The sequence below is a fragment of the Prinia subflava genome, chromosome 3 (assembly GCF_021018805.1).
Source record: "Prinia subflava isolate CZ2003 ecotype Zambia chromosome 3, Cam_Psub_1.2, whole genome shotgun sequence".
NCBI classification, from domain to species: Eukaryota; Metazoa; Chordata; class Aves; order Passeriformes; family Cisticolidae; genus Prinia; species Prinia subflava.
In genome coordinates, this window is record NC_086249.1 from 106,933,693 (window position 1) to 107,002,359 (window position 68,667).

A 68,667-nucleotide genomic window follows, 5' to 3' on the forward strand; every position below is an offset into this window, starting at 1 on the left:
TGGGAAAGCTTATGGTTGCTGTTGTTATCCTGTTGAGACAGCTCTTTGTCACAGTCACTTACCCCTAGGGACAGCTCTTTCTTGTGGTAATCTTGGCCCTGGGATGACTCCCAGTCACTGCTTTTGGTGAGCTTGGTGGCATTTTCCCTTTGGGACAGCTCCAAGGCACTCTTGTTATTCCCTGGGGAGAGCTTGGTGTCATCTGCCCTGGGCACATCTACTTCTTTAATGTTCCCACTATTTGTTCTCTTCCCACTGGGACATTAAAGACAGACACCTTCAGCAGGAAGGTGCACGCAGCAGTGTTCTGGAACAGGGATAACCTAAGGACAGCACAGGAACAGCAACCACTTTGTGCCCTCCTGATTTCATGAAACGTTTTCCTGTTTGAAGGAAGAACAGGGCCAGCTCTATGTGCAGCCTGACATTTGTCAGCCCCTGGGCTCACACACAGGAAGGAAGACTGTGACCTGTTGAGCTGCAATGGGATGAACACGATTCATTTTGGAGCAGGAACTGCTGCACATCAACCCTCTCTTTGCAGCACTTTATTCAGCTTGGCAGAGGTGAGACATGTCCTCACTCCTCTCACAGCACATACTTCGATCACAGAGCTCAGGATTAAACGAGAGAGGTTTGTCCTTTCTCCCTGCTGCCTCGATCCAGAGCTTCCCAGCCCACCTGAGCCTTGACGACCGTGCACAGCCCCACCATGGCACCTCCACTCACAGCTTCTTACCGCCCCTCAAGGCTCCTTCCCTCCCCTCACGGCTCCTTCCCTCCCCTCAAGGCTCCTTCCCTCCCCTCACGGCTCCTTCCCTCCCCTCAAGGCTCCTTCCCTCCCCTCAAGGCTCCTTCCCTCCCCTCAAGGCTCCTTCCCTCCCCTCAAGGCTTCTTCCCTCCCCTCACGGTTTCTTCCCTCCCCTCACGGTTTCTTCCCGCCCCTCACGGCTGTGGCGGCGCTCCGGCGCCCCCCGGCGGAGGGCGGGGACAAGCGGGGACAAGCGGGGACAAGCGAGGACAAGCGGGGACAAGCGGGGACAAGCGGGGACGAGCGGGGACGAGCGGGGACAAGCCAGGACAAGCCAGAACAAGCGGGACTCTCTCCCACCGTCCTCTCTTCCTTCCCCACCTTTTCCCCCTCTCCATCTCCCTCTCTCTCTCCCCGAACTTCTTCCCTATCTCTCTCACTCCTCGTTCCCCCGACCCTTGCGCCTTGCCTCCTTTCTCCCCCTCCCCGCCCTCTCCGTCCATCTCGGTCCCTTCCCCTCTCTCTCCCTCCCTCCGTCCTTGAGCGCGGGGTCACAGCCGCGGCCCGTCCCTCCTCTTCCTGCGGGTCCCTCCCCTTCCTGCCGGGGCCGTTCCCGGCTCGTTCCCGCGGGCCCGGCGGCGGCAGCAGGTGAGGCGGGGGCGGGCCGGGGGCGCAGGTGCGGGGCCCTGCGGGGCCCTGCGGGGCCCTGCGGGGCAGGGAGGGCGGCAGCGGGGCCGGCTCCTGGGGGCCCAGTCCGTGCCCCTTTCCCAAATCCCACCGGGGATCTCTCAGTTCACACTGCCAGGGAGTAACCCCTTCCTTTCCCAGCTGGTCCCCTCGGGGCGTGGGGGATCTACATAAGGCTCTTTAAGAACAGGTTTATTGAAATCGGGGCAGCCGAGTTATGAGAAAGTCACTTTCGGAGCAATAATTGAATTTAAAAAGTGTATTTATTGATCATGCTGTTTAAGTAGTTGTAGCAGTGCACAGGTGGTAGTTACGCGGTGTTTTATGGCCGTGTGAAAGTCAGTTGTTATCTTTGCCAGCCAGCCAGACGGAATTAAATCACTGGATCATAAATACAAGGTGTCAATGAGCTCCATTACCACAAGCTGATGACTTAATACCTTACATGGATCAAAGCCAACTGAAAACATTGAGGATTGATCCAGTCCCAAGTACTTGTCCTTTTCTTTCTTTGGATTAGGGTACAGGGGCAGTTTGGTTTGTGCAGAAGACGGGAACACTGTGTATTCTTTAATTAACCTTGAGGAGTTGATTTGATCCATTTTTTTGTTTGAAAATGGAGTGAGCAAAGGAGATGTTGCCCTCTCTGTGTCTTTAGCTCCATTGATCCAGCATTCCCCTAAGGATTTCCATGAATAAAGAGGAGTTGGCTGATGTATAACTGGTGTGTCCAGTCAGTGTTATATTCTTCCACTTTGATTTTACATAAGGACTGACTTTGTCATCTGCAGAGGTACTGCCCTGGCTGTGTCCCCGCATAACCCAGATTCACTGGAATTGCTGACAGATAACCCAGATTCACTGAAATTGCTGACAGAGGGACATACTGACTGCTATCGATCTCTTCTGAGTTCCAGATTTACGCCCCTGTCTGGCACCAGCGAAAGAGTTTGGCCACTGCTGGGATACAAAGGCTGAGCTAAGTGAATCTATAACCTGAGTGCTGATCCAGATGTTGCTGTGAGATACTAAAAATATGCTGCGATGACCTCCTCTGCAAACATACCAGGTCATAGATCTTGAGGCATTGATCCAATCGAGCTGTTGCTGAATATAGGTACAGAGAAGGGAGGGATTTGTTTCAGCAGTTATTGCTCAGCATCAAGCTTATTCCCAGTTTACACTGGCATGAGTTTGGTGAAAGGCAGTAAAGGCAATAAAATAAATAATAAAAAAATAAAGGTGATAAAAATGTTGGGAATTCTGCATTGCAAAACAGACCTGTGTTCCTGTTGTCATACCAGGAGAAAAGTAAATTGTGAATTAATTTTCATTTACATTGTAATACTGCTACTTCAATAGTAATTAATTACTAATGTAAATTAATGACTTTAAGTTTAAGGAGGGCAGGGCTGGATGGGCTCTTGGGCATCAGGAATTGTTCCCTGGCAGGGTGGGCAGGCCCTGGCACAGGGTGCCCAGAGCAGCTGTGGCTGCCCCTGCATCCCTGGCAGTGCCCAAGGCCAGGCTGGACCCTGGGGCTGGAGCAGCCTGGGACAGTGGGAGGTGTCCCTGCCATGGCAGGGGTGGTACTGGGTGGGATTTAATGTCCGTTCCAACCCAACCCAGTCTGGGATTCTGTGATTTCAGTGTTGGTCTATAAAAGAAAAAAAATGCTGATGGATTTTAGTAGGGATTTCTTTACTATATCAGGCTAAAGATAAAACTTGTGTCATGGAAGTTCTTTAGAAAAAAGGATATTTAACACGATTTTTGTACAAATGTGTCTGTAGGTTCTCTATAATGTAGCTGCACCTGAAGAAATCTCCAGTGGCTTTGTGTCATGCTGACCAACAATATGGGACATTGTTTTGTGGGACGGGGAGCCATGATTCCAAGGAAGCTGAAGCCCTTTCTCTGCAGGATGTTGTCGGGTTACAGACCCAAAAACAACGTCCAGGACTCTTACAAGATTCTGGATCTCGAGGAAGGCTGTTCCCTCGACGACGTCAGAAACTCCTATCACAACCTTGCCAAAAAATACCACCCGGACAGCAGCTCCGGCGCGGCCGATTCCAAGGCCTTCATAAGGGTGGAGGAGGCCTACAGGGTTGTGCTCAGCGACCTGGCGGCCAAACAGAAATCAGACCCCGGCGAGGAGGAGGAGGACCAGTTCAAATCCAAGTCCCTGCAGCACAGACACTACCTGAGCTTCGAGGGCGTGGGCATCGGCACGCCGAGCCAGCGGGAGAAGCAGTACATGCAGTTCCGCGTGGACCGCGCCACCGAGCAGGTGCTGGAGTACCGGCAGCAGAGGCTGGAGAGCCGCTGCGCCGGCAGCGACCTCAGCAGGGCCATGGACGTGCGGCAGAGCAAGAAGGTGAAGATAACCCAGGCGGTGGAACGGCTGGTGGAGGACCTCATCCAGGAATCCATGGCCAAAGGAGACTTCGACAACCTCAGCGGCAAAGGGAAGCCCTTGCAGAAGTTCTCGGACAGTCCCCACATCGACCCCATGACCCACAACCTGAACAGGATCCTCATCGACAACGGGTACCAGCCCGAGTGGATCCTGCTGCAGAAGGAGATCCGGGAGACCATCGGGCGGCTGAGGAAGAGCATCGTGGCCGCCAGGAGGAAGCTCGGGGAGCCGATGACGCCGTCGGAGCAGAAGCAGTGGGGTCGGATTTGTGAGCAGTTCGCAGAAGACATCAGGAAGTTGAACAAGAGAGTTGACAACTTCAACCTGGTGGTGCCCATTCTGAGCAGGCAGATGGTGCATTTCAGCACGGACAAGGAGATCGTGCGAGCACGAAAGAATTACGAGGCTGTCGTGGAAAAGGTTTCTGGTTCAGACACGAAGGGAGACGAGGGGGAGGAGGGAAAAAGGTTTGGGTGGAAGTCTTCTCTCTTGAAGTGGTTAAAACTTGCGCCAAAATAATTTCATACTAATTCCTCTTGTCAAGGTTTTGAATGCACTTTATTAATGAAATATAGCACTAGAGAAATGTCAGGTTCACTGAAAATGTCAAATCCACACTGTAACTTTACTTGAAGGAAATTTGATTGTGTGATGAGCATTTGCATTACAAATAATTGAGTTATTTTTAAATATTATTAAATGAAATGTGCCAGTTTGGGTTGTGGTAGAGTTAATTTTTCTCATCATTAATCTGGGGCTGTGTATTGGATTTGGGCTGGAGGCAGTGCTGACCATTCCACGGTGTTTTTATTGCTGGGCAGGGCTTGCACAGCACCTTTTGTGCCCTTCACACCTCCCCACCCCTGAGCAGCTGCTGGCTGGGTTAAACCACAGCAGCAGCAAATCACTTCTCTTGCAGGTCATTTTCCTTCTGCTGAAATCCAAATTAATGCCTCACTTCAGTGCAGACCATAATCACTTTTACAGTCTCTTATCACTTCAAAGTAGAAACGGAGGCATGAGAAAACACATTAAAGTGGAGGCAAACGTCTTGCTGTCCCTGTTTGACCTTTGCACTCTTATTTCAATACTTATAGCTCATGAATTTTTGGCAGGTTCTCTGCATATGTTTTAAAAGTACATTGACCAGTTTAAAGTTAAATTCACTGGCTGTGAAGGGAGGGTTCTGGATGGCTTGGCTTGGACTGTACACATGCACGAGTCCATTTTTGCATCTTTAACACAGAAAGAGGAAATTTATTTATTGGTGAACACTTCATGCCACGGGCAGGGACACCTCCCACTGTCCCAGGCTGCTCCAGCCCCAGTGTCCAGCCTGGCCTTGGGCACTGCCAGGGATGCAGGGGCAGCCACAGCTGCTCTGGGCACCCTGTGCCAGGGCCTGCCCACCCTGCCAGGGAACAATTCCTGATTCCCAAGAGCCCATCCAGCCCTGCCCTCTGGCACTGGGAGCCATTCCCTGGCTCCTGTCCCTGCAGCCCTTGTCCCCAGTCCCTCTGCAGCTCTCCTGGAGCCCCTTCAGGCCCTGGCAGGGGCTCTGAGCTCTCCCTGGAGCTTCTCCTGCCCAGGCTGAACAATCCCAGCTCTCCCAGCCTGGCTCCAGCAGCTCTGTGTATGAATGTTTATTTCCATAATTTATTGTTTATAATAAAAACTGTTAATTAAAGATACTTTTCTAAAGGTCCTTTGACATAATACCCTCAAAACCCCACATTTTAATTCTCATTGTGATCTGCAGGAGTTGGATCAGAGTTGTGTTCAGACAAATCCAGTGAGAGGTTTCAAGAGCAAATCGAATTGATGGCACAAGGGTAAATAGCAACCAGGTTGCAGGAAATAGGACCCACTTTGGCTCACAAAGTAGCATCAGCACTTTCAATATCAGAGGTGCCATAAAGGGTAACTCAGCAGACTGAGGGATTTTTATGTTCTTATTGAAACCAGTTGGGTTTAAATCAGGTGTGACCTGATTGAGGCACGTTAAATCAGCCTTGCCCTGATGTCATCGAAACCTGCCAGGCACAAAAATCCACTTCTGCAACATTTACAGTGATGATGGAAAAAAAAATTTTCCATTTTTCTTGTGTGTGGAGGAGTTCAGTGTTTCTGGGCTTGTCTATATTTTTGTTGCTCTGAGCTCCCAAAAACCGTAAAAGCAGTGTTTAGTCAATACTAAGGAATATCAGCTACTGCACACAGAAAACCCAGGAGAAAATGGCCTTCAGAAGGAATTTTTCTGGCTGACACTGGACTGTTAATTTGAATTTGGTAAACATTATTTTATGAATGTGAAAAAGGGTGCAATAATTGCTATCCCAAATCCAAACCCACATTGTTTATTTCCAGAATTCCTATTTGTTGGTCTAATGACCACCTGCCTTGTGGCTTGAAAGGCTTAAGTGACATCTTAATGTGAAGACAGAAGATTATATACATATATAAGTTTACGTATTATGAAGATACAGTATTTGAGGTATCAGTTTTTCTCAGGGTGAGGAATCTGTTTCTTGCCCAACAGGACAAGGGGGAATGGCTTGGAACTGAAAGAGATTTAAATTAGGTATTGAGAAGGAATTCTTCCCTTCTCTAGGCACTGTAAATGTCGAGTGATGCTGAGGATTCTCTGTTTCAGAGCAGGAACATCTTGGGATGAAGGTGGAGATACAGAGAAGGCTCTGAGGAGAAGGAATAAAGGAGAAGCAAGAGCAGGGCATCTTCAAAAAGAAATACATAAATGATAAGTCTATTTTTAGTTGGGGAAGGTGCCCCTGTGAGGGAACGGGGTGTGTGGTGTCTCTGGATTTGATGGAACACAGTGTGTATACATAAGTTCAGGTTAAAAAAGGAAGAAGAGAGGACGCTGAGTACAATGTGATTCTTTCAATTCCACGTCTGTGAGATGTGCCCTCTAATCCTCAAAATGCTGACTTGAATTCAGTTCTTTTCTTTGCCCAGCGCTTTTATTCAACATCTGTCTTTTGTCACTTGTTATGCTGTTTTAGATGGGGTATATTCCCCAATGAGTTCATTGACATATTTGTTACCCCCATATTGTTGTCCAGTAGGTCCCCTTCCAACCCAGACCATTCCGTGATTGATGTTATAAATTAGAATTTATCCCAGTTTATTAATTTAATTTAGTTTCATTAAACCAGACGCCGGACTGAGGTTCAAGAACATTTAGGGGTGAATTTATCTATTCCACGGTGTTGTTCCCGTGGGGCAGCGGAGCAGGCCGGGGGTCATTCATGGCCGTGTGGGCGGCGGCTCTGGGGTGTGAGGGGCCGTGAGGGGCGGCCATGGCGGGCGGGGCCCCGGCCGTGAGGGGAGGGGGCGGGGCCTGCGGGGAAAGGCGGGAGCGCGCTGGCCCCGCCCCTTCCCGCCCCGCCCGAGCGGAAAGGGGCGGGCCTTGTGGCGAGCAGCGCCGTATTGACCAATCACAACGCTCGGTCCTCACCCAGCCCTCGGGTGACGCGCAGCGCTGGGTTCTGATTGGGCAGATGGTGCGTCAGTCAGGGGGCTGTGTGCCCGCAGGCGGAAGCGGCTCGCCCAGGAGCGGGTACGTGCGGCCGCGCCGGGCCGGGCAGTGCCGGCACCGGCACCGGGGGCTGGAGCGGGACGGGGACAGCGACAGGGACAGGGGCAGGGAGCGGGATGGGGAGCGAGAGCGGGATGGGGAGCGAGAGCGGGACCGACCCCCGCGCCGCTTCCCTGGGACACCAGCACGTCCCGGTGTGTCACGGCTTGTCCGGCCCTGAGGACGCACCGCGGAGAGCTGGGGTCTGTAGGTGAAGTTAAAGGGGAAAATGTCCTTGTTTTGTCTAAATAGCAGTTTATGTGGCTGGGTCATGGGGAATGCTGGCGGGGCTTTGCTGCAGCGCGGGGTCCTGCCCCGTCCTGCCCCGGTGCCGTGGCAGGCACAGCGATGCGCCTGGTGCGGGCTCTGCGGAATTGCCAGACCGAGATTTTGTTCGTGCCTCCTCAGCTCCTCAGACTTTACAGGCTCTTAGAGAACCCCCCTGCGGGCAGTTCTGGGGCTGAGCAGCGCATTCCTGTAAAGGGTTAACTCCTGGATTGGGCTGGAGGGACCTCAGAGCCCACCCAGTGCCAGCCCTGCCATGGCAGGGACACCTCCCACTGTCCCAGGCTGCTCCAAGTGTCCAACCTGGCCTTGGCACTGCCAGGGATGCAGGGGCCTCATGAGGAATGGAAATATAATTAATATCACTTTTAAATAAGTTTGCCACATGGCTTTGTTTTTGTATGAATTTATTAAGACTTCCTTTCTTTGCTCTTGTCTTTCTGTAATGCTTAAAAATTAGACAACAGAGCCCAGTGCTGTGGAATAGGGAGAACTGAAAGTGAAACCGCAGGAAATTACTGAAATAAGTGGGGAAATGACAGTGGGTGTAACAGAAATGTTCACATAAGCTCCTGATGTACTCTTCATCCTCTGTGCACGTGGGGAAATGTGTGACCTGAAGGGTATTCTGATGAGCTGCTTGTGGAAGGTGCATCAGCCTCAAGGAAAACTTCTTTCTTCCCTTTCTCATTCTGTCTTTTCCTGTCTTCTTTGGAAACAGGCAGTTCTGTTCTTTACTAACCCAGTGATATTCCACGTTAAGGCATTTCTCTTTCTGCAGACTTTTGGTATTTCCTCGCAACTGCTTTCAGTATTTTATTCAAGGGAAATCTCATATTCAAGGGAGAGAAATGCTGATTTTCAGGTGCAAACGTTGAGCTGCTGTTGTGTGTTCTGAGTACATAAGAGACCCGTGGGTTTAGTCCCAATGCTGGAATCTGCCAGGGGTGGTTTTTACAGCTCCAGTTGTGCTCACTTGGTTCCGGGTCTCCAGTTTGTTCCTGCAGATGTGTCTGTGTGTGCTGGGCACGAGTGGGGAGTGTTCCTGTCTGCCCTTGGGAAGGGGGAGGAGGCTGATGGTGGGAAGGGCGTTGAAGGATGGGGAATTCCAAGGGCTTTCCTTGTTTCCTCCCTGGGAGGTGCGTGGGTGGGAGAGTTGAAACCAGAGAGTGAGTTCTGCACCTTTATCCAGGTGGGAAATTCCAGCTGAAATCCTCTGCCCCCCCCAGAGGTGTGTGTGCAGCAGGAGGTGCCTGGGCTGGCAGCTGTCCCTGTGTCCCTGTTCATCCCTGTGGGGACAAGCTGCAGCCTGGCTCCTGTGCTGTCTGGAGAGCCTCAGCTGGGCACTGGGGCTGGGTTTTAAATGCAGTTTGTTGTTTCCTTCCTTTTTTTCTGAGGGTGTTGAGAATTATGGATCATGGAATGTTTGGGTTGGGAAGGACCTCCCAGCCCACCCAGTGCCACCCCAGCCATGGCTGGGACACCTCCCACTGTCCCAGGCTGCTCCAGCCCCAGTGTCCAGCCTGGCCTTGGGCACTGCCAGGGATGCAGGGGCAGCCACAGCTGCTCTGGGCACCCTGTGCCAGGGCCTGCCCACCCTGCCAGGGAACAATTCCTGATTCCCAAGAGCCCATCCAGCCCTGCCCTCTGGCACTGGGAGCCATTCCCTGGCTCCTGTCCCTGCAGCCCTTGGCAATTGTCTCTCTGCAGCTTTCCTGGGGCTCCTTCAGGCCCTGCAAGGCCACCCTGAGCTCAGCCCAGAGCTTCTCCTGCCCAGGCTGAGCAATGCCAGCTGTGCCAGCCTTTCCTGCCAGCAGAGCTGCTCCAGCCCTCTGCTCATCCTGGAGCCTCCTCTGGGCTCTCTCCAGCAGCTCCACGTCCTCCCTGTGCTGGGAATTCCAGGGCTGGGGCAGCTCTGCAGGTGGGCTCTCACCTGAGGGGCACAGGGACACAACCCCAATCCCTCTCCTGTTGTTGTTCCCCAGCCCAGGACACCTCTGCCTCTCTGGCTGCCCGTGCCCGTTGTCACCTCCTGGCCCTTTGTTCCCACTGGGATGTTCTGCTGAGGTCCCGTGGGAGGGTCTCTTCCCTCCCTTGTATCAGTGCATTCCTTTTCTCTGGCATATTAAATCCAGGACTCTTTAGCTGGATTTCTTGAACGCCTTGTGTGGAGTGGCCCATCCCTTTGGGATCGTCCCTGTGCTGTGTTCAGGGTGCCCAGAGCAGCTGTGGCTGCCCCTGCATCCCTGGCAGTGCCCAAGGCCAGGCTGGACACTGGGGCTGGAGCAGCCTGGGACAGTGGGAGGTGTCCCTGCCATGGCAGGGGTGGCACTGGGTGGGATTTAAGGTCCCTCCCAACCCAAACCATTCCAGGATTCCCTGTTTGCCTGCAGCCACTCCCGGGCCAGGCCCATCAGCTCCACAGTGGGCACAGCAGCAGGGACTGTGAGCAAATTCCAGTGTGGGTGGGTGAGGAACTGGGAGGGGAAAGCAGGAATTGCTGCACGAGAGGGACAGACAGAGCTCTGGTGTGAAGAGGGACAAGGAAAGTGGAGCAATTTAAGAGTGGAAAATGAGGAAGGGCTTTGTGAGCAGTTGTAATTTAGCCCAGTGAGCTGGGAAGGGGCTGAGGCTGGAGAAAAGGAGGCTCAGGGGGGACCTTGTGGCTCTGCACAAGTCCCTGACAGGAGGGGACAGCCGGGGGGGTCGGGCTGTGCTCCAGGAACAGGGACAGGAGGAGAGGGAACGGCCTCAGGCTGGGCCAGGGGAGGCTCAGATTAGAGATTAAAAAGCAAATTTCCCTGCCGGAGTGGTCAGGCCTTGGAAAGAGTTGCTCAGAGCAAGGTCGAGTCCCTGTCTCGGAGTGTTCAGGAGGGTGAGGTGGCCCTTGGGGACACAGTTTAGGGGTGGTGCCACGTGGGACTGTGTGACCTCAGAGGGCTTTTCTCTTCCTGATGATCCTGGAATTCTGTAGGAGCACAGCTCTGTGGTTCCCTGTGAAGCTGTGGGGTCGGGCCATTTTCAGGGAAAGGTGTCATTGAGGAGAATCACCAGATTCTGTACAAATTAAAACAACTTTGGAATTGAGTGATTGATTCTAGTGTTTGAAGTGGCATCACAAGTGTGAGTTTCTGGGCCTGGACTCTGGAGGACAAATTTTTGGATCTTGTTCACAGGAGGTGACCTGTGTTTGTAGCATAGACAAACTGTTAATTGATTGATTTTTATTCCACTTCTTCTCACTGCTGTTAACAACCAGAAAATGTTCTCCATCAGCCTGTGCTGTCACACAGTCGTGAAGGACATTTTTGTTAGTCTTTACCAAGAGGCTGGAAATGAATTATGGCAGGTTGGGAAATGCAGAAGTTGACAATTCTGAACTGAATTAAAATGGTGCTAAGAGCACTTGTGAGTCAGTTAATTAACTTTCTTTCCTATTCCCATATTTGAAGTTCCCTGTGACCTTCTGTCTGTGTAGTGCGACCTTCTTTACCCTTAGAATCAGTTGATTTGCTGAGTTGGGCTCTTTTTCTCTAGAAGGCACTAGATCATATTACCTGTTAGATTGGAGACTGGAAATATTAGTGTTTAATTGAGACTCCATGGCTCAAAGAGCAAGTTCTGCCATAAGCTTTTGGGTTGTTGGTGATTTTCTTTAGTATTTCTGTGTAGGGGAGGTTGTTCTGTGATTATAGCTCAGTACAGCATCAATAGAGTTTATCATGGATGGGTTTGAGTTGGAAGGGCTTTAACACAATCTGGTTCCTTGTCCTGCCATGGGCAGGGCAAATTCCCTGGAAGGTTCTATATAAAAACCTGAATTCTGTAAAACCCCCAGACTGTAACTCACGAGAGCTGTCCAACATCTCGAGATGTTCCTGATTGATCCTGACACCTGGAGAGGCTGTCTGGAACAGGGGCTGGGCAGAGCTGAAGGAATAAAGTGGGGATTTATTGAAAGGCCTTCAAAGGATCCACCCTGGGCAGTGCAAGAGCCCGGCCGTGGCTGCACCCAAGGTGGACACAGGGTCACGAGTGTCACACTTCTATAGTTTTGTGTTATTTATTTATTTATATTGGGGTTAATTGTCCAATTACACTGCAGGTAATGAAGTCCCATCCTCCCAGGTTGCTCTCCTCAGTTCACTGCTGTTTATACTTTTTTACTTACACCTGAGGCTGCAATGCTGTCCTTGGTTGTGGGGCTGGAGAAGGATTGTTTTGTGTGGCTGAGCTGTGAGGAGAGCTGGCCAACACTTTATAAAAGTTCAGAGTTATGCACTAGTGCAGTAGAGAATCTGGGAAATGGGAAAGCTGAGACTGAAGGTATCAATGCTGACCTCAGCCTTGGCTGTGTTTCAGGCACTCAGGAACGGCTGCTGATGGAAGAGCCCAGGAGGGAGTGCCGAGGCAGCGGGGCAGCGTGAGCCACGTCCTGGGCCCTGAGAGCCGTGGTGGGCATTGAGGGACGTGGTCTGGGCACTGAGAGCTGTGTCCTGGGCACCGTGAGCTGTCCTGGGCACCGTGAGCTGTCCTGGGCACCGTGAGCTGTCCTGGGCACCGTGAGCTGTCCTGGGCACCGTGGGCCGTGGCCATGGCAGGGTTCCTGGACAATTTCCGCTGGCCGGAGTGCGAGTGCATCGACTGGAGCGAGCGCCGCAACGCCATCGCCTCCATCGTGGCCGGGGTGCTGGTGAGTTGGGGACCCACAGACCGTCACACTTGTGCCTCAGGTTCTGTCAGTTCTCCCTCTTACCTTCCCCAAATCCAGCCTGCTCCTTCCAGGGGTCGCTGTGGGGTTGTCAGCAGCGTTTTCACGAGTCCCGTGACGTTGCTGATCATGAACCGTTTCTGTTCTCTCTTCTTGAAAAGAAATTCCTCGTGGATTTCCCTCAGAACTGGATCTGTTAGAGCTGCTCTGTTCTGCACCATCTCCACCTCCTGTGGGTTTAGAAGGAGAACAAACCACAGGGAATTTCACAGAAATTGCACAGGGCATTTCACAGAATCCCAGAAGGGTTTGGGTTGGGAGGGATCTCAAAGCCCATCCAGGGCCATGGCAGGGACACCTCCCACTGTCCCAGGCTGCTCCAAACCCCAGTGTCCAACCTGGCCTTGGGCACTGCCAGGATCCAGGGGCAGCCACAGCTGCTCTGGGCATAAATTTATCCATACCCCACTCCTTAATTTGAACAGAAGGTGTGGCTGATGCCCAACCACTCCTCTGAAAGCAGGAATGCTGAGGTTTGTGCAGACATTGCAGACATGGAACACACCTAAATCACTTCCCAGAGGAATTGGTGCTTGTTAGAAGCCAGTGCTGCCCAGAGCCCTGGCATGGTGTCCCTGCCTGTGCTGTGCCCCAGGCTCACCCTGTGCCTGTGCCAGTTCTTCACAGGCTGGTGGATCATGATCGATGCCGCCGTGGTGTACCCCAAGCCGGAGCAGCTGAACCACGCCTTCCACACCTGCGGGGTCTTCTCCACGCTGGCCTTCTTCATGTGAGTGTGGGGACAGCAGCCCTGTCACACAGCACCACACCAAACCAGGCCTCCCTGAGTGTGCATCCAGCAGGGATAGAGCAGGGAATCCGGGAATGGGTTGGGAGGGAGCTCAGAGCCCACCCAGTGCCACCCCTGCCATGGCAGGGACACCTCCCACTGTCCCAGGCTGCTCCAAGTGTCCAGCCTGGCCTTGGGCACTGCCAGGGATGGAGAATCCCATACCTACCTCAAAATGAAGCAATTGACTGCATTTCCCTCTGGTTTTACCATTTTTACAGCTGTTCCGTGCCCAAAACTTCCTCAAACAGGAGGGGTAACAACAGCCTGGCTTTTGTCATGGAGATGTAAATAAAAGTAACAACTTTTATTGAATCATCCAATATTGGCGAGAAAACAAGGATGATTTGGGATTTGTGATTATTCACATTGCCAGGGAATTTTCCCAGAATTAAAAAAAATTTCCCATCTTAAAAAAACCCAAAACAAAACCAACCCCACAAAAAAACCCAAAAACAAACAAGCAAACAACAACAACAACAACAACAAAAACCACCCAAAAAAACCCCAAACAAAAATCCCCAAACAAACAAAACAACAATAACAACCCCCCCCCCCCAAAAAAAAAAAAACCTGGGGTTTTACTTAGAACTCTCCACTGATTTTCTGTAATCTGAAGTGAATCTTCTGGTTTTTTGCTCCCAGGATAAATGCTGTATCAAATGCACAGGTGAGAGGAGACAGCTACAGTGATGGATGCTTAGGAAGAACAGGTAAATTAACTCTACAAATCCTGCCCAGGGAAGGACTGATCATTTACCTGCTGGGGTTTTGGCCAAGTGCTGGTGAAAGAAATAATCAGAAGATAAGGAGTAGGAGAGAACTTCTGTGAATTAATTTCTTTGCAGAATTAACCCTTGGAGATAAGTGCTGGTTTTGTTAAAAAGGGAACCTGGTGAAATTCAACTTCTGGATTTCTTGGTTTCCTAAACTTTTCCTGCAAATCCTGGGTAGTTGCTGGTAGAAATCAGTTCCTGCCTGGGGCTGGCTCTGGAGCAGGCATTCCCTAGGGATGTGTCACAAACATTTCCATTTCCTCTGTGCCCCTGCTGGGGGTGTCCCTGGACCTGCTGTCCTCTCTGCTTCCATTCATAATTCCCTTTTTATTTCCCACGTGGATCCCAGCAGCCTTTTCCATGGGGTTTGTAAATTTGGAGGGATTTTCTGCTGTTTGAGGGGGTCTGTGGTGCTCCTGTGTGTCATTCATGATCCAGCTCCAGAGAACCTTTGCACAGGAACATTTTTCCTTCCCAAGGACTGAGCAGGTGGATTTTGTCCTTGTTCCTTGGGTTTAACCCTTTTCATTTGTGCCTTTAGTGGGATCATTCCATCCTCCCAGAGGATGGATTGCCTGGCCCTGTGGATAAAAATCCACATTTCCCTCTCCCTGCAGGGGCTCGGATCTGGCTCTTCATCGGCTTCATGTTGATGTTTGGATCACTCATTGCTTCCATGTGGATTCTCTTTGGAGCATATGTTACACAGAGTAAGTCTGGATGTTTTCTCCTCTAGGAAAGTGCTTTTCTTGCCAGCTGTTGGCAGGAAATCCACAGGGATGGAAGCCTCTGGTCTCTGGAAAATCCAAGCCATGGCATCCAGGTTTTAGTCTGAGATTGATGCTGGAATATCCTGTTAAATCCACCTCCCAGTAGCTGGAATATCCTGTTAAATCCAGCTCCCAGTAATTGGAATGTCCTGTTAAATCCAGCTCCCAGTAACTGGAATGTCCTGTTAAATCCACCTCCCAGTAACTGGAATATTCTTTAAATCCACCTCCCAGTAACTGGAATATCATGTTAAATCCAACTCCCAGTAATGGAAATATCATATTAAATCCAGCTCCTAGTAACTGGAATATCCTCTTAAATCCAGCTCCCAGTAACTGGAATATCCTCTTAAATCCAGCTCCCAGTAACTGGAATATCCTGCTAAATCCACCTGCCAGTAACTGGAATATCCTGCTAAATCCACCTGCCAGTAACTAGAATATTCTTTAAATCCACCTCCCAGTAACTGGAATATCCTCTTAAATCGAGCTCCCAGTAACTGGAATATCCTGCTAAATCCACCTGCCAGTAACTGGAATATCCTGTTAAATCCAGCTCCCAGTAGCTGGAATATCCTGTTAAATCCACCTGCCAGAACCCAAAACTGAGTGTTTCTCTGTTCCTCCTCTGCAGACACTAACGTGTACCCTGGATTAGCAGTGTTTTTCCAGAATGCATTAATATTTTTCAGGTAAGTTACCGGGGCAAAGTCCCCTCCTCCCAAAGGGGCTTTCCTGCCTCCATACCTGGATCCTGGTGGATGCAGAGCTCTGTTTTCTGCTCCCTTTGCTGCAGAGCTCAGAGACAAGGTTGGATTGGCCCCTGGCCAGGCTCTCTGCTCCCCCTGGATGCAGAGCTCTGGAGCGTGGATGGCAGGGATGCACAGGGATGCACGGAGTGCTCTGGATGAGGGATTGCCAGTGCCTTTGGAAGAGGGCAATCATTCACCTCTGTCCTGCAACCCCTTGGCTCCCCTCCAGCAGAGCCAGCTGGGGGATTCAATTCCCCTTTCCCAGACTGTTCCACACCAATGGCTCAATTCCCTGGTACTTGATATTCCCTGAATTCCCTTTCTCTGGCTGAGCTCACAGTTAGGAAGAGTGATAATTCCTTTTTGTGAGAGCATGCTGGTGTGTTTTGTAACAGGGCATTGGATTTATTTCAAATAATATTATTAAATCCATCATGTAACAGTTGAAAATTGATTTGGAGTCTCCAGTAACTCCTTTTAGCTGTGGAATGCATTTTGCAGTCCATGGATTTTATTAATAAAAGGCACTGAAAGTGTTAAACAGTGTCAGTTCCAAGATCAGGCACTGAAAGTTTCATCTCACCTCCTTTCTTCTTTCAGTTCCTGCCTGATCCTTTTCCTTCCAGCCCCTCACCAGAGGGGGTGACCTGGATCGATGGGCTCTGGGAATTGAGGGATATTCCTGCAGGAAACAGCAGCTCCTAAATCCCCCCTGGGACTGAAAAGGGAAACTGCTGAAGGCGGATTTTGTGCCTGAAGTTTTCAGTCTTATTTAGAATCCCAGAAGGTTTGGGTGGGAAGGGATCTCAAATCCCATAGAACCACCTGGGCAGGGACACCTTCCATCATCCCAGGTGGCTCCAAACCCTGTCCAGCCTGGCCTGGGACACTGCCAGGGATGGGGCAGCCACAGCGTGGAATTTCAGAAATCAAATTGTAATGTGGGTCTGAATCTCTACCACAGGCTTAATACTCTTTCTGATTAGTTCATAGCAATGGAATTGTTTAGGTGTTGTCCCACACATCCTGTCATGTTGATCTGATTCCAGGTGCTGGAGTCAGACTGGCTGCTCTGGACTCCTTGAATTTGATAAATCCCAGGCTTTTCCTTCAGAAGGGCTGTGAAGCTGGGTGGGTTTTTGTTTGAGCTCCCCACAGTTCCAGCCATGCCCAGGAAACCCAACACAAACACCAGACCCAAATCCTGATGTGACAGGGCTGGGCTGTTGATTTGCACAGGGTGAGATTGAAGGACACTGTTAGAATTGCCTTACGAGTGGCCTGATTTTTGTTTCTTGTGTTTTTTCCCCTCAGCACCCTGATCTACAAGTTTGGGAGGACAGAAGAGCTGTGGGGCTGAGCTCCCTGCTGGCCTGCTCCATAGTTGGCTGCGTGGTTCTTGTCTGTAGATAATTCACTCCTTTGTCCTTGGCTTGCCTCCCTCACTGGTGGAGCTGAGACACCTCCAGGCTCTGTCCGAAGCTGCTCTGTTCCCAGGACACTGTGAATATGTACATAGGACTGTGTCTGGCATTTCAAAGGGAATTCAGGCTGCCAGGCTGCCCTGCTGCCATCTCCAGGCTTTCTCCTCCAAATCCATGGCTTTTCCCACCTCCAAAGCTGTGTCTGAGTGAACAATTAGTGAGCAGGCAGGACAGAGCCCTCCCCGCAGCAGGGCCATGCTGGGATAAGAGCTGATTTTAAGAATTTTATATTATTATTGTTCAGGTAAATATAAAGTAGCTTTTTTTTCTTCTTCTTTTGGTAAAAGGTTATGGGTTTTTAAGCAAGTCCCTACACTCAGCAGGTTGTGCATGGCAAAGCAAAGCGTTCCTGACTTGTGAGGCTCTGGCACAAAGGACATTTGCTGGCACCACAGTCATTGGAATTAATCTCATGCTGCTCAGTGTAAGAGATACCAGTTGGTATTTAATGTATTTCCTGATATTAGAATAAAAAAACTCCAACAAACTGATGCCAGTTGTACTTGATATGAGGAATAAATGAGTCAGAGCAGTGTCTGGCTGCTCATGCAGGTGTCATTGCCTCCAGGGGAAGCTGTTTGCTGATAAATGAGTTTCCTGACCTGTTCCCTCTGCCTGAAAGTGGGATGTGAATGGCTCTACTGCTCACAGTCCAACCTTGTAATAATTCCAGGTATCAGTAAATTCTAGGAGTGACTCACACCATTTTAGGGCTGCTATTGCCCCAGTCAGAATGTGTTTATCTCTTATATTTTATGGTGTTTCCATTACTGACTTACCGAAATCCAGTTTCATCTCAGTGCAGTGAAACAGAAAGTGAGGTGAGGATGTCTCACATCCCTGGAGTCTCCTGTGGATCTGTTTGCTGGAGTGAGTCCTTCTCACAGGTTCTCTGTGGTTTTACAGCATCTGCCTCTCCCCTGCCTCCCGAGGCTTTCATAACTGCCCCATCTCAAAGCTGCTGCCTCAGTGGTGTGGGAGAGCTGATGGAAATGCTGTGCTGGACACTGGAAGCTCTTTGTCACCTGCTCCAGGTGGGAATTGCTGCAGGGGCAGGAGCTGGGGCCAATTCTGGAGCTGCCCCTGTGCCCTGGCTGGAGTTACCCCATCCCACAGGAGCTCCCTGCTTGGAATTGCAGAAAGCTGCACTAAAAGTGAACTCAGGTGCTCAAAACAAGGAATTCACAGGGTAATCCTCCAGGAACTCACCTCTGCACCACAGTAAAACCAGGCTCTGGCTTCAGGCCTGTCAGGTGTCTTGCCCAGGAGCTTGGGAATGTTTCTTGGATTCTTTGGGAGGTCAGGAAGGAGCCTGGCCTGGAACTAATCCCTGCAACTCCTCCCAGTGCCAGGATCTTCACCTGCACTTGGAACCTGAACTGCAAGCCAGGCTGGGAGAGCTGGGGGGGCTCACCTGGAGAGGAGAAGCTCCAGGGAGAGCTCAGAGCCCCTGCCAGGGCCTGAAGGGGCTCCAGGAGAGCTGCAGAGGGACTGGGGACAAGGGCTGCAGGGACAGGACACAGGGAATGGCTCCCAGTGCCAGAGGGCACTTTTACACCTCTGGCAGTTCCAGCACAAGCCAAGGGGCCAGGAGGGCTCAGTGACAACCACCCTGGAGTTACTCACAGTAAATGCTTTTTAATTGTGTAAAACTATTTAACACCACGAGTCCAGTGCAGGGTTTGTTCAGGAATACATGCAGATATTCCCAGGGGGTTTTAACCTCATTTCTGCCCTTTGGGTGAGTTTGGCTGTCCCTTTTTGTGAGCTGTTCCCCCCTTTGTTCCCAGCCCAGCCTCCAGGTGATGAAAGCAGATCTGGTGCTGAAGTGACAATTCCCACATGAGTCAGGCTTCCCTGGAGCTCCCTGTGTCTAATCCCCAGGGATCAGATCTGTTCCACCAGGAACCTGATGCAGCTTTTGGCAGCTGCTGGCCTGGCGTGTTCCTGGAAAGGCTGAGACAGAGGCACCCAGCTCTGCCAGACACTTCAAACAAAAAAACACATTTCTTACTGCTTTTTTAAACAATTGGTATCAAACCCAGAAAAAAAAATCCAACAACTCCATCATTTTAGTACAGAAGAGGTTCTCTTGTTCTTTGTGCTTTATTGACACTCCAGACCCCACAGGGTGGGGTTTAACTTGGGCTCTTCTGCTTTAAGGCACTAAACCCAGAACGCTCAGTCAACTTCTCTTCTGCTGATGGTCAACAAGAGCTTTTAGTGTCTGACAGTGACTGAAACACGTTGTAAAAACTTGGAGCAAAATTCTTTGCAGGTCCTTTGTGGTGTGCAGGGCCTGGGTTGGCTGCAGGAGCAGATTAATGCCTCCAGGAGGGTGGGAGGAAGCAGGAGCAGACCTCTCTTCTTGGCACAGGTTCATCCCAAGGAAAGTACTCACAAATCTCTTTTTAGTTTGTCCTGCACTTAAAATGACTCAGGAAAGCAGGCTGGGGTGGGTATAATGGGAGTATTATTGCCAACAGAAACAAATCCAGGATAAGTGGAATTCCCACTGCAGCTCTGCACTCCCCGAAAGATCCCAGGTAATCCCACATCAGTAAAGTGCAGTTATCCCTCCAGGCTGGGGTGGGAATTTGTATCCACCTCTGGCAATTTAGTGTTCCTTTCCTTTCCTTTCTCTTCCATGCTCCCTCTTCTCAGTGCTTCTGGCAGAGCAGGGAGTGGCAGGAGCTGGGCAGAGGCCTCAGGAGCATCAGGGTCCACATTTAGGATTGTCCTGTGATCCCAGTTCCATGTTCAGGACTGTCCTGTGACCCCAAACTCCACATTCAGGACTGTCCTGTGACCCCAAACTCCACATTCAGGATTGTCCTGTGACCGCAAACTCCACGCTCAGGACTGTCCTGTGACCCCAAACTCCACATTCAGGATTGTCCTGTGACCCCAAACTCCACGTTCAGGACTGTCCTGGCAGCAGCCACATCGTGGGAGCACCGTGGGCAGTCCTGGGGCAGGTGACCTCACTGGGGTGGCCCCTCCGTGGCTGCCCTGTCCCTGGAGGTGCTGGCTGAGGGTTCCTCTCCCTCCAGGTCCCTTCCTTCTCCGACCACCAGAGCCTGGGGCTCCTCCTCAGCAGGGCTGCACAGCTCCTCCAAGCCAGCCAAGCCAGGGTCCCTCAGGAACTGGGAAAAAACACAAAACACCATGTTAGCTCCCTGTCAGAATGTTAAAAAAAATTATTGTTACTGTGGGGGAAAAGAAATAAATTATCCCTCCAATATCCCTTTAAGTAATTACAGCAGCTGCAGTTCCTAGCTGGGTGTTTGGTTTGGCTTTTTCTTTAATAAATTTTGGCTAAACTTTCCATGTCAGTTCAAGCAAATTCCATGGAGCTGGGAACAAACCCCTTGCTGATGTCCCAGCTGGAGCTGCTCAGCTGCAGAATGCAGCAGCTGGGGCAGGGGGATCCTGCCTAGATCAGGGCCAGGCCATGGGGGCTGCAGCTCCTGTCACCAGCAACCCCCTGACATTCTGCCCCTGAGGCCCCTCTGCTCCCTGCCCGCCAAAAATAACTCAGCAGCTTCCCAAGGGTGATAAACCAAATAAAGGATGGCAATAAATCAAATAAAGGATGGGAATAAATCAAATAAAGGACGGCAGTAAATCAAATAAAGGATGGCAATCAAAGCAAGGAGCTTTAGAAAAGTGGGACAAATTAAATCTGAGGTTTCAATTAAGGCTCTGCTTTCTCTGCTAATGAACCACGGGGTGACTTTTCCAAAAGTCCAACCAGCTCCACTGCAGCCAATTCCAGACACAGGCAAACCTCAGCTTGGCTTTTCTGCCCCCTGACACTCAGCTCCTGCTGGGGGAGGCCCAGGATGGTCCTGCAAACCCACAGGAGTTCCCCCAGAGCTGCCTTCAGTGCCTCAGCAATCCCCTCCCGTGGCTGGCAGGAGAGGGGCTGATCCCCTTAGAAATTCACATTTTAACACTCTGCAAGTTCCCCTCTTTTCCTGTGTCCTGTCCCATCCCAGGCTGATCCCCTTAGAAATCCACATTTAAACACTCTGCAAGTTCCCTTCTCTTCCTGTCAGTGTCCTGTCCCATGCCAGGCTAATCCCCTTAAAAATCCACATTTTAAACACTCTACAAGTTCCCCTCTTTTCCTGTGTCCTGCTCCATCCCAGGCTGATCCCCTTAGAAATTCACATTTAAGCACTCTGCCCTTCCCTTTCCCTACTTTTCCTGTGTCCTACCCCATCCCAGGCTGATCCCTCTAGAAATTCACATTTTAAACACTCTGCAAGTTCCCTTCTTTTCCTGTGTCCTGCCCCATCCCAGGCTGATCCCTCTAGAAATTCACATTTTAAACACTCTGCAAGTTCCCTTCTCTTCCTGTGTCCTGTCCCATCCCAGGCTGATCCCCTTAGAAATTCACATTTTAAACACTCTGCAAGTTCCCTTCTTTTCCTTTTCCTGTGTCCTGCCCCATGCCAGGCTGATCCCTCTAGAAATTCACATTTTAAACACTCTGCCCTTCCCTTCTTTTCCTGTGTCCTGTCCCATCCCCGGCTGATCCCCTTAGAAATTCACATTTAAACACTCTGCCCTTCCCTTCTCTTCCTGTCAGTGTCCTGTCCCATGCCAGGCTAATCCCCTTAAAAATCCACATTTTAAACACTCTGCAAGTTCCCTTCTTTTCCTTTTCCTGTGTCCTGCTCCATCCCAGGCTGATCCCCTTAGAAATCCACATTTTAAACACTCTGCCCTTCCCTTCTTTTCCTGTGTCCTGCCCCATGCCAGGCTGATTCCTTTAGAAATCCACATTTAAACACTCTGCCCTTTCCTTTCTTTTCCTTTTCCTTTTCCTTTTCCTGTGTCCTGCCCCATCCCAGGCTGATCCCTTTAGAAATTCACATTTTAAACACTCTGCCTTTCCCTTCTTTTCCTGTGTCCTGCCCCATCCCAGGCTGATCCCCTTAGAAATCCACATTTAAACACTCTGCCCTTCCCTTCTTTTCCTGTCAGTGTCCTGTCCCATCCCCGGCTGATCCCCTTAGAAATTCACATTTAAACACTCTGCCCTTCCCTTCTTTTCCTTTTCCTGTGTCCTGCTCCATCCCAGGCTGATCCCCTTAGAAATCCACATTTTAAACACTCTGCCCTTCCCTTTCCCTTCTTTTCCTTTTCCTGCTCCATCCCAGGCTGATCCCCTTAGAAATCCACATTTTAAACACTCTGCCCTTCCCTTTCCCTTCTTTTCCTTTTCCTTTTCCTGTGTCCTGCCCCATGCCAGGCTGATTCCTTTAGAAATCCACATTTAAACACTCTGCCCTTTCCTTTTTTTTCCTTTTCCTTTTCCTGTGTCCTGCCCCATCCCAGGCTGATCCCTTTAGAAATCCACATTTTAAGCACTCTGCCCTTCCCTTCTTTTCCTTTTCCTGTGTCCTGTCCCATCCCAGGCTGATCCCCTTAGAAATCCACATTTTAAACACTCTGCCCTTCCCTTTCCCTTCTTTTCCTTTTCCTGCCCCATGCCAGGCTGATCCCCTTAGAAATCCACATTTTAAACACTCTGCAAGTTCCCTTCTTTTCCTGTGTCCTGCCCCATCCCAGGCTGATCCCCTTAGAAATTCACATTTTAAACACTCTGCCCTTCCCTTTTTTTCCTGTCTGTGACCTCCACTACTGCTGCTCCTTAATCTGGAAAATTCCCCAGAGCACAGGATGAGCCCCAGTCCTTGCAGGTCCTTTCCATGACAGGCTGCACTGCTCAAATACCCTGCACCATTCTTTTTGTAATTATTATTTTAATACCCAGCACATTTTTATTATTATTATTAAGACCCTGTACAGTTATTTTTAATGTTATTTTAAAACTTAGAGCATTTTTAAAACTATTTTAATTTAATATAGTTTAATATAGGTATTTTAATACCCTATACAAGGACTTTCTTACTATTTTATTGCTCTCTACAAGGACCTTTTTATTCTTATTATTTTAATACCCTGTACAAGGGATATTTTACTGTTTTAATACCCAGTACAAGGATTATTTTACTATTAATCCCCTGTACAAGGATTTTTTTACTATATTAATACTCTCTACAAAGATTTTTTTCACTATTTTCATACCCTGTACAAGGATTTTTAAATTATTATTTTAATCCCCTATACACAGATTTTTTACTCTTTTAACAGCCTGCACAATTATTTTTTCATTATTTTAATACCCTGTACAAGGATTTTTAGTTATTTTAATACCCTACACAATTTCTTCCTGTTTTAAGAGCCTGCAGAAGGATTTCTATTATTATTCTAATACCCTGCACAAGGATTTTTTACAATATTAAAACCTTGTACAAAGATTTTTTTACTCTTTTAATACCCCATAAAAGAGTATTTTACTATTTTAACATACTTACAAGGATTTTTTTACTCTTAATACCCCGTGAAATTATTTATCAATTATTTAGATATCTTGTACAAGGAGTTTTTAATTATTTTAATACCCTACACAATTTTTTTACTGTCTTAATACCCTGCACAAGGATATGTTTTTACTATTTAATACCCTGTACAAGGATTTTTTTATTATTATTATTATTTTAATGCCCTGTACAAGGATATCTTACTATTCTAATGTAATTACAGCAGGGTTTTTTCACTATTTCAATCGTTGTACAAGGATTTTTCCATTATTTTAATGCCCTGTACAAAGATTTTTTTACTATTTTAATACCCTGTAAAAGAGTATTTTACTATTTTAATATCCTTACAGGGATTTTTTTACCCTTAATACCCCGTGAAATTATTTATCAATTATTTAGATATCTTCTACAAGGAGTTTTTAATTATTTTAATACCCTACACAATTTTTTTTGCTATTTTAATACCCTGCATAAGGATATGTTTTTACTATTTTAACACCCTGTACTAGGATTTTTTTATTATTATTATTTTAATACCTTGTGCAAGGAATTTTTTTACTATTTTAATACCCTGTACAAGGATTTTTAAATTATTATTATTATTTTAATACCCTGTACAAAGATATCTTACTATTCTAATGTAATTACAGCAGGGATTTTTTACTATTTCAATCATTGTACAAGGATTTTTCCATTCTTTTAAGCCCTGTACAAGGATTTTATTATTATTATTATTATTTTAATACCCTGTACAAGGATATCTTACTATTTTAATGTAATTACAGTGGGGATTTTTTACTATTTCAATCATTGTACAAGGATTTTCCATTATTTTAAGCCCTGTACAAGGATTTTTTGGCCATTTTAACACCATGCAGATGGATTTTTTCCCCTAAATGAGATGCACTTCACTTGACAAGTGACCCCTGTGAAATCGCAGCTGAAGACAAAAAATTATTTACTCTGGGTTCCTTCACCCCAGGGCTGCAAAAAGCTGAGAATCCCCTTCCAGAACCACAGGACTGCCACTGACAGAGACAAAATATTCATCTTTATAAAGGTTTGAAATAAAGGTTTGAAAAAACCAGAATTTTATGCTGAATAAGACATTTTAAATCAAAGCTTTGCTTAAGGGCTGCTGCTTGTGCAAGGGTAAAAGAGGAAGAGGAGCAGGGCTGAAAGCACGAGGTTCAGCCCAGAAATGTCTGAGCTCCCAGCAGGACTGAGCTGTTCATCTGAGTCCTGCTAAAAAAAAAGAATAAAAAGAGGAAATGCCCAGCAACATCCCCTTGAGATCACCCCGAGGCGCCCAAACAAAGAGTCAGGGTTTGGAAATCAAAAATAATCTGGGTTTGCTTTTGCAGATCCTGCTGAGCCCCGGCTCCAGTGCAGCCCCAGGCCGGGAGGAGCAGGGAAAGAGGAGCAGAGCCAGGAGCAGCCAGGCCTGGGATTCCCCCAGGGCACAGGAAAGACCCTTCAGCCCAGCAAAACAGGAAAGAGGTGGGAGATGACAACCAGAAAAGGCACATTCTGAGACATGGCTTGTTTATTCCTGCTCAGCAAGAACTGCTGCTGGTGATGCCCCCCCGAGTTTCTCTTCCACAGGAGAAACCCCCAAGGTCCCCACGCACCTCTCGGAAGTGTGACGGGATTTGCAGAGGTGGCTGAGCCCAATGTTTGATTTTTTCGTGGTATTTCCACAGAAGCAGAAGACCAAAGACCACCAGGTTTACAAAGATGAACCCCAAGATGAACAGGGGGATGATGTATCCAGCTCGGGTTGCCTCTGGAAAAGAAGGAAAAAAATCCAAATACACATGGCAGGTTCATATTTATGGAATAATGGAATGGTTTGAGTTGGAGGGACCTCAAATCCCACCCAGTGCCACCCCTGCCATGGCAGGGACACCTCCCACTGCCCCCGGCTGCTCCAGCCCCAGTGTCCAGCCTGGCCTTGGGCACTGCCAGGGATGCAGGGGCAGCCACAGCTGCTCTGGGCACCCTGTGCCAGGGCCTGCCCACCCTGCCAGGGAACAATTCCTGATTCCCAAGAGCCCATCCAGCCCTGCCCTCTGGCACTGGAAGCCATTCCCTGGCTCCTGTCCCTCTGTCCCTTGTCCCCAGTCCCTCTGCAGCTCTCCTGGAGCCCCTTCAGGCCCTGGCAGGGGCTCTGAGCTCTCCCTGGAGCTTCTCCTCTCCAGGGGAGCCCCCCCAGCTCTCCCAGCCTGGCTCCAGAGGGGCTCAGCCCTGGAGCAGCTCCATTTTCCCCATTTTCCCATTTTACAGCAGGATTATGAAGCAGAAGGAGAAGGAACCACACAGAGCCTCCATCCCTGGCTGGAAATCCCTGATTCTTCTGGCACTAATGCCAGGTGTGATCTCCCCTGGGTGCCCCCAGCATTCCTGACAAGCTGGGTGTGCAGGGGCAGCCCAGGACTGGTGTCCCAGCCCATCCCACTGCACACAACAATCCCACTCCCATTCCATACCACTGAGGGTGGTCCTGTGACACTCTGGGGCACTCCGCTCTCCGAACAAGTGACCTGAGAAGATCTTCAGCTGCACTTGAACGCTGAAGCAATAAAGTGTTGATTCCTTCAGATTTCCAATCTGGAATAGTGTCTTGCTTTCACTTAGGTTCTGTTGAAAAGACACACACAACAAAAAAAGGTGTTACTGCAAAAACCAGCCTGGTTTTCAGCACAAATATCCCTCCCCCATTTAAGTTTCTCATTCAAGAAGTCCGAATTTTATTTTTCCTCGCTCAGCTTTCCCAAATAACAGAAGCAGTGGAATATCTCAGTTTTCCTGGGAATTTTGCTGCAGCAGCTCAGGCAGGGAGCAAAACCCAGGGACGAGGAGGGGAAATTGAAAGCACAGTGCCTCCTTTCCTGGCTAACACATGAAGGTGTTCTGTGTGAGAAAAACACACTGCTGCAGGGCAGGAAGGAAGTGGAGACAATTTATCAAAGAACTTTGAAGAAAACGGAGGTTCTAAATACTTTTTTTTTTTTGCTTCTGTGTTTTGAATGTTTGACTTCAGATTGACGTCATTTAGAAGCTTCTTCCTCTTTTCTTAATTTGTGGTTTTGGGTTTTTTTAAGCCTGACTTAATACCTCCCCTGCACCTCTGGCCAGGGCCCCAGGCAGCAGCAGGAGCACAAAATGATCCCAAAAGCTCTGAGCTCTTGGAACCTGGGCTCTGGGAATTCCAGACTCTCTGTGCTCACAGGCTCTGACCCCCAGGCAAACTCTGCATTTCACCTGGGCCTGGAGAAGGCTCCAAAATTGAGTGACAGCACTGGGACTGTGGGGGTGCAGTTTGGATAGAAGGGTGTGAGATCACAGCGTGCAAAACTCAGAGTTTAAGGGGTTAGAACACAGCAATGGATAGAAAGCAAGGTGGAGGATTTAGGGCAGAGGCCAGTCCTGCTTTTTCACCTTCTCCTTCACGGCTCTGGGGGGTGTTTGGTAATTGGGTAGAAAAGTCCTCATTGTGGGCCAGGGGTGGTTGGGTATTGGGTTAAAAGCAAAAATAATTGAGGTGTCATTTCTTAATTGGACAGTTTATCCTTAAAAGGCCTTGTAGAGAAAGAGATGGGGCCATTTTCAGTTTGTTAGCAGAAGTGCTGTAGCACTCACAGTTTGTGAGACTGTAACAGAGATAAGAATGAATAAACATCTGAGTCCAAACAAGAAATACTGTCTGGAGCATTTAATCCCCATCCTCAGGATGAACAGCTCATCCCAGTGTGTTCCTGACACCTCCTCCTCTCCCTGCCCGGGGTCAGGCACATCAGGCCCAGCAGCTGCTCCTGCAGCTGCCAGCACAGTAAAGGAGCAGGGAGATTCCAGAGTTCTCCAAACTGCCTGAGAAAACTGCAATCAAAAGTCACCTTTGGCACCAACTCTCTCCCCGGCTCTGCAGAGGGATTTAATCCTTCCCATGCAGAGGAAAGAAGTTCCTGAGTTTGGCAGTGCAGCAATCCCTGTGCCAAGGCCAGAAGCCTTTCCTCAGGAGCCCAGGTGGAGACCCTTGCAGGGCACAGAACACAGATTTCCTGCCCCCACCTGCCAGGAGACACTGCCTCCCTCCCCTGAGTCCCCCAGGAACAAATCCCAATTCTTACCTTTCCCATGGCACCGGTGCTGTTCTCCCAGTAGGACACGAGGTACTGGAGGAGGTCCCCGGGCTCAGGGGGGAAGGGGGGGCTGAGGCTGATGAGCAGAGAGTCAGGGCTGGCACTCACCCTGTTCACCCTGGGGGGGCCCAGGGTGGCTGCAAGCAAACAGAGAGAGCAGGGAAACCCTGGGGTGCACAGCTCCAGCTCCCCACAATCCCAAATCCCAGGGGCTGGAAAAGCCCTCCCAGCCCAGGCAGTGCCAGCTGTGCCCCAGGCCCACCTTGTCCCCAGCCCAGAGCACTCAGGGCCACCTCCAGCCCTTGCTGGGACACCTGCAGGGATGGGCACTCCAAAGCTCCCTGGGCAGCCCCTGCCAAGGCCTGAGCTCCCTTTCCATGGGCAAATTCCTGCTGCTGCCCAAGCTGAGCCTCCCCTGGCCCAGCCTGAGGCCGTTCCCTCTCCTCCTGTCCCTGTTCCTGGAGCACAGCCCGACCCCCCCGGCTGTCCCCTCCTGTCAGGGACTTGTGCAGAGCCACAAGGTCCCCCTGAGCCTCCTTTTCTCCAGCCTCAGCCCCTTCCCAGCTCCCTCAGGAATTCTCCAGCCATTTCCCAGCTCCTTCCCTGCCCTGGACCCTCTCAGCAAACACCCCAAACATCAACAGCTTTTGCTTAAGAAAGGGAAAGCATTTCCTCATGTACTCAATTAGTTACAGTTACAGTTACAATATTTGCTTAACTTTTCCTGCCAAATCAGTAAATATTAACCAACAGTTAGTGCTCAGAAGCGTCTCTGTTTGTCTACAGATACCGGCCATAAAATCATTATCTTTTCTTTTCCTTTGACCAGCCTGCCCTCCCTTCCATGTTCCCCAAACCCCACTGTTTGGTCCCTGGATGGGAAGAGGAATAAGGAGTATTCCCCTCCTGGCTTTGATGTTTCCATGTGTCCATTAGGACAAGCATGGTGACTTCCTTTTGGGAAGAGCTCCAAGGTGTAAATCATGAAAAATACCAACAGAGTGCTGTCAGAAGAACTCATTACCAGCAAAATTCATCCTTGCATGGACCAGTTCCTCACTGTGCCTCCAGTCCAGTGACTCTGATCCAAGCACTGAAGAAGAGCCTTGGTTTTTGGGAGCTGATCTCCAGGGCAGTGCCACAAGAGTGACTCCAGAATGTTCCTCCTCTCCCACCCAAGCCTCTGCTTTGTCCCACATTCCCCTCAGCTCAGAGCTGTCCCAGCCTCCCGAGGATCCCCCTGCCAATCCCACCCCACAGCCTGGGGACACGCCAGTGTTCAGGCGGGGCTCAGGCATTTCCTCACTCTGCTGCCAGAGAAAATCCAGATTTGGAAGCAGGGGAGGTATCAGACTGGAGCCTGGACCGTGACTGCCCCTCAGCAGGTCTGGGAGATCAGGAACTGAGGAGTCCATAAATGCATTCCTCTGCTGAGCTCCCGTTTCAAAGGCACTTTTTAACCTGGACTTTTTTCCTAATCCTAAAACCAAGCACAGCAAGGCAGAGAGCAGATCTTAGAACAGCAGCACCACACTGGTTCCAGCAGAGGGGCTGTGGCTGCCCCTGTCCAAGGCCAGGTTGGACACTGGGGCTGGAGCAGCCTGGGACAGTGGGAGGTGTCCCTGCCATGGCAGGGCTGGCACTGGGTGGGCTCTGAGGTCCCTCCAACCCAAACCACTCTGTGATTTAAAGTGTGGCTTTGACACTTTTACACTATGGTGTAAACAATTTATATTTATCTGAACCATTTATGCCTGTGTATATCCTCTGATTTTTAACCTGTGTAGTCCAGAGGCGTAGCCCCATATTTAATTGGTTAATCAGGCTGTCAACATTCAAAGCCAGTCATTAATTGGTTTTGGCCACAGCTCTCTTTAATCAGTGCAAAACCAGCACAACCTGTCAGGGTAATTTATATTTATCAGGACAATTTATCAGAAAAGGATCTGCCCAGCTGAAGGAGGTGGTTTTGCCTCAGACTGCCACAAGCCCCAGAGTTTGTGTTTGTTTCTGTGTGGGCCAGCTAAGTGGGGAATGAGAACATGGAAAACCCTCCAGCAAAAGAGCACTGTGGCTCTGTGAAGGCTCAGGCACCCCAGGAGGCTCAGGAGTTTCTCTGGTGTCACCTGGGACAGCAGAGCAGAGCCAAACCCTGGGCTCAGAGCCTTTGTGGATGTATGTCCTGGCTTCAGTGCAAGGTGTATCCTATAACAATAATAATAACAACAATTATAACAATAATAATCCCATCTGCTGAAACTGCCTGGGGAGTGTTCCTTTCTTCATGGCTCCAGAGGGGAGGGGGAAGGTGTTTTCTGTCACTGGCCAGCAGTTCAACCCAGCTGGGGCAGGGCTCTTTATCCCTTCCAGGACCCATCCTCCCTGCAGGGGATCTCTGCTGTCCATGGGCCACCGAGGCTCCCTGCAGGCCTGATCCAATTCCATCATCCATGGGAGATGCTGCACCCAGGGGAGGAGCCCAGCATTCCCACCTGGATAAACCCTGGGATTCAGAGCCCAGCACAGCCTGTGTGCTCTGCATTCCCACCTGGATAAACCCTGGCATTCAGAGCCCAGCACAGCCTGTGTGCTCTGCATTCCCACCTGGATAAACCCTGGCATTCAGAGCCCAGCACAGCCTGTGTGCTCTGCATTCCCACCTGGATAAACCCTGGCATTCAGAGCCCAGCACAGCCTGTGTGCTCTGCATTCCCAATGGATAAACCCTGGCATTCAGAGCCCAGCACAGCCTGTGTGCTCTGCATTCCCACCTGGATAAACCCTGGCATTCAGAGCCCAGCACAGCCTGTGTGCTCTGCATTCCCACCTGGATAAACCCTGGCATTCAGAGCCCAGCACAGCCTGTGTGCTCTGCATTCCCACCTGGATAAACCCTGGCATTCAGAGCCCAGCACAGCCTGTGTGCTCTGCATTCCCACCTGGATAAACCCTGGCATTCAGAGCCCAGCACAGCCTGTGTGCTCTGCATTCCCACCTGGATAAACCCTGGCATTCAGAGCCCAGCACAGCCTGTGTGCACTGCATTCCCACCTGGATAAACCCTGGCATTCAGAGCCCAGCACAGCCTGTGTGCTCTGCATTCCCACCTGGATAAACCCTAGCATTCAGAGCCCAGCACAGCCTGTGTGCTCTGCATTCCCACCTGGATAAACCCTGGCATTCAGAGCCCAGCACAGCCTGTGTGCTCTGCATTCCCACCTGGATAAACCCTGGCATTCAGAGCCCAGCCCAGCCTGTGTGCTCTGCATTCCCAATGGATAAACCCTGGCATTCAGAGCCCAGCACAGCCTGTGTGCTCTGCATTCCCAGAGGAAGGCTGGACCCATCTCACCCCACGGCACCTTCAGAGGAAACTGCCCCTGCTCCAGGATCATCTCTGCTCCCACAGAGCCACAGCTGCACTGCAGGAGGGCTGGGCTGGGCCTGACCAACAGGGGGGCAGGCTGGGCTCTGACCCTGGCAGGGTTTGCTTTTTGTTTGTTTGCTTTTTTTGTACTACTGCATTTGTATTTTTAATATTCCTAGTAAAGAACTGTCATTCCTATTCCCATATCTTTGCCTGAGAGCCCCTTAATTCCAAAATTATAACAACTGGGAGGGAGGGGGTTTACATTCTCCATTCCAAGGGAGTCTCCTGCCTTCCTTACCAGACACCTGCCTTTCCAAACCCAGACAACCTCACAGCTCAATCCTCTGCCACAAGAGAGCCCAGGAACCCTTTTCCCAAAGATCCCCTCCCCAGAGAGCCCCCGGAGCACGCACTGTTTGTGTCTGCCACGAAGGGAGGGGTGTGCACCCAGGCCGAGGCCAGCGGCCCCAGCTCGGCCCTGAGGCGCAGCACGAACGTCCAGCGCCGCCTCCTCATCTCGGGGGGGAACCCACACTGGGTCAGGGGGGTGTGGGCACAGCCCATCCCGCTCCACTGGTCGTAGAATCCTCTGCAGAGCACAGCAAACACAGTCAGCCACGGCAGGGCCCTGCAGGGCCCCCCTCCACCCAGCCCCGGCGAGAGAACAACGCGCCTTCACACCCTGACAGGGGGACACTTATATAAAAATACAGGGCTCTAGAGGCAGCTTTCAGTGATTTTGTAGAAGTAGAGAAACAGCTGGTACTGAGAATATATAGAGGATTAGCTATTAAGCTAGGTACAAGTCATACAGGTGAGATGTATAATGCTGAAACTCAGCAGAGCAGGACCCGGGTATTTGTCAAAAATCGATAAAGCAGAACTTTGTGGCTTGAATCCAGCAAAATCCAGCTCCTGATCTATGGCAACAGCAAAGTGACCTGAAGAACAGCCAAACCTCCACTGCACCTGCCCAGAAGCAAAGATCAACCTGAGGAAGACTCCAATTCACACTGCCAGGAGGTGTGACAGATAATTAGAATACAGAGGAGAGAAGGCTGGGAATGGGCAGGGGAGGAGGAGGTGTGGGTTTGTGGGATCTATGATTTGTATTTAAACCTGGCAGGTGTGGGTCTGTGGGATCTATGTACATTTAAACCTGTCAGGTGTGGGTCTGTGGGATCAGGGTGTGTTCAAACCTGGCAGGTGTGGGTCTGTGGGATCTATGTACATTTAAACCTGTCAGGTGTGGGTCTGTGGGATCAGGGTGTGTTCAAACCTGGACCTTGTTTTCACCAAGTACACACTGGAGGAGATATCCCCCCTGTGTCCCAGCTGGGAATAAAACACACTTGCTTTACAATTCTAACTGTAAAGTCCTTTTTCTATGCTTTAACCCCAGGGCCCTCCCAGTTCCTGCAGCCCCTCGGGATCTGGGCAAATTGAAATTGCCAGAGAGGATCAGGGAAGGCTAAAATTCCTCAGAGAACTGTGCAATGTTTCTGGGTGTCCTCAGGGCTTCCCCCTCTCCTCAGCTCAGAGGACATGGCCTGGGCCAATGGCCTGCCACTCACCAGAAGCTGCTCTTGGAGATACATAGAAACATCTGTGACAAAAAACATTCTGTCATTCTGTGCTTGTTCATTTTCAGGGTTTCTGGGGTTTTTAAAACCAGTTGTTATCCTGCATTAGAAGAAAATGAGCTGGTTTTAGAGCTGTCTACTCACGTCTTGTACTGGGCTGTGTATAACACTGAGCCATTCTCCACTGGAACAGGAGACCACCTCAGCACACTCTGAAAGTTGTAGGAATAAATCTCCACATTTTCTGGTGCTGGTAAATGGGGAGAGGTTTCTAAAGGAAGAAGAGGAATAAAAATAATTATTGAAACATTCCAGTGCACGGTAACCAAATCTCGGTCTCCAAATTCCATCACCACGTATTAAATTGTCACTGCTTTGCAGGTAAAACCATTTCCCTTTCTCCTCCTTCTGTTTCCAGGGGCTCTGGCACATTCAGGTGGGCAGGCCCTGGCACAGGGTGCCCAGAGCAGCTGTGGCTGCCCCTGCATCCCTGGCAGTGCCCAAGGCCAGGCTGGACACTGGGGCTGGAGCAGCCTGGGACAGTGGGAGGTGTCCCTGCCATGGCAGGGCTGGCACTGGGTGGGATTTAAGATCCCTTCTAACCCCAGCCAGTCTGGGATTCTCTGTATCCATGAATTCCAACTCCCTGTTTTCATTCATTCCATAAAGAACATAAAGCTGAAAGTATCAAGCCCAACATAAAACATAAACCCCACCCAGTCAGTCATAAATGAAGGTTCCAGAATCAGCAGGGCTGGAGGAGCCCCTCAGGATCACCCAGTGCCACCCCAGCCCCACGAGCATCCCCCAAACCCTGTCCCCAAGGGCCACCTCCAGACTCCTCCTGAGCACTCCCACAGACAGTGACTGCAAACCTCCCTGGGCAGCTCAGCCCAAGGCCTGACCACTCTGCCAGGGAAATTTCCTTTCCCAATCTCCAGGCTGAGCCTCCCCTGGTGCAATTTGAGGCCATTTCCTCTCCTCCTGTCCCTGCCCCTCCTGTCAGGGACTTGTGCAGAGCCACAAGGTCCCCCCTGAGCCTCCTTTTCTCCAGCCTCAGCCCCTTCCCAGCTCTCTCAGCCCCTCCTCCAGGACACTTTTTCCTGGAAGGTTTTCCAGCCCCTCCAGGGTTTTCCAGCCCCTTCTCCCAGGGGATGACAGCAGCTGATCTCTCAATCATCTGCAGTTCACTTTTGCACAACCCCGAGCACTTTCTGCCCCTCATCTGCCTCCTGCCAGCTCCTCGAACGCTGAGGTGAAACCCTCCAGGAGAAAATCCCTCCAGGAACACGCAGTGCCCTGCAGAAGCTCAGCTCAGCTCCTGCCAGCTGTGGCACTGATTTCACGAGGCAGGGAAAGCCCTGGGGATGTCCCCAGAGCCAGGCCCTGCAGAGGCCACCATCAGCCTGGAGCTCCCAGTCAGGAGGGGCCAGCCAGGAGGGAAGGGCTGTGTGTGAGGGACAGGAAAAGGCCAGGAAAAGGCTAGGAAAGGGGCAGAAAAAAGGACAGGAGAGTGGCAGAAAAAGAACAGGATAGGGGCAGATAAAGGACAGGAAAGGGGCAGAAAAAGGCCAGGAAAGGGGCAGGAAAAGGACAGGAAAAGGACAGGATACAGGCAGATAAAGGACAGGAAAGGGGCAGAAAAAGGCCAGGGAAAGGGGCAGGAAAAGGACAGAAAAAGAACAGGATACAGGCAGATAAAGGACAGGAAAGAGGCAGAAAAAGGCCAGGAGAGGGACAGAAAAAGGCCAGGAGAGGGACAGAAAAAGGCCAGCCCAGGCAGGAGGAGGAGGAGGAGGAAGCTGCTGGGGCTGGAACAGGGCCTGGGAGGGCAGAGCCAGCCGGGGCAGGGAGGGAGGGCAGCCAAGCCACAGGCAAAGAGCCAGGAGGGAAATGGGGGCGGTGGAGATGAAGAGATGCTGAGGGGAAGGGAGGAGGAGCTGAGACAGGGAGGAACCAAAGACAGGAGCAGAACCAACAGCTCTGGAGGACAAGGACAAGGCTCCAGCAGCCCTGGCTGCTCAGGGATCTCTCCAGACATGTCCTGGAGCCCCTGGGCACCTGCCCAGCTCCCCATGGCCTGTCCCAGCAGGGAGAAAGGTTTTCCTTCTGCAATCCATGCGCTTTTCTGGAGTGATTCCCTCTCACCAGGAGAATCAGGGAATGGTGTGGGCTGGAGGGGACTTTACAGATCACCCCGTGCCACCTCCTGCCATGGGCAGGGACACCTTCCACCTTCCACCTTCCAGCCTGGCCTGACAATGAACCAGGACAAAATACCCCACATCACAACCGGGAATTTTTTACTCTGAAGAACAGAGTCTCCTAAGACACAGTTTGTTAATTTTTACATCCATGAGATCAGAAGATCAAGCACTTGAGTCAAATTCTGGCCCAGGCCTCCTTGGGAATTTGTGGGTCGCATTATAAATTTGTGGCTTTTTGATTTCCACATCAAGTTGCATTAAACCCCCAGTCCAAAATACCAAATAAGGAGTTCAGCTCTAGCTTTCCAAGAAAAGCTGTGGCTGCCCCATCCCTGGAAGTGTCCAAGGAAAGGCTGGAGCAATCTGGGACAGTGGAAGGTGTCCCTGCCCATGGCAAGGGGTGGAACAGTGTGACCTAAAACGTCTCTCCCAACCCCAGCCAGTCTGAGCCTGTGTTCCTCTCCAAGCTTTAATCAGGCCTGTTCTTAATTTCTTAGGCTCAGCTCTCGAGCAGTGCCTTAGGCCACAAGGGGCTTGTTCAGCTTTGTAAACCTGAGGGAGATCCCTCAGAGCTTCCTAAACCATTCATCTCCCTGAGGAGCCTCCTCTTAATGGTGAGAAGTTTTCACTTTCCAGTCACAGAGATCCTCTCCTGCACTCTCACTGCTGGTCTGGCACGTGGTGAGGTATCTGACACCATCTGTGCCCTCAGACCTCACACACTCCTCCTGCACATCCCAGGAGGCCCTGAGAACAAAACACCAGAGCACCAATTCCCACCACACCTTAAAGGTAAATAAAGAGCAAAGAAGGACAGGGCTGGATGGGCTCTTGGGAATCAGGAATTGTTCCCTGGCAGGGTGGGCAGGCCCTGGCACAGGGTGCCCAGAGCAGCTGTGGCTGCCCCTGCACCCCTGGCAGTGCCCAAGGCCAGGCTGGACACTGGGGCTGGAGCAGCCTGGGACAGTGGGAGGTGTCCCTGCATGGCAGGGGTGGCACTGGGTGGGCTGTGAGGTCCCTCCAGCCCAGTCTGGGATCCCATAACTGCACACTGTTTATTTTGCATTCAGAAATGAGTCACTTCCCCTGCCAAAAACACCACAGAGCTCACCAAAGCCTCTGCAGGGCTCAGCGGCCCTGTCTCCGCAGCTGAGAGCTGCCACGAGGGTGCCACGAGGCTGAGGAGCTGCTTCTCAACACCCAGGGAAACCTGGATTCCTGTCAGATCCCTCCCTCACAGGGCAGCGACTGCAACTGCTGAAATCACACCCTCGACTTCCTACCGATCCCCATTTGCATGACCTAAAACAACAAAATGAACACTTCAAACACAGCACCCACAGGTCCGAGCACCCTTGAGAACCTAAACTCCCTCAGCCAGGAATAGACAGAGAGTTCCCATCTTTCCTTTCCACCTGGAAGGGGTTTTCCACCTGGAACCTGGCCTGGTTCCTTCCTCTCCACCTGAGCTGGTTCTTTCAGAGCAGCAGCCTGAGAAAGCTCAGATTGTTTTTTCCTGCTGTGCAGGGACTTCCTGGTGTTTCACAGCACAAGTCAGAGCTTTCACACAGCAGAGTGTGAAGCCACAATCACAGCCAGTGAAAGCAGCTTGGCTCAGGTGACCCAGCCGTGTCCCAGCTCCTGCTGCTCCTCAGGGATTCCCCATCCCTTCCCCTGCATCAGCCCCAGACAACCACTCTGCTGCACTGGCAAAACACGAATCTGAGCTCTGGGGGACTGTGTGTGCCCTTTTGCTGTTGTAGTGCACCAAAGGGGCTTCTCATCCTGTAACCTGGGAGAGTGGGAGATTCCTATCCATGGCAGGGGGTGCAATGAGACCAGCTACAAGGCCCTTCCCAACCCAACCTAATCCAACCCAATCCAACCCATTCTGGGATTCCAAGAGCTCCCTGGGAAGCCCCGGGCTGCTGATGGGATGAGAGCTGGCAGTGCTGACTGCAGGAGCCCTGCCCGGGTTTGCCCCAGTCCAGCCACGCTGGTCTGGAACAAGCAGAGATCCCCACGGGGCTCAGCAGTGCCAGGCTGCTCAGCCAGGCCTTGGGCACACCAGGACATGGGCATGGGACACTCAGAGCTCAGGGAAAACCAAAGGGCTGGAGGGGCCACCGCATTCCACGCATACCTCGTTCAATTCTGGAGTGATTTCTGTCAGGAGCGATCTCAAATCTCATCCCATCCCACCCCTGCCATGGCAGGGACACCTCCCACTGTCCCAGGCTGCTCCAGCCCCAGTGTCCAGCCTGGCCTTGGGCACTGCCAGGGATGCAGGGGCAGCCACAGCTGCTCTGGGCACCCTGTGCCAGGGCCTGCCCACCCTGCCAGGGAACAATTCCTGATTCCCAAGAGCCCATCCAGCCCTGCCCTCTGGCACTGGGAGCCATTCCCTGGCTCCTGTCCCTGCAGCCCTTGTCCCCAGTCCCTCTGCAGCTCTCCTGGAGCCCCTTCAGGCCCTGGCAGGGGCTCTGAGCTCTCCCTGGAGCTTCTCCTCTCCAGGTGAGCCCCCCCAGCTCTCCCAGCCTGGCCCCAGAGGGGCTCTCCAGGGCACGCCTGGGCCGGGATCACCCGAGCCAGGCTGCAGAGGAGAACAGCAAAGCATTTCCACCAACCCTAAACCCCAGCTCGCGTCCATCCACACATTTAAATGGCCTTTAATGAACGAACCGGTGCCACCTCCCAAACCCCAGCCACAGTCCCCGGCTCCCAGCGGGCCCAGCCCGGCCCGGCTCGGCCCAGAGCGGGGATTTGGGGCAGCAGCCCCGGCTGGGCAGGGCTGAGCCCCAGGGGCTGCTCCGGGCCCGGAAACCCGGGGGGAAAGCACGGGAGAGACGGGCACGGTGCGGGCACCGAGCCCGCAGGGACCGAGCCCCGAGCACCCAGAGCCTGAGGTCACCCAGGGCATAAAGCCCCCAGAGCATAAAACCCCCAGAGCCTAAAACATCCAGTGCCTAAAGGCACCCAGAGCCCAAAGGCACCCAGAGCACAAAAACACCCAGAGTATGCATCGCCCGAAACCCCGCATTCCCCCAAACCCCGCATTCCCTCAAACCCCGCATTCCCCCAAACCCCGCATTCCCCCAAACCCCGCATTCCCTCAAACCCCGCGTTCCCCCAAACCCCGCACCCCCGGCCCCGCACCCACCTGCGGCCGCGGCCCGCACCGAGCCTGGCAGGAGCAGCAGCAGCGGCAGCAGCGGCAGCGGCAGCGGCGGGGAGCGGAGCGGGGCCCGGGAGCGGAGCGGGGCCCGGGAGAGCGGCGGGGCCCGGGAGAGCCGCGGGGCCCGGGAGCGGAGCGGGGCCCGGGAGAGCCGCGGGGCCCGGCCCCGCATGGCCCCGCTCGGCCGGGCCGGACCGGGCCGGGCCGGGCTGGGGCTGCAGCACGATCGCCCTCCGCACTGCCAACGCCAGCGCCCGGCCCGTGTCACCGCCCCTGTCACCGCCTGTGTCACCGCCCCGCGGGGCTGAGCCCGGCCCGGCCCCGCCCGGACGGCCCTGGAGGCTCCGGGATGAGCCGAGATCGCAGCCCAGGAGTCGGTGCTGCGGTCCCTGTCCCTGTCCTGCCCCTTCTCCTGCCCCTGTCCTTGTCTCTGGCCCGGCTCCGGCCCCTTCTCCTGCTCCCTCTCCCGCTCCTTCTCCTGTCCCCCCCGGGTACCTGCCCCTGTCCCTTCCTGCCCCTGCCTCCCTCCCCAGCCCCTATCGCTGTCCCTGCCGCTATCGCTGTCCCTATCCCTATCCCTATCCCTATCCCTATCCCTATCCCTATCCCTATCCCTATCCCTATCCCTATCCCTATCCCTATCCCTATCCCTATCCCTATCCCTATCCCTATCCCTATCCCTATCCCTATCCCTATCCCTATCCCTATCCCTATCCCTATCCCTATCCCTATCCTTATCCCTGTCCCACCCTTACCCCTGTCCTTGTCCTGTCCCTATCCCTGTCCTTGTCCTTGTCCTGTCTCTGTCCCTGTCCCTGTCCCTGTCCCTGTCCCTGTCCCTGTCCCATCCCTGTCTCTGTCCATGTCCCTGTCCGTCCCGTCCCTGTCTCTGTCCCCACCACAGCCCCTGCCCCTTCTCCTGTCCCTATCCCTGTGGTTGATGTGAGGGCATCTCACCACGAGTTTCTCCGGCTGCACTGGGACACAGACACACACCTGCAGCCCCGGTGACAGTGACACACACACCTGCAGCCCCGGTGACAGTGACACACAGACACACACCTGCAGCCCCGGTGACAGTGACACACACACCTGCAGCCCTGGTGACAGTAACACACACACCTGCAGCCCCAGTGACAGTGACACACACACACTTGCAGCCCTGGTGACAGTAACACACACACCTGCAGCCCTGGTGACAGTGACACACACCTGCAGCCCCAGTGACAGTGACACACACACACCTGCAGCTCCCGGTGACAGTGACACACACACACACACCTGCAGCCCCGGTGACAGTGACAGTGACACACACCTGCAGCCCCGGTGACAGTGACACACACACACCTGCAGCTCCCGGTGACAGTGACACACACCTGCAGCCCCGGTGACAGTGACACACACACACTTGCAGCCCTGGTGACAGTAACACACACACCTGCAGCCCTGGTGACAGTGACACACACCTGCAGCCCCGGTGACAGTGACACACACACACCTGTAGCCCCGGTGACAGTGACACACACACCTGCAGTCCTGGTGACAGTGACAGTGACACACACCTGTAGCCCTGGTGACAGTGACACACACACCTGCAGCTCCTGGTGACAATGACACACACCTGCAGCCCCGGTGACAGTGACACACACCTGCAGCCCCAGTGACAGTGACACACACACACCTGCAGCCCCGGTGACAGTGACACACACCTGCAGCCCTGGTGACAGTGACATACACACCTGCAGCTGCTGGTGACAGTGACACACACACCTGCAGCCCCGGTGACAGTGACACACACCTGCAGCCCTGGTGACAATGACACACACACCTGCAGCCCCGGTGACAGTGACACACACCTGCAGCCCTGGTGACAATGACACACACACCTCCAGTGACACCTGCAGGTTGTGACAGAGAACGCTGCAGGTGCTGCGTCCCCCCAAAGGACTGGGAAGGGATGTAAAAACACAGAGATTGTGTTTGAATAATTCACAGCAGGGACCGGGGGGGTTGGGAGCCTCGACACTGCTTTGGTTAAAAGCAGATGAAGCAGAGGGGGATTTCCTGTGTCTCCTGAACACAGCCAAAATTCTCTCTCTTAAACACTTCAGAGAGGAAATGCGCTGGTATTATTATTATCATTATCATTATCATTATCATTGTTATTAATAATAATAGTAGTAGTAGTCTGTCAGCGGGACTGCCCACAGAGGAACCCGAGCGAGGTCAGGGTACCTCAAACACCCCAATTAACACAGCCCATGTTCGGCTGCCGGAGGAGTCCCCGAGCAGAGCCGGCACCGCTGCCAGGGCACTTCTGAGCAGGGAAACACCGCAGGAACAGCGGGGCTGAGGGTGGGAGCCCTGCGGCAGGGCTGGGCACCTCATTCCCGAACATCCCCATCCCTGTCCCGATTCCTGTCCCCATCCCGATTCCTGTCCCTATCAGCCCCTGCATTTCGCTGCAGCTCAACTCTCTCTCCAGAAGGGGATTTCTGCCCTCTCTCGGCCCCGGGGCGGTTTCAGGGCGGGGCAGCAATAAAACAGGTGAGAATCTCACAGCCTTTAACCCTGACACAAAGGGTGAACTCCAGGAAGGAGCATTAAAAAAAAAAAGTCAGAGCCTGTCTGCTGCTGGAGCCCCGGGCTCTGGGAATTCCAGACTCTCTGTGCTCACAGGCTCTGACCCCCAGGCAAACTCTGCATTTCACCTGGGCCTGGAGAAGGCTCCAAAATTGAGGGACAGCACTGGGACTGTGGGGGTGCAGTTTGGATAGAAGGGTGTGAGATCACAGCGTGCAAAACTCAGAGTTTAAGGGGTTAGAACACAGCAATGGATACAAAGCAAGGTGGAGGATTTAGGGCAGAGGCCAGTCCTGCTTTTTCACCTTCTCCTTCACGGCTCAGGGTGGTGTTTGGTAATTGGGTAGAAAAGTCCTCATTGTGGGCCAGGGGTGGTTGGGTATTGGGTTAAAAGTAAAAATAATTTAGTGTCATTTCTTAATTGGACAGTTTGTCCTTAAAAGACCTTGTAAAGGGGTAGAGACAGAGCCATTTTCTACTTTGTTAGCTAGAACTCACAGCTGGTGGGACTGTAACATAGATCAGAATTAACAAACATCTGAGCCTGAACATGAAACAGCCTCTCAAGCATTTAATCCCGACTCTGACAGGAAAGAAGTAAAAAAACCACAGTCTGCTGCCACCCTGCCTGACCTGCCCTGACCCTGGGGAAGGTGAAACCTGTGCCAAGGCTCTGCTCAGCCCTGGGATTTCCCTGGAGTGCCTGTGCTGGCACAGAGATCCTTTAACCCAGCCCCAGGGCAGGGCAGGAGCCCAGCCAGGCTGTGGCACCACCAGCAACACCACCCAGCAGAACAGAGCCTTCAGAGGGCACTGCGGTTTGAGGGTTTAATCTCTTAATTAATGAGATTTGGATTGACGAAGGAGGCGTGGAGGAAGTTGAAATTAAAGGAACGGGACTTGTGCCTGATGCAGTGGGGTTTCCCTCCTCCCTTCTGCTGAAGGACACGACTGCTTACAGAAATCCCAGACCTTGTCAGGCCTGACTGCCCTGTGCCAAACCAGAGGGGAAACTTGGGCAGGGTTTTAGTTTCGGCCCAGGCAGAGTTTTTGTCCCAGCTCTGTCTTATCTGGAGCTTCCTGGTAAATCAAAGCCCAAGAAATCACTCTCCTGGGGCCCTGTCTGGCAGGAGGGAGGTCAAAGTGAGAAAAGGTGAATGGAAGATGTGGTTTCCACCACTGCTTGATGAGGGATGATTTATCAAAATTGGGAGCTTAAGGAGACCGGGGAGAATGGAGAATAAAGTGATTTAATGAAGACAGAGGGAAGAGAGAGCTGGATTTAATGCAACATCCAATCAGAAAGGAAATAATATCAACAATCCAGGAAATCTGCAGAACCTACAGGAGTTCAGGGAATATTCTGTGTATTGGCTTTCCTGTCTTTGAGCCTAGGGAGAGGGAAGAAAAGTCAACATCAAATCAGACAGTGAGGGATCAATGATCCTGGGATTTTTCTGCAGCTGAATTTCTGGCACAGAATCTTGAAAAAAATTGAATCTACAAAAAGATAAGGAAAGTGCCCCAAAATAACACACACAGAGAGGGGAAATGAATCCATTGTCAGACCCAGGGGCAGTTCCACATCAGGCAGATCAAGATGTGAACAATTTCAGGACCAGTGGTCTGGGAGAGAAATCAGTCCCTGCCTTGTGTTCCTCAATTGTCCCTCTGTGTGTGCAAAGAACCACAGGTAACTCAGTCAGGACACTGAAACAAGACAGAAAAGCAAGAAGGATTCCCTGTCCAATTCAAATGACATTTCAGAAAGCCTTAAAGAAATTCCAGACTTATTACAACAAAAGCTCTTCAAACTCTGACCTCATTCCATGCCACTCCTGGTGTTTGCTGCTTGGATTTTCCACCTCCTTTCTGGAAGAGAGAAACAGAACTGAGTTGTTTGATAGTGGCCTGACATGAAAAGGAAAACAATTCTTACAGAAAACCCACACTGGTCTGGTCAGCTGCAAACCCTCCACTGCAGACTTTGCTGTGGTGGCTCTGCTGATGTTTTGGGGTGATCTGGACCCTCATGTGCCAGCTGGGGCCTCTTGGAGGTAGATGGGAAATTATTTAGGTGTGTAAAGAGGCATCTCCAATTCAGATAGACATTTTAGTCCCAATTTCCAGCCTTACCCTGCCCTCTGGACAGGACACAGGGAATGGTGTCCTGTCCCTCCAGCCCTTGTCCCTCTCCTGGAGCCCCTTTGGGCCCTGGAAGGTGCCACACTAAAGCAGAGGTGCAGAGGGTTAAGGAAATCATGGCACCCCAGGAAAAGATTGGGGTTTAAACGGGTGATTTGTAAGGTCCCTTCCAGCCCAGAATTTATTCTGTGATTTTGTGAGGCTCAGGTGACACAGTTTGTGCCTGTGAGAGGGAGAGGTCACAAAGAGATCAGGAAGGGAAAAAAGCCACTCCTCCCTCCCTAGGTTGTGTTGAATGTTGTGTCTTCTGACCCAGGGCACGATTTTGGGGTTGCTGGTGAATTCAGAGCTGGGCCAGGCTTTCCTGGAGCCTTTGGAGCCATTGTGTGTGTGCATTTCACCATGGCGTGAAGCTTAAAGTTAAAAAAAAAAAAAGGGTTTACAGGGTTTAGTGATTCATTTACAGTAACTCTGTGATGAAATCAGTTCTTCAGGAGACAGAGGAAGTGCAGCCAGGCAGTGCCTGATGAGAGCAAACAGAAATCCACTCATGAGAGACAAACACCCCGTTCTGGCAGGAATGGACCTGTCTGCCCCATCAGCTTTTCTGAGAAAAGCCTTGTTGTGGTGTATGAGATTCATCCTTAATTTGGGGTGTCGAGTCAGTTCCTCAAACAGTGACATTTAGGGAGAACCCCAGGATGCGCTGGGTTGGGACGGACCTCAGAGCCCACCCAGTGCCAGCCCTGCCATGGCAGGGACACCTCCCACTGTCCCAGGCTGCTCCAGCCCCAGTGTCCAGCCTGGCCTTGGGCACTGCCAGGGATGCAGGGGCAGCCACAGCTGCTCTGGGCACCCTGTGCCAGGGCCTGCCCACCCTGCCAGGGAACAATTCCTGATTCCCAAGAGCCCATCCAGCCCTGCCCTCTGGCACTGGGAGCCATTCCCTGGCTCCTGTCCCTGTGTCCCTTGTCCCCAGTCCCTCTGCAGCTCTCCTGGAGCCCCTTCAGGCCCTGGCAGGGGCTCTGAGCTCTCCCTGCAGCTTCTCCTCTCCAGGGGAGCCCTCCCAGCTCTCCCAGCCTGGCTCCAGAGGGGCTCCAGAGGCTCCTGTGGACGAGGATCCCTCGTGGATCAGATTTTGGTGGGGACTTTTCCAGGCAGTGTGTAGGAGATGAAAACATGAATTTCAGGAACACTAAGACACCTTCTCTGCCTGCACACCGGTTCTGGTGACAGGGAACAGCCCCAGAGCCACCCAGCAGCACCCACACCCTGTCCCCAAGGGTGACATCCAGACACCTCTGGCACTCCCAGACACTTCCCAGTCTCACTCAGGCTCACTCCAGCCTGGCCACTCTGTGAGGGAAAACTGTTTCCAGTCTCTGATTGGAACCTCCCCAGTGGAAAGTGAGGGATGAGGGCACAGCAGGGAAGGGAGAAGCTGCGAGGAGGCCACCAAGACCTTGAGGAAAACCCCAACACCCAAAAAAGGGCATTCTGCTGGGAAAGAGTGAAAAGGGATTCAGGGTGAGTCAGTGGAGGAACTCAGCAGAAGTGAGAGGAGGTGACCACTCCTGCTTTTATAAACAAGTCCAGACACACTGAGGGAGGCAGGCAGGGGAAGGAAGAGATTTTCCAGGGGAAGGATGAGATTTTCCAGTGGAAAGAGAAGATTTTTCCAGGGGAAATAAAAGATCTTCCCATGGAAGGAAGAGATTTTCCAGGGGAAGGAAGAGATTTTCCAGGGGAAGGATGAGATTTTTCAGTGGAAAGAGAAGATTTTCCAGGGGAAATAAGAGATCTTCCCATGGAAGGAAGAGGTTTTCCAGGGGAAGAAAGAGATTTTCCAGGGGAAATAGGAGGTTTTGCAAGAGATTTTCCAGGGGAAGAAAGAGAATTTCCAGGGTAAATAAGAGATTTTCCATGGAAGGAAGAGGTTTTCCAGGGGAAGGAAGAGCCAGCCCAGCACTGCAGGGATGTGCCAGCCCCAGCTGGGAATCCGGGCTGTGAGGAGTTGGGATTGTATCCCATTTGTGCATTCCCTGCCTTCATGACAAGCTAAAAGAGGCTTTGGGTGCCCCCTCCTTCCCACAGGGAAGGACCCCAAATTCCAGCGTGCTCCAGGTATTTCAGCTTTCCAGGCACGGATTCCCTGGCAGTGTCTGAGCTCCAGGGATGCAGTGGAATCGCTTCTTTTGGGCACTTTGGTGGATCTAATTTTTAATTTGCTCTTGCCAGCTCAGCAGGTGGAGCTCAGGTACCAACACAGGCGTGCCAGGACCCCCCCTCCCCTTCCCCAAAATGCAGCCCCTGCAGGCCAAGCAGAGCTGCCAGCGATGCCTCTGTGATGGGAAAATGCTGTGGATGCAGGGAAAAGGCACCAAGGACACAGGGCTGGATCGGTACTGATGGTGGCATGGCTGGGATTTCCCCCAGAAACTGCTGGAAAGAGAAAACTAATAACAATAACAAACAGAACAAATTTAAAAATAACAATAACAAACAGAACGAATTTAAAAATAACAATAACAAACAGAACAAATTTAAAAATACAGGATTTTCCAAGTGTCTCCGTGAAAACTCGTGGTCCAGCCCAAATTTCTTTGGTTCTCTACCACATTAACCACATCGTGTGTTGCTTTTATTGAGGTCTAATTACCAATTACAGGAATTTGGCACTTACTGCAGTGCTGGGGTGGTTCAACATCACTGAACAAACAGCCACAGGCTCTGCCTCTCTCTCTTAAATAAGGATCTCCTGGTGTTCCACTTGTTTCCAGTGCCAAGGAAAGAAGGAAAACAAAAGAAGCCAACAGCTGCTCTCTGGTGATCTCCAGATCTTTTGGATTCAAAAATCAAACCACAAATTTTCCAAGTTTGCCAAAACATTTTCCAAGGAGTCAAATTTACTAATTTGTCCTGGCTGCCCACATTGTCATGTGGGGTTTTAGGGGAATGTTAATTATGGTACAATTACAGCTTTAATGGCTGAGTGGTTTTTTTTAATGGGAAAACAAAACAAGAATTATCACCTGTGATGAAAGGTAGACTTTCCGAAGGCCACCACTCCTCTCAGTAAGTCTTGCTGGAAAGAAATGAAGGTAATTTTACTTAAATTCCTAGAAACTTTTTTTAAATTGTCCATGATCAATCACTGCAGCAATTCTTAGGGGAAATTCAGATCATCTGGCACAGGCAGCAAAGGCAAATCATTCTCTTTGCCAAAAAGTGGCACCTTGGGTGCTCTGGGGTTCCTAAACCACATCCCTGCCCCTCTCCCTTGGGTGCTGCAGAGAGGAAAATCCACAGGAGGGGAGGTGGGAATTCAGGGAATGCAATTTAATTATCAGAGAGTTTTCGTTTTATTCTGCTATGAACCTACAAGAAGCCCTCAGTGCCACAAGCCCAGCTACCAGGAATTTTCCAGTTTTTACAGAACCATGGAATGGTTTGGGCTGGGAGGGAGCTCAGAGCCCACCCAGGGCCACCCCTGCCATGGCAGGGACACCTCCCACTGTCCCAGGCTGCTCCAGCCCCAGTGTCCAGCCTGGCCTTGGGCACTGCCAGGGATGCAGGGGCAGCCACAGCTGCTCTGGGCACTCCGGACTTTTCACTCACAGGAAAGAAACGTTCCTAGATGTTCCAGGGTGCTGGAACCCCGGGCTCTGGGAATTCCAGACTCTCTGTGCTCACAGGCTCTGACCCCCAGGCAAACTCTGCATTTCACCTGGGCCTGGAGAAGGCTCCAAAATTGAGGGACAGCACTGGGACTGTGGGGGTGCAGTTTGGATAGAAGTGTGTGAGATCACAGCGTGCAAAACTCAGAGTTTAAGGGGTTAGAACACAGCAATGGATAGAAAGCAAGGTGGAGGATTTAGGGCAGAGGCCAGTCCTGCTTTGTCACCTTCTCCTTCACGGCTCTGGGGGGTGTTTGGTAATTGGGTAGAAAAGTCCTCATTGTGGGCCAGGGATGGTTGAGTATTGGGGTGAAAGTAAAAATAATTGAGGTGTCATTTCTTAATTGGACAGTTTGTCCTTAAAAGGCCTTGCAGAGAGAGATGGGGCTCCATTTTCAGTTTGTTGGCAGAAGTGCTGCAGCACTCAGGGTCTGTGAGACTGTAACAGAGATAAAGATTAATGAACATCTGAGTTTTAACATTAAACACTGCCTGCAGCGTTTCACCCCGACCCTGGCACAAAGAAGATAAAATGTAGCAAGGGCTGGGAGCTGATACTGAATTTATCCCTCACAACCAACACGGATGAAGTTTCTGCTTTCACAGACACCCAGGTCGAGGCCCTTCCCTGTAATTTTAACATCCACCCTGAAAATTCAGCTTTACCCAGGGCACGGGACAGGATTCCATCGTGAACAGCACAAAATCATGGAATTCTGGGATCGGTCAGGCTGGGAGACACCTCCAAGCTCATCTGTTGGGAATATCTTGAATATCTGGAAGGAAAAGGAAACCACCGCAAGGGCCACATTCCTCAGAAACGCCCTGGAACTGAACAAGTCCATTTAATTACAATTTATACTCCGAGATGAGGAGTTCTGTGAACCATAAAACTTTGGACAATGCCTTTTTCCAGTAGTTCTGGATCCATCTGAACAATCAGAATGAGGCTGACTTGGGTATTTAGGAACTTAATTCTCCAGTTTAAATATTCAATACAATAATTATTATTATTATTACAATTTCTATTACTATTGCTATTACTGTTATTACTATTATAATATTTAAATACCCATTGAATCAAGGAGTTTTTCCATCTCACTGTTCTGGTTTTGCTGCTTCTGGCCCCACTGAAAAGAGCTGGTAGAGATTTTCTACAAGCAGACTTAGAGCATGAAATACGATAATAATAATAATAATAATAATAATAATAATAATAATAATAATAATAATAATAATAATAATATCCATTCATTAGCATCCATTTGGTTCTGTATTCCAGAGGAAAATGGGGATTGCCTGTGAGTTATCCTGCCTCTTTCAGGAACATTCACTGAGTGCTTTGCTTAAAATCTGGCAGTGAAATCCTTCTCATGAATTAACTTTTGTCCAAATCATGCCAGTAATTCAATTTCTATACAATTTAGATGGGATATTCCATTATATCCTTCACATTGGGTTTTTCAGGAAGGACAGCTCCTCATGGGAATTTCCCAAGTATCCACAGGACAGCTTCCATGTCACCACACAAAAATCACACAGAACCAAGGGATAAGAAGCAAATGTGCAAAATTTATTATGTTCTTCAAAGAACACAGGGACAGGAAATTTATAAAATTAGGTAATATCTTCAAAATTAAAAAAACAGTATATATAAACACCAAGAGTTCCTAGTTAGAACAAAAAAACAGCAGCCCACGGGATGCTCAAACCCAGCTGAGTCCAGAGCAGTTTCTCCATAAAAAAATAAAGTACTTAAAAAAAAAAATACTCCGGAAGACAGTGGAGTCAGCATGGAAAACACAGAATATAGCAACTGAAATGTTGCTGCAGCACATCCTGATCATTTGTCTAAAGAAAAGTCTGTTGGCAAAACAGGACTAAGCTGGGAAAGCTCTGAGTGCCAAGCTCAGCCCCCTGCTAAAGGCAATTCCTGCATCCCACTGCTAATTCCAGAATGAGCTGGGAGAGACCCTAAAGCTCATCCCAAGCCAGCCCTGCCACGGCAGGGACACCTCCCACTGCCCCAGGCTGCTCCAGCCACAGGCTCCAACCTGGCCTGGACAGGGAGTGAGGCACATCCCTGGGAGCATCCCGGCCACATCCATGAGGAATCTGTGAGGAATCCCCTGAGGAATCCATGAGGAATCCCATGAGGAATCCCTTGAGGAATCCCCTGAGGAATCCCCTGAGGAATCCATGAGGAATCCCATGAGGAATCCCTAAAGAATCCCTGAGGAATCCCTGAGGAATCCCAACCTCCTCCCTGCTGCTCCTCGTGCTCCCTTGGCACCTTTAGCTCTGGACCTGCCGAGCCAGGCCCTGCACAGGGGCTGGCAGAGAAAGTGAAGATTCCACGGGATTGTCTCCAGCACGGATTTCCTTTGGCTGTGTAAACGCTGCGGGAGTGACTCCACACAGAGCAGCAGCCCTGCTGGAGCAGGGAGCCTTTGCTCAGCTTCAAGTAGAGAAGGGCCCAAGGCTGCTCCTGGTGCAGAGGGGCAGCCCTGGGCAGGGTGGGGACACCAGGGACACTCCCAGCCAGGGCTGAGGAGCTCCCCCAGCAAGGGCAGCTCTGGCAGCCCAAATCCAGCCATCCCAGAGGTCACAGTGTCCCCCTCAGGGTCCCCAAAGTCACAGCGTCCCCCTCAGGGTCCCAGAGGTCACAGCGTCCCCCTCAGGGTCCCCGAGGTCACAGCATCCCTCTGAGGGTCCCCAAAGTCACAGCGTCCCCCTCAGGGTCCCCAAGGTCACAGTGTCCCTCTCAGGGTCCCCAAAGTCACAGCGTCCCCCTCAGGGTCCCAGAGGTCACAGTGTCCCCCTCAGGGTCCCCAAGGTCACAGTGTCCTCCTCAGGGTCCCAGAGGTCACAGGGTCCCCCTCAGGCTGGGACTTCCATCACACAGAGGTTTGCAGTGTGTGTGAAGTTGACAATCCCATAAATTAATTTTGTTTTCCCAAAGTTACAGGAGTTCCTTTTCCAGTGTTTCCTTGGATCCTTTGCTCCCAGAAGAGTTGTTGTCGTTGGAATAATTCCCAGAGTCTCGACTGCTGTGTGTGGAATGTTTGTAGTCTGTAAAGTCAATCTCATTTCCCTCTTCTGTGATCATGGATTCAATCACACAGCAATTTTCCACTGGCTCCTCTGCAGCTGACAGGTAAGGACTGCTGAAGGGCTGTGCTCCAAAGCCCTGAGGACAGAAGCAGAAAGAGGAAGAGATGAACATTCCTAAATAATAATTACATACTGATTTAAATAATTAAATACCAATTCTGCTTAACACCACAGTCACACAAATGAGATTTATCAGATTCTTAGCTGTGAAGGTGCTGAGGCCCTGGCACAGGGTGCCCAGAGCAGCTGTGGCTGCCCCTGCATCCCTGGCAGTGCCCAAGGCCAGGCTGGACACTGGGGCTGGAGCAGCCTGGGACAGTGGGAGGTGTCCCTGCCATGGCAGGGGTGGCACTGGGTGGGCTGGGAGGTCCCTGCAACCCAAACCAGTTCCATGCTCATGTTGAGCAGCATTGTGTGCCTTTCTACCCCTCACACATCAATTGTTTCCCTAAATTCACCAACTCAGAATTAGGATGAAGTTTAATTCACACAATCCCAGGATCCCTGGGGCTGGCAAAGCCCTCCCAGCCCAGGCAGTGCCAGCTGTGCCCCAGGCCCACCTTGTCCCCAGCCCAGAGCACTCAGGGCCACCTCCAGGTGACACCTGCAGGGATGGGCACTCCAAAGCTCCCTGGGCAGCCCCTGCCAAGGCCTGAGCTCCCTTTCCATGGGCAAATTCCTGCTGCTGCCCAAGCTGAGCCTCCCCTGGCCCAGCCTGAGGCCGTTCCCTCTCCTCCTGTCCCTGTTCCCAGCTCCCACTCCCAGCTGCATTCACAGAATCCAGCACTAAAGGGCGACTCCAATATTTTATCTCAGCCCTTTCCCTGCTCTCAGTTGTCAATCACCACAGAACTGCAACATTTCATGGATTAGAGCCTGAGGAGGCCACAAGAATGAACAGAACATGCAGGTACAGAGGTTTCCAGACACACTGGAGCGCTGCCCTTCCCATCCCAGAACAGGATCCCTGCCCAGCACCACCCGTGCCAAGCTGGAGACTGGACAAAGGTCTGGAGGCCACTGATAAAACCTCTGAAATGAGCCCTGGCTGACCCATAACAGGTAAACATCTTTTTTTCCATGATATTAAAGTTCATTCTCCTAAAAAGAAGCTGTGTAATGATTGAAGAGTCAGAGCTCACCTCGATGTTCAGGGGGGGCTGGCAGGAGGGGAAGAACACGTATTTGATTTTGCTGTAGGCTTGGTAGAGCAAAAATAGGAGAGGGGCGGCCACCAGCAGGACAACCAGCAGGGCACCCAAGAAAATACCAAAAATGATCACTGGTAAATTGGTACCTGAAATTGGGAATAAAAACCATTCAGAAAAGGTATTCAGAACAGCAGAAATCAAAGCACAGCTCCAAATGTGCTGCAGAATTTATCAAGTAATTCAACATTTCCACATCACCCAGCCATGGGCACGACGGAAAACTGATGCTGTGCCAGTGTCTGAGATAATTTTGCTTAAAGAATATTCTCCAATACAAGAACACAGGATCACCAGGGTGGGAAGAGACCTCCAAGGTGATCCAGGCCCACCATCACCCCAGCACCACCAGCTGGAGGAGAAGCTCCAGGGAGAGCTCAGAGCCCCTGCCAGGGCCTGAAGGGGCTCCAGGAGAGCTGCAGAGGGACTGGGGACAAGGGCTGCAGGGACAGGAGCCAGGGAATGGCTCCCAGTGCCAGAGGGCAGGGCTGGATGGGCTCTTGGGAATCAGGAATTGTTCCCTGGCAGGGTGGGCAGGCCCTGGCACAGGGTGCCCAGAGCAGCTGTGGCTGCCCCTGCATCCCTGGCAGTGCCCAAGGCCAGGCTGGACCCTGGGGCTGGAGCAGCCTGGGACAGTGGGAGGTGTCCCTGCCATGGCAGGGATGGGAATGAAAGGATCTTCAAGGTCCTTCCCACCCAAAGCATTCCATGATTCCATGATTATCTCAACAAACTGAAAGGAGTTTGGTGATACTAAAATTATCGGGCACCAGCAGCCGCTTTCCAAGTAATCCAAAGGACATCATCAGGTCTTATTTTATGATCAAAGTAAGGAAGATTTTCATCTGGGGTATAAAAACATGGGAAAGACAGGGCATGGTCTGTCTTGAAGGCATTGCTTGGATTTAAAGAGATTCACTGAAATAGCAGGATAGGGGGAAGAGTAGTACCTGGAAAAACAGATTTAAATATTTATCTTATTCAGGTAAAAAGAAGCATTTGCTTCTTTCTAGGCTTGATAAGACACAGCAGTAAGGACCACAATATAAAAGAATAATAAATGAATCCTTAATGTGAGCCAGGCATTGCTGTTATGACATTTTCTTAGCTTTAAGGCAGTTTAAAGAGTCGGAAATGTTCATCGTGTTAATAAAATTTTATGTGGCCAAATATCTTCACCATGACCTGTTCTTCTGAATGGGTGCAGTCCCCCCACTCTCCCTTTACACCAAGATTTCAGCCCTGACAAATCTGATTTATCTCCTCACTCTCCAGCACAAGAGATTCATTCCCAGAAGGACTAGGACAGTTTCAGGGATAAAATTCCCCCGAAAGCACGGAATTTAGTGATTCCTTGCTCCCTGCCCAGCCCGGTGCTCCCAGCGCTGCCAGGAGCTGTGAGCTCCCTGCCAGGGGAACACTGCCAGCTCCAGAGGGGAGGGATGCCAGCTGTGCCCACCTGCAGGGGTGTGGATGCACTCCTGCTGGCTGTAGGCACTGCTCTTGTTGTAGGGCTCGGAGAAGGCCTGGACCTGCACACAGTACAGGCTGGAGGGGGACACGGCAGGCACGGCGGCGATGGTCTGCTTCACCTCCTTCTGCTGCACCTCCTCCTGGGAACAGCAGGGAAGGGAAAAGGAGGGATCAGAACACACAGACAGCACAGGAATCCCCGGCAGGTGAGAACTGCAGATGCAGAAGTGATTCTGTGGAATGTCAGACGCTGCTGCAAGCCCAGAACCAGCAGGGCTGGAGAGACTCCCCAGCTCATCCAGTCCCAGCAGCACCACCCCACATCCCGGTGCCTCTGGAGCACTTCCAGGAACTCCACCACTCCCTGGGCACCCAGATTCAACAAAATAAATAAACCACCCCCTCAGCTCCCAAGCAAAACTCAGCAAACCCTTCCTGGGCAAGAACCAAGTGCTTCCCCCACTCTGAAATGTCACAATTTCCTTCCTGTTGCAGTTTGCTTCCTTCTCTTCTGCCCCCCTTTTACCAATTACTGTGAAACATTTTACTCTCAGAAGTATTTAAAGAACATGGAAAAAGCCTTTATAATGTGAGCTAAAAGCATGCAGGACTTCAGTGTTGGATGAACTTTTTCCATCACACTGCACACAGCCACATCCATGGAAATTGAGATTTTAACCCATCACTGAGAGATAAAAATCACAGTGATCAGATTTCTAAAAGAGTTACATAAAAATCTCAACCACTGGGTGATAAAAGTCACAGTGACCAAGTTTTTGATAGAATCTTTCAGAAAAAAAAACCAAATAATTGAGTTTTTTTGAGACTGATACACCACAAATGCACCTCTTTTGGAAAGGAGCTCCTCAGGGAGAGCTGACACTCAGGATTTAAGTCAGAATCAATTTTATATTGTATTTAATTACTTCACACCTGATTATCTGAGGAATTCTTCCAGTACAGGATCCTGTAGGACAAATCATAATTGTCCCTCATGACTTCAGCCTCAGGTCCTCCTGGAGGAGAAATAATGACGTGGAGCACGGTGTCACTGAGGTCCAGCTTTACACCAGGAGGGCCAATCCCATCTGGAAACAACAAAACAAAGAATTAAAATCCAACTGAGAAAACACAACTAGAAATATTGCACTGAATACTGTCAGCGGAATCAGTGATAGTTCTTAAGAACCACACAGTTAGAATATAATTTCACAGTTCTATTCAGAACGTCAACCCTGAGAAACATTTCAGTTATTCTCACTGCATTCCTGTGAAATCCCCTCTCCATCCCCTGCCAGCTCCCAAAGGCGTTTGGCACGAGTTTGCTGAGCAACAACCACTGCAGGAAGGGATTTCCTTACTCGTTTCGAGAGGATCCACCTCGACCTCCCTGGACAGGCAGGATTTGTTGTGTGCCCCCCTGGCCTGCACTCGCAGGTAGTAGAAGCCCATGTTGGTGATGATGGAGGAGAAGCTGCAGCAGGTGCTGGTGACATTCTCACAGCCGGGGACACTGTGCCACTTGTCCGAGTAGTCTTCGTTGAGCTTCTTCTGGAAGCCACTGCAAGACAGAACCAAAGGGCTGTGATGGCAGCTCCCTGAGCTCCTCCAGAAAATCATCTTTGTTCCTGCTGCAGGCGGCTCAGCCTCGGGCAAAACGGCCTCTACTGATTAAAAAAAATAAATTTAAAAATCAGCATTTTTATATGAGACCTTTCTGAGTGGAACAACGACGATGAAAGGGCCAGGGAATACAAATGAGGGCTCTGACCAAGCCCCAGCAGAGAAAATGAAATGTGGGGCAGGCAGGTTCTGAAAATCCAAATGAAAAGTTCTCACGTAGCTCTGTGCTGTCCACTCTTTTCCTGTCATGCCAAAAGAATTCCCAGGGAATGCCAGGGGGATCCCTCCTCTTCAGTCAGGTGTTGGCCACAATGTTTATGCCACAGCTGGAGATTGAGATACAGGTTTACAGCATTGCTTCTTAATGTGATTTTTTGGATGTGATTCAATGGGTTTTTATGGGATATGATGGGCATTTATGGCATTTTGTGGCTTTGATTTTTGATGCAATATGGGTTTTATCTGATTTTCTTTATGAGATACAGTGTTTTGCCTGTGATATGATGGGGTTTGATGTGATACAAGGGTTATTTCACCTGACATGAGAGGGTTTATATGACTTGATGGCTTTTTTATGTGACATAACATTTTTTAATGTGATACATTTATTTATGTGATACAATGTGTTTTTGATGTGACACTTCGGGTTTCTCCCCTATTTGAGCCTGCCCAGAAGAAATCCAAGCTGCTGACAGCTGAAACCTCCAAACCTCCTGTATTTCTGCTCACTTTTACTCATCTAAGCTCTTCACATTCCAAAAGCCACTAAGCAATTCCAGTTTCCCAGCTTTGAAAGTGTCCCCCAGCATTTAGGAGTCCCTTCCATCAGGGGTTGAACAGCCCAGAGCAGCCCAGCTCCCTGAACCTCCAGGCTCGGGTGTTACAGGGAATTCTTTCCACACCACTGAGCCACCCACGTTCCCAGTCACACACGAAAATATTTCATGTGAACTGCCAGGAAACATTGCAGGAGACAATAAATGGGATTTCAAACAGCAGGGACAGGGGTGCTGCACTCACTAGAGGTACTGCACGTTGTAGTTCACCTCCTGGTGCTCCTGGCTGCTCCAGAGCAGCTGGAATTTCATGTTCAAAGCCAGGACGCTCACGTTGGTTGCACACAGGGGGTCCTGCACTGCTCGGGGGGAAAAGGAAAGCCAAAGTCACCAAAAACACTTCATGTCATGGCCAGGCCATGGGCATTTCCCATGGTGATCATGAGAACATAAAGATTGCTCATTGTAAACATTGCAAGTCACAGGCTGTGAAATGTAAAGCATCTTATCCAGCCTTTGATTCAAAAATCTGCTAAAAATTAACTCAGACACAAATTAAAGTACACAAATATCGAGAGGAGTGGAAATAAACTGGTTTGGGAATAACAGGAGGAAAAATGTATAAAATACACATCTGTATTTATTGTACATTTTTGATTTTTCATAGTTTATTAAAATATGAATGTGACAATTATTTTCATATTTTATTTAAAAATTAAAACTTGCATGTATCAGTTATTGTAATATTTTATGAAGATACACAAATATAATTTTAATATTTTTAGAATGCATGTATTCTTTTATTCTTTTAAAAGACACAGATGTGTATTAATTAATCTATTTTGTCTATAAAGTAATTTTCATTTACCAACAATTACTTACATTTTGATGTACCATCAACTGATCATGATGTACTACCCCTGTCCAATCTAATATTTGACTCTCTACAGTTATTTTTTCCTAAAATAAACCTCTAAAAGCAACTGCACAGCACAGAAAATAATTTAATTTTACATCACAAGGTGGCAAACTGCCCCCTCAAAGCCTTTCTTCAGTGGCTGTAACAATCAATTCACCAAAGATTATATAAAACCAGCATTTTTTTAGGTTTAGCCCAACTTTCTGTGCATTCCTTGAGTGCCAAGTATCCCAGAGGCTTTGTGGTTTTGTCTTCAGTCACTGATTCAAAAATAGAGCTCTCCAAAACACACAAAGAAGTTTTTGTTCCAAATTCATGTCAGAATTTGCCTCATGGCAAAAACCTTTCTGTCCTATTAAAGCTCTACCCTTGACATACTTTATGTCGATTGAGAAGGGTAAATGTCTATAATATATATATTTTTTACCCCGAGACGAGGAGGAATTTGGCCCTTTTGCCTGTTTCTGTTGCTCCAGAACAAGTGAGTGTTTAATTTCAGCCCCATTTGCAGCTGAGCTGTTTCCTGGTACCTTTCTGGGTGGTCCTCACACAGCTGGTGGGGCTGAACAAGCCCCACTTCGCCTCCAGGGGCAGATATGCCTGAACCTTGAAGCAGTAGGTGCTGTCTGGGGCAAGATCATCAATGCTGTCAACAGGGAAAATGGTTTTACTCTGCAGCTGCAAGAAACAAACACAAAGAGCCTGTGAGGGCACTGTGCCTCCCCAGGAACACTTTAAAATGATCATTTTGCAGGGTTTCGGCCTGTCTGTATAACACCTCACCTAAAAAGGTAAAATAAAGTGGGGCAGTGTTTGAGCTGGAGAAATCCTAAAGGGAAGTTTCCAGTTTAGCCAGTGACTGACAGGCAGGAACACTTTGGGCTCCTTTGCCAAGGAAGTGGGGAGGGATTTGGCCTGCCCAGGAACTCACCCCAGGATATTCCAAAACAAGCAGGACATTCCCACCCCTCATCACCCAAACACTCCTCTCTCCTCTGCCCCCTCACTGCCTTTGGTTTCCCAGGCTGGGCGGTGACTGACCATGCACAGCTTCTACTTATGGGCCTGTTGCTCCTTTGATGTGCAATCCCAAAATCCCAGAGGTGGGAGGAGCCCTTTGGGACCACCCAGCCCCACCAGCATCCCCCAAACCCTGTCCCCAGGGGCCACCTCCAGACTCCTCCTGAGCACTCCCACAGACAGTGACTGCAAACCTCCCTGGGCAGCTCAGCCCAAGGCCTGACCACTCTGCCAGGGAAATTTCCTTTCCAATCTCCAGGCTGAGCCTCCCCTGGTGCAATTTGAGGCCATTTCCTCTCCTCCTGTCCCTGCCCCTCCTGTCAGGGACTTGTGCAGGGCCACAAGGTCCCCCCTGAGCCTCCTTTTCTCCAGCCTCAGCCCCTTCCCAGCTCCCTCAGGAATTCTCCAGCCCCTTCCCAGCTCCCTCAGGAATTCTCCAGCCCCTTCCCAGCTCCCTCAGGAATTCTCCAGCCCCTTCCCAGCTCCCTCAGGAATTCTCCAGCCCCTTCCCAGCTCCCTCAGGAATTCTCCAGCCCCTTCCCAGCTCCCTGCCCTGCCCTGGACACGCCCCAGCCCCTCGAGGTCCTTTCTGAAGTGATGGCTTTGACCTGGTCTCCCAAAAGAACACAGAGTGCCCTTCAACCCCTGCCCTAGTTTAGAGGACACCCAGTTTCGATGACACCCATTTCCCTAAAAGAGATAAACCAGGAAGAGTTTCTCCCCTGCTCCTCACAGGAGAGCTCTGGGTGCTCTGCAGGACACACACTGCTGCCTTGGAAACCAGTTCACAATGACACCTCAAAAAATCCCTGAATCAGGGTAATCCCAATTAAACAATCCTATAGTAAACACAAAATCATCCCACCAAGAAAAAACCACCTCCCCCAACCTTCAAACCACACAGGAGCAGTGACACAGTGACAGAATCAAACAATTCCACTTCAGAGCACAAATTGAAGTCCATCTCTGACAGTTCTGGTAAGATAAAATTAGAAAAAAGAAGTGCTCATACCTGAGCATGTGACGAATTTTCCCAGAAGACCAGGTTATATTTAAAACTTAGATCATCGATCCACATTTTCTTCCTCTGGTTTGCCTCTGGAGGAGAAACCTTAACTTTTACAACTCCATCTGTGGACTGCAATGCCAGTCCTGGTGGACCAATCTGAGCTGCAAACATGGAAAGAAAAGAGAAGTTAACCATGTCCACTTTGAAAAAATACACCCCAAAAGCAGTTTGCAATAATAAACCTAACATAGCTGCCTATGGTATCCTATTTTTAATTCTTTTGAATGATCACCTGCAGGACTTTAAGTTCTCACAACTCAGGCAGTTTCTGAAAGCTATTTAACCTAACAACCAAGTACCATCACCTGGTTCTAAAAGCACTTAAAATGAAGTGTTACCAGCAAATGTTTTCCAAAAAAACCCAGTTTAAATTATTCTAAAACCTGCAAGGCAAGAGGCTTAGCTGAGTCAAATAAATCCAGCATCAAAGGGCAGCTTCAGTACCACACTGGAACTGTTGAAAAGCCACAAAATTCCTGAAAAGGGGTTCGTGGAGCAACCTGGTCAATGGAGGTTCTCCCTGCCCATGGCAGGGGGTGTAATGGGATGGGCTTTAAGGTCCCTCCCAATCCAGACCAGTTTGGGATTCCATAAAAATCTACTGTCAAAAAGGATTTTTCCAAGAAATAATCTGGGAAGACACAGAGTGACAGGAAATTCAGTCAGGAAACCAGCACCACTTGGAGTAGTTTTCCCTTTCCAGAAAAGATGGAATTGCAACATTCCATGACCTGCAGGTGCCTGGTGTTATGCTCCTGTTGGGAAACCCACCCTGTCCTGCTGTTACCAGCAGTGGAAACCACACGTGGTTTTTCCACAATCCCTAATTCCAGACTGCCTTGGGATTAAATCTCATCCCATTCCACCCCTGCCATGGCAGGGACACCTCCCACTGTCCCAGGCTGCTCCAGCCCCAGTGTCCAGCCTGGCCTTGGGCACTGCCAGGGATGCAGGGGCAGCCACAGCTGCTCTGGGCACCCTGTGCCAGGGCCTGCCCACCCTGCCAGGGAACAATTCCTGATTCCCAAGAGCCCATCCAGCCCTGCCCTCTGGCACTGGGAGCCATTCCCTGGCTCCTGTCCCTGCAGCCCTTGTCCCCAGTCCCTCTGCAGCTCTCCTGGAGCCCCTTCAGGCCCTGGCAGGGGCTCTGAGCTCTCCCTGGAGCTTCTCCTCTCCAGGTGAGCTCCCCCAGCTCTCCCAGCCTGGCTCCAGAGGGGCTCCAGCCCTGGAGCAGCCCCGTGGCCCCTCTGGGCTCTCTGCAGCAGCTCCAGGTGCTGCTGCTGTTGGATCCCAGGGCTGGAGGCTCTGCTGTGCCTCTCACCTGAGCAGGGCAGGGGAGCAGAACCCTCCCCGAGCTAATAAAGGCACAGAGTGTCCCCACAAGCCCCGAGCTCGTACCGAGGTGTTCGGGCACCATCTCCAGGACGGGGGACCATGGGGACAGCAGCGGCCCTGCCCGGGCCCTCAGCCGCACGTAGTGGGCGTCGTAGTACTCGGAGATGGCCGGGGAGAAGTCACAGCCCCTGCCAGCCACAGCCTGGCACCCCGGCAGCGCCCGCCAGCCCGCGTCCTCCAGCGTCGGCCTGCGGACAGAGAACAGCCCGGGGTCAGCAACGGCCTGGGGTCAGCAACACCAGGGATCAGCAACAGCCAGGGATCAACACCCAGGATCAGCAACAGCCAGGGATCAGCAACAGCCCGGGATCAGCAACAGCCTGGGGTCAGCAACACCAGGGATCAGCAACAGCCCGGGGTCAGCAACAGCCAGGGATCAACAGCCCGGGGTCAGCAACGGCCTGGAGTCAGCAACACCAGGGATCAGCAACAGCCAGGGATCAGCAACAGCCCGGGATCAGCAACAGCCAGGGATCAGCAACAGCCAGGGATCAACAACAGCCAGGGATCAGCAACAGCCAGGGATCAACAACAGCCAGGGATCAGCACCCTGGGATCAGCAACAGCCAGGGATCAACAACAGCCAGGGATCAACAACAGCCAGGGATCAATACCAGGGATCAGCAACAGCCAGGGATCAGCAACAGCCAGGGATCAATACCAGAGATCAGCAACAGCCAGGGATCAGCAACAGCCAGGGATCAACAACAGCCAGGGATCAACAACAGCCAGGGATCAACAGCCCGGGGTCAGCAACGGCCCGGGATCAGCAACAGCCAGGGATCAGCAACAGCCAGGGATCAGCAACAGCCAGGGATCAGCAACAGCCAGGGATCAGCAACAGCCAGGGATCAGCAACAGCCAGGGATCAGCAACAGCCAAGGATCAACAACAGCCAGGGATCAGCAACAGCCAGGGATCAACAACAGCCAGGGATCAGCACCCTGGGGTCAGCAACACCCTGGGGTCAGCAACACCCTGGGGTCAGCAACACCCAGGATCAGCAACAGCCCGGGAACAATGCCCTGGGATCAGCAACAGCCCGGGCTCAGCAACAGCCCAGGATCCACACCCTGGGATCAGCAACAGCCTGGGATCAACACCCTGGGGTCAGCAACAGCCTGGGGTCAGCAACAGCCTGGGGTCAGCAACAGCCTGCGATCAACACCCTGGGATCAACACCCTGGAATAAACAACACCCGCAGGATAAACAACACCCCTGGAAAAAAAACACCCCCAGGAGAAACAACACCCGCGGATAAACAACACCCCCAGGATAAACAACACCTGCAAGATAAACGACACCCCTGGATAAAAAATACTCCCAGGATAAACAACACCCCTGGAAAAAAAAAAACACCAGGAGAAACAACACCCCAGGATAAACAACACCCCCAGGACAAACAACACCCCCGGATAAAAAATACTCCCAGGATAAACAACACCCCCGGATAAACAATACTCCCAGGATAAACAGTCCCGGGATAAATTCAACCCACAGGTAAAGCCCTGAAATGATTCTTCTTTTCTTCTTAACTTTAATAAGCATCACCCCTTTTCATGCTGCTTTATCACCAGTGCAATCAGTGTCATCTCCTTATAAATCACACTACAACTGCCAGAACACAGAATTACCTCCTCAGGATTATTGTATTTCCTAGTCTGGCAAAGATTTTATAGTTCACTGGAAGAAATTTTCAAGTCTTGACAGAAGTGGCTAAAGGAGTATAAAACCAGCAGAACTCCACTAATTATAACAGGAGCCAGGAATGCAAATGAAGGGGAAATAAAAACACAGAAGTGGAGTTCAGCAGTAATCAGGTTTTCAGCACCTCTTTTTTAATCCACACACATCCACACCTCAGTAAAGAAAGAGATTTACGGAGACATTTAAAATGTCCCAGTCAAAAAAGAGGAGGCACAGGCTTGAAGCAGTAATGGTTTATCCTCAACTCCTACATTGTCTTTCAGACAAGTTTGATATTTTTAAAAACAAATCTATTTTCAAAGCTGCTGTTCTCATCTACATATTGGAAAAGAAGAACTATTTTTTTTTAAATCCAAAATCCCAGAATGGTTTGGGTTGGGAGGGGCCTCCAAGCCCATCCCATTCCAGCCCTGCCATGGCAGGGAACCTTCCACACTCCCAGACTGCTCAGAATTTCAGTAATTTCACCTCAGAAATGATTTTCAGTATTTACTTGTCAGGGAAGAACCACAAAATGCCTGTGCTAATGTGTGCACAAGGATCGGGATATGGAACAACAGAAGGAAACCAAGCAAATATTTAAGAACAAATCTTAAATTGTTTCATCTGGGCATTAAACTTGCAGCTGAGGGTTAAAGAACACTGAGAAATTAATTAAAAGTTATACTGAGAATCCTCAGATCCTCTGTGTGTGGCCACAATGAGAGAAACCAGACAAAGCAGAGAACAAATAAATCTGAATTCCATTTCTAAGTGTGCCAATGAATCTTGTGCAAAAGCCCTCCTGGTGATGCAGCGTTCGCAGCGAGCTCTGTGTGATAAACACAGGGTAAAAATGGGATTTTTGTCACTCACCACTGGAACTCTGCTGAGAAGGTCACGTTGGGGTCCCCCCCGCTGTAATCCCAGCTCAGAGTGAAGTTGGTGTTCACCACCTGCACCTGCACATTCTCGGGGCTCTGCAGGCTGCTCTGGCCTGGGACAAACAACCAAGGAGATGAAAATTAAAATTAAATAGAATAGAATTAAATAAAATAGAATAAAATAAAATAAAGTCAAATAAAGTCAAATAAAGTCAAATAAAGTCAAATAAAATAAAATAAAATAAAATAAAATAAAATAAAGTCAAATAAAATATAAAATAATAAAATAACAATAACAATAAAATAACAATAAAATAAAATATTACAATAAAATAAAATATTACAATAAAAGGAAAAGAAAATATTAAGATTAAATTAAAATTAAATATTAGGATAAAGTCTTACAATAAAAAGTAAATAAAATATTAGGATAAAATTAAAATATTAAAATAAAAAATAAATATTAAAATAAAATAAGGTCTTACAAAAAAAGCAAATAAAATACTAAGATAAAACTAAAATAAAATATTAAAATAAAATAAGATCTTACAACAAAAAGCAAATAAAATACTAAGATAAAATTAAAATAAATATTAAAATAAAATAAGGTCTTACAAAAAAAGCAAATAAAATACTAAGATAAAACTAAAATAAAATATTAAAATAAAATAAAGTATTACAATAAAAACAAATAAAATATTAAGATAAAATTCAAGTAAAATATTAAAATAAATTTTTTAAAGTACAATAAAAATTAAAATAGAATAACATTAATTAGATAAAAATTAAAGTAGAATAAAAATAAAATAAATAAAAATTCAAAAGCAAAAAACAGATATAAAATTAAAATAGAAAATAATTTATTTCAAAATGCAGAAAATAAAAATACAATAAAAATTAAAATAAAACATTAAATGTAATTAAAATTTAAAATAAAATACAAATTTAAAAAATTAAATAAAAATAAATAAAAATTAAAACAAAACAAAACAAAACAAAACAAAACAAAACAAAATAAAATAAAATAAAATAAAATAAAATAAAATACACCTCTTGACCTTGACTTTTTTATCTGTTTCTATTTTATCTGAAGTAATTTATTAATTACTTCCCACGGTTACAATTTCTAGGCCATATCTGGAACCCCTGAAATTGCTGTTTGAGATCAGTCTGATATTTGAATGTATGAAGAGGAAACCAGAACCAATAAATCCCATTTCAGCTGGGCAGTCTCTGGACAATAATGGCTTATCCTGAACCTAACTTTGGGGGAGGCTCCTCACTGCAAATACAATTTATTTTTCTACACAATTCCCCTTTCTATAAAGGGAAGGGGTGGAAAAGCAGAGTGACTGAATCCTGCAAAATCCTTCTGGAGAATTAAGAGGGATCCACAGGCTGCAGATTTGGGAAATAACTCCTGGAAGCACAAAAACATGAAAGCCAAATAATTCAATAAAACCTTGTGGCTCCCACTTCAGAATTTATTCCCACAAGGCAGGAATTTGTTGTTCTTCTGACAAAGACAAACCCAGAGAATGCCAAAGGACATTTGCTCGGAAAATGAGAAAACAAAGGAAAAACCAGATTTTTTTCCCCAGATATTTATCCAAAAGATGGCCACAATTCAGCCAAAAACCTTGTGACAACAAGGGCCCCACCGACTCCAACTGATAAAAACACAACTGCATTTCAGTTATGATGGTATTTCTGTTTGCCTTGGGTAGAAATTCAAATATTTAGTGTATCTTTGCTATCTTTTCAAATCCTTGATTAACACAGAGCACGAGGATTTCCAACACTGCTTGTTAGACCTCAGCAGGCCAGAAGGGAAAAAGGAGGTGTGGGAGCAGGAGAAAATCCTCTGCAGATCCACGTTCCCAGCAGCATTTCCTGCCCACATCCAAGGGTGGAACCCCGGGCTCTGGGAATTCCAGACTCTCTGTGCTCACAGGCTCTGACCCCCAGGCAAACTCTGCATTTCACCTGGGCCTGGAGAAGGCTCCAAAATTGAGGGACAGCACTGGGACTGTGGGGGTGCAGTTTGGATAGAAGGGTGTGAGATCACAGCGTGCAAAACTCAGAGTTTAAGGGGTTAGAACACAGCAATGGATAGAAAGCAAGGTGGAGGATTTAGGGCAGAGGCCAGTCCTGCTTTTCCACCTTCTCCTTCACGGCTCTGGGTGGTGTTTGGTAATTGGGTAGAAAAGTCCTCATTGTGGGCCAGGGGTGGTTGGGTATTGGGTTAAAAGTAAAAATAATTGAGGTGTCATTTCTTAATTGGACAGTTTGTCCTTAAAAGGCCTTGCAGAGAGAGATGGGGCTCCATTTTCAGTTTGTTGACAGAAGTGCTGCAGCACTCAGGGTCTGTGAGACTGTAACAGAGATAAAGATTGATGAACATCTGAGTCCGAACAGGAAATGGTCGCTGGAGCATTGAATCCCAGCTCTGGCAGAAAAAGAAAATAAAAAGCAACTGACACCCAGTCCCTTTTTTAAGCCAGGCCACTGTTTTGTACAGCTGGGGAAATTATCTTCAAGACAACCCACAACCAAGAGAAAGTTGAATGGCAGCAGCAATTCTTTAAGTTTTCCTTTTAAGCCAAATTTCCAGCTTCCTGAAGGCATTTTATATTGTTCTCTTTTGCATTCCTTCCAAACGGTTCAACTTGCTTGAAGCAGTGTAAAAAAGTCACAATAAACTGGCTGAGATTCATTACTGGAAGTTAAATTTATATCAGACGTGACCTAATTTTTTCCTACTGTATTCGTACTGCTGTGTCCTGATATTTTTGGGATTTTCTAAAAACACCCAACAAAACAGTGCTGTGTAATTTGTTTTATTTTCTGCAGGCCTGATATTTTAGCCCTCCTCTCTTTGCCCTGCATGTTTTCCTGTTCAGTATCACTGCACTTGTTTCCTGCAGTATTGATCCAGTTTCTCAGGATGCTTCTGGATCCTCCACCCCATAGACAGGAATATGTGAACCAGCCATCCACCCTTTTATGTACTTCCCTATTTCCACAGAGTTTTGTGCTTGCTTCCCTAAATTAATTTCACAAATCATTAATTTCTCAATGAACAGCTACACAGGAAGGAAGGAGCAAACTCAGTGATGTTTAATCAGCGGGGACATTTTGTGATTTAGGTAGTAACTTGATATGCAAAGAAAACCCTAAAAATCAAGACTTCTTCCTGGCTTAGTTTATTCATGATTAAAGGCCAGATATTTAAAACTAATTCCTGTTTGTTCACTTGAGCACGATGACACTTTGGTTCTGAGAAACCATTATAAGGGACTAGGCTTCTGTGGGAAGAAGAGATTAAACACCAGAAATGCTTTTAGCACATCTGCCTCTTTCCCCTGTAAAATTCCAGTAAACTAAAAGAACTCAAACTGTTCTAATACAGAAAAGTCACTGCTTCGTTCATGAGATGTTCAGCACTACTGTCAGTAAATGATGGCTGAAAACCGTAATGGTTATGTAACAAAATCTACTCAACAACAGAAGAAGGCAAAAACTGGCAACACAGCAAAGCCCAGGGTCAGGGGAAGTCCCAGGAAGAACACATGATGCTGGATGCTTACGACAGCCCTGGCTGCAGAAACCAATGGAAAATTTCAGTCTGCATTTCAGAGGAAGAAGGAAGAGGAGGCCCCTTACATGTGACACCAGGAAAGGCTCTGGAGAACCCGGGAGAGCTCAGAGCCACAGCTTCACCCTGGAGCAGCTGGGCTTGGCCCGGGGGAAGGGGAGACGTCACTGCAGCAGAGCTATCACTCCGAATTCCAGAGTTAGATTCACCCACAGGTCTGGATCTCAGAGCCCATCCACGTTGCTCCAAGCCCCAATGTCCTGGGCACTGCCAGGGATGCAGGGGCAGCCACAGCTGCTCTGGGCACCCTGTGCCAGGGCCTGCCCACCCTGCCAGGGAACAATTCCTGATTCCCAAAAGCCCATCCAGCCCTGCCCTCTGGCAGTCTAAAACCACTGGCACTCTCTGCCTGTACTCACAGTCTGTCTGCCCTCCTTTGTAATGCTTCGCAATACTTCCTCTTTGAGCAACAGCTTTTGGGCAATAGTTGTTTTTTGCTGTGTAAGGACAACAGACAAGGCACAAGCTCCTGCCCTGTGACCCAAACCCCCCATCCTGCCATTCTAGCTCTCATTTCCTCCTTTATCCTTTAGGCTCCGCCAGACTGTGACTTCCAAGCCAAACAACGGGAATCCAAAGCTGTTTCTCCCACGCCGCAACTGCAGCCGCTGCAATTCCCCGGGAACAGCCGGGACTGTCCACAGGGGCACGGGAACGGGACACAGGGAATGGCTCCCAGTGCCAGAGGGCAGGGCTGGATGGGCTCTTGGGAATCAGGAATTGTTCCCTGGCAGGGTGGGCAGGCCCTGGCACAGGGTGCCCAGAGCAGCTGTGGCTGCCCCTGCATCCCTGGCAGTGCCCAAGGCCAGGCTGGACACTGGGGCTGGAGCAGCCTGGGACAGTGGGAGGTGTCCCTGCCGTGGCAGGGGTGGGCTATGAGGTCCCTTCCAACCCAGGAACTGATTCCATGAAAACCCTGGAAACAGACAGATCCTCACGGCACCGTTATCCCGCCCCGCATCCCCGCAGAGCTGCGGACCCGCTCCCCGCTCTGCCCCGCTCGGCGCCCCGCACCAGCCCCGCTCCCTGAGGGCTCCGGGACCCACCTGCACACGGCAGCGGGGCCGCGACCACGAGCACGGACAGCACGGCTGCCAGCCAGCGCCCGCCCGGCGCCCACAGCCACGGCCGCTCCGCCGTCCGTCCGCCCCTCCGCCGCTCCGTCCGTGCATCCCGCGGCTCCTCCGTCCATCCATCCCCGGGCTCCTCCGTCCATCCCTCCCCGGGCTCCTCCGTCCATCCATCCCCGGGCTCCTCCGTCCATCCATCCCCGGGCTCCTCCGTCCATCCATCCCCGGGCTCCTCCGTCCATCCCTCCCCGGGCTCCTCCGTCCATCCCTCCCCGGGCTCCGCCGCCGCTCCAGCCCCGGGCTCCGCCATCCAGGGCAGCGTTGCCGGAAGCTCCGGCGGCGGCGCCTGCGCGGGAGCGGCCCGGGCGCTGTCAGGGCGGTCGGGGCTGTGTGAGGGCGGTCGGGGCTGTGTGAGGGCGGTGTGAGGGCTGTGAGGGGCAGGCTGAGGGGCTGTGTCAGGGCTGTGTCTGGGGCTGTGCCAAGGCGCTGAGGGCGGTGTCGGGACCCGCCTGCCCCTCCCGGAGTTCCATGTGCCGCCCCAAGCACTGGGAGGTGTCACAAAATCAGCGTGGATGGCCGGCCATGAACCGCCCCTGGCACAAACCCAGGGTGAGGGCTGGAGCCCCTCTGGAGCCAGGCTGGGAGAGCTGGGGGGGCTCCCCTGGAGAGGAGAAGCTCCAGGGAGAGCTCAGAGCCCCTGCCAGGGCCTGAAGGGGCTCCAGGAGAGCTGCAGAGGGACTGGGGACAAGGGCTGCAGGGACAGGAGCCAGGGAATGGCTCCCAGTGCCAGAGGGCAGGGCTGGATGGGCTCTTGGGAATCAGGAATTGTTCCCTGGCAGGGTGGGCAGGCCCTGGCACAGGGTGCCCAGAGCAGCTGTGGCTGCCCCTGCATCCCTGGCAGTGCCCAAGGCCAGGCTGGACACTGGGGCTGGAGCAGCCTGGGACAGTGGGAGGTGTCCCTGCCATGGCAGGGGTGGAATGGGATGGGATTTGAGGTCCCTTCCAACCCAAAGCATTCCATGATTCTGGGCTTGTCTGGGGAAGGAGAAATCTCCCTTTAGCTGCAGTTTTTCCATTTCTCAAATTTTTGATTGAATGCTGCAGTGATCATTAAATGCAGTGTGAATGTTGCGGTCCCTGAGTTGGGGCTTGGGCTCAGTCCCTTTTGCCAGCCACAAGTTTTGATCACAAGATTCACGAGCTCCTCTTCTCTTTTTTTGTTTCATATTTTCCATGTGCCTGCCCAGCTGCAGGCTTGGGGAGGTCCAGTCAGGTGTTCACCTTTCACTTCCCACGCCCTCACACACAACCCCTCTGTGGGCAGACCAGTGTTTCCAGAGAGGAGGATCTGAAACTCTGGTGGGCAAAGTGCTGTGCCCTCGACATCCTGGCTGTTATTAACGGGACAGGTTTTGCTTCTTAGGCAGAACACAGACTTTTGGGTGAAAATGTTCCTGGCTGCTGCTGCCTCTTGTGCCATGGGGTGCTGCACCTCTGAGCACCTCTGCTGATCTCAGGGTCCCAGAATCCCGGAATCCCAGGATGGGTCAGGCTGGGAGGGACCACCGTGGGTCACTGGTGCCACCTCCCTGCTCCAGCAGGGCCATCCCAGAGCTCAGGGCACAGGGCTGTGTCAGAGGGCTCTGGAATGTCCCCAGGGAGGAGAGCCCAGCCCCTCTCTGCTCCCTGCCCAGGGCAGAAGCTGCGCCCCTGTGCAGGGGAATTGCTGGGCTCAGCCCTGCCCGTGGCTCTGGGGCCATTGCTGGGCCTGGAGCAGAGCCTGGGGCTGCTCTGCCCTCCCTGCACACAGGGACAGACACAGGGACAGACACAGGGACAGACAGGGACAGACAAACACAGGGACAGGGACAGACAGAAAGACAGGGACAGACAGGGACAGAATGACAGGGACACACGAGGGCAGACAGGGACACACAGTGACACACAGGGACAGAGAGACAGGGACAGATAGGGTCAGAGAAGGACACCCAGGAACACCCAGGGACCCCCAGGGCTGAGGCCCCTCTCCCTGGGGCTCCTCTCCAGGCTGAGCAGCCGCAGCTCCCTCAGCCCCTCCTGGGCACGGAGATGCTCCAGCCCCCGGGGTTGCTGGGGCTGCAGGAGATCAGCCCCTGGCTACAGCAGCGTGAGGGCATTGCTGAGTGTGTGAGGGCATTGCTGTGTGTGTGAGGGCATTGCTGTGTGTGTGAGGGCATTGCTGTGTGTGTGAGGGCATTGCTGTGTGTGTGAGGGGCATTGCTGTGTGAGGGCATTGCTGTGTGTGTGAGGGCATTGCTGTGTGTGTGAGGGCATTGCTGTGTGTGAGGGCATTGCTGTGTGTGAGGGCATTGCTGTGTGTGTGAGGGCATTGCTGTGTGTGTGAGGGCATTGCTGTGTGTGTGAGG

The 68,667-nt window shown here is 50.5% G+C and overlaps 4 protein-coding genes across 11 annotated transcripts; 2 read left to right on the forward strand and 2 right to left on the reverse strand.

Moving 5' to 3' along the window:
- Window positions 1-961: 961 nt before the first annotated feature.
- DNAJC28 (DnaJ heat shock protein family (Hsp40) member C28) lies at window positions 962-4,575 on the forward strand. 4 transcript variants are annotated; one of them, XM_063393298.1, is made up of 3 exons: window positions 963-1,399; window positions 2,230-2,507; window positions 3,232-4,575. In XM_063393298.1, exon 3 carries the CDS (start codon window positions 3,282-3,284, stop codon window positions 4,377-4,379), a length of 1,098 nt encoding a protein of 365 aa, XP_063249368.1. In that variant the 5' UTR covers window positions 963-1,399; window positions 2,230-2,507; window positions 3,232-3,281; the 3' UTR covers window positions 4,380-4,575. The 4 variants fall into 4 exon arrangements, with proteins under 4 accessions (XP_063249370.1, XP_063249368.1, XP_063249367.1 ...); XM_063393297.1 differs by having other exon boundaries at window positions 2,356-2,507; XM_063393300.1 differs by lacking the exon at window positions 2,230-2,507 and having other exon boundaries at window positions 962-1,399.
- A 2,800-nt stretch (window positions 4,576-7,375) lies between these two features.
- On the forward strand, window positions 7,376-17,577 carry TMEM50B (transmembrane protein 50B). 4 transcript variants are annotated; one of them, XM_063393323.1, is made up of 8 exons: window positions 7,376-7,440; window positions 12,106-12,255; window positions 12,292-12,436; window positions 13,132-13,244; window positions 13,950-14,017; window positions 14,698-14,790; window positions 15,485-15,542; window positions 16,917-17,577. In XM_063393323.1, the coding sequence occupies exons 3-8, from the start codon at window positions 12,338-12,340 to the stop codon at window positions 16,960-16,962; spliced, it is 477 nt and encodes a 158-aa protein (XP_063249393.1). In that variant the 5' UTR covers window positions 7,376-7,440; window positions 12,106-12,255; window positions 12,292-12,337; the 3' UTR covers window positions 16,963-17,577. The 4 variants fall into 4 exon arrangements, with proteins under 4 accessions (XP_063249393.1, XP_063249394.1, XP_063249391.1 ...); XM_063393324.1 differs by having other exon boundaries at window positions 12,311-12,436; XM_063393321.1 differs by lacking the exon at window positions 7,376-7,440 and having other exon boundaries at window positions 12,106-12,234.
- A 1,133-nt stretch (window positions 17,578-18,710) lies between these two features.
- IFNGR2 (interferon gamma receptor 2) lies at window positions 18,711-38,245 on the reverse strand. Its single transcript, XM_063393301.1, has 7 exons — window positions 37,947-38,245; window positions 32,724-32,850; window positions 31,410-31,585; window positions 27,615-27,763; window positions 25,974-26,124; window positions 25,116-25,270; window positions 18,711-20,232 (listed from the first exon to the last, which is right to left on the reverse strand). Exons 1-7 carry the CDS (start codon window positions 38,131-38,133, stop codon window positions 20,071-20,073), a joined length of 1,107 nt encoding a protein of 368 aa, XP_063249371.1. The 5' UTR covers window positions 38,134-38,245; the 3' UTR covers window positions 18,711-20,070.
- A 9,673-nt stretch (window positions 38,246-47,918) lies between these two features.
- IFNAR1 (interferon alpha and beta receptor subunit 1) lies at window positions 47,919-66,648 on the reverse strand. 2 transcript variants are annotated; one of them, XM_063393303.1, is made up of 11 exons: window positions 66,239-66,644; window positions 61,527-61,647; window positions 58,967-59,151; window positions 57,512-57,669; window positions 56,010-56,157; window positions 54,805-54,919; window positions 53,523-53,722; window positions 53,095-53,249; window positions 52,148-52,301; window positions 50,623-50,777; window positions 47,919-49,556 (listed from the first exon to the last, which is right to left on the reverse strand). In XM_063393303.1, the coding sequence occupies exons 1-11, from the start codon at window positions 66,570-66,572 to the stop codon at window positions 49,329-49,331; spliced, it is 1,953 nt and encodes a 650-aa protein (XP_063249373.1). In that variant the 5' UTR covers window positions 66,573-66,644; the 3' UTR covers window positions 47,919-49,328. The 2 variants fall into 2 exon arrangements, with proteins under 2 accessions (XP_063249373.1, XP_063249372.1); XM_063393302.1 differs by lacking the exon at window positions 47,919-49,556 and having other exon boundaries at window positions 50,306-50,777; window positions 66,239-66,648.
- Window positions 66,649-68,667: the final 2,019 nt, after the last annotated feature.

Excerpts from the sequence above, each read along its gene's own strand:
- DNAJC28 (XM_063393300.1), top strand. The coding sequence starts at position 3,282 with ATGCTGACCAACAATATGGGACATTGTTTTGTGGGACGGGGAGCCATG.
- IFNAR1 (XM_063393302.1), bottom strand. The coding sequence starts at position 66,572 with ATGGCGGAGCCCGGGGCTGGAGCGGCGGCGGAGCCCGGGGAGGGATGG. Across the intron at positions 59,152-61,526 it reads TTCTCAGCAGAGTTCCAGTG|GCCGACGCTGGAGGACGCGG; the intron begins GTGAGTGACAAA and ends CTCTGTCCGCAG. Across the intron at positions 53,723-54,804 it reads TACAACGTGCAGTACCTCTA|TGGCTTCCAGAAGAAGCTCA; the intron begins GTGAGTGCAGCA and ends TCTGTCTTGCAG.
- TMEM50B (XM_063393323.1), top strand. The coding sequence starts at position 12,338 with ATGGCAGGGTTCCTGGACAATTTCCGCTGGCCGGAGTGCGAGTGCATC. Across the intron at positions 13,245-13,949 it reads TCCACGCTGGCCTTCTTCAT|GATAAATGCTGTATCAAATG; the intron begins GTGAGTGTGGGG and ends TTTTGCTCCCAG. Across the intron at positions 15,543-16,916 it reads AATGCATTAATATTTTTCAG|CACCCTGATCTACAAGTTTG; the intron begins GTAAGTTACCGG and ends TTTTCCCCTCAG.
- IFNGR2 (XM_063393301.1), bottom strand. The coding sequence starts at position 38,133 with ATGCGGGGCCGGGCCCCGCGGCTCTCCCGGGCCCCGCTCCGCTCCCGG. Across the intron at positions 26,125-27,614 it reads GCACCGGTGCCATGGGAAAG|AACCTAAGTGAAAGCAAGAC; the intron begins GTAAGAATTGGG and ends TCTTTTCAACAG. Across the intron at positions 20,233-25,115 it reads TCCCGTCACACTTCCGAGAG|TTCCTGAGGGACCCTGGCTT; the intron begins GTGCGTGGGGAC and ends GTTTTTTCCCAG.